The sequence below is a fragment of the Gorilla gorilla genome, chromosome 10, assembly GCF_029281585.2.
Source record: "Gorilla gorilla gorilla isolate KB3781 chromosome 10, NHGRI_mGorGor1-v2.1_pri, whole genome shotgun sequence".
NCBI lineage: Eukaryota > Metazoa > Chordata > Mammalia > Primates > Hominidae > Gorilla > Gorilla gorilla.
In genome coordinates, this window is record NC_073234.2 from 66,857,074 (window position 1) to 66,928,589 (window position 71,516).

Below are 71,516 nucleotides of genomic sequence, written 5' to 3' on the forward strand. Positions count from 1 at the left end.
GGTGCAAACCAGGGATGCCACTATACCCGGGGCATGATGTAGGGGCTGCTGGGAAGGCAGTTTCTTCCATGTGGTGACCCAGGCCCCCCTCCTCTGCCGCGTCATTTTGTTTCATTTCACAAGTGCCTATACGTCCCCTTTCAAGACTTACCTTTCTTTCTGGGCCTTCTTGCCACATTGCAGTGTGCCCCCTGGGTGCGACACTCACCGTGGGTGTGAAACAGCGATGCCAGTGTCCTTGGGGCCTTGCAAAGGCACTTTCGTCCCTTGGGGGCCCAGGCCACCCTCCTCTACCATGCTATTTTTTTTCCTTGCACAGGTGTCTCTACCTCTCCTTTCAAGCCTTATCTTCCCTTCTGGGCTTTCTAGCCGCCTTGGGGTGCCCCCCATTGGCGTGACACACACTGTGTGTGAACCAGGGATGCCAGGATCCATGGGTCCCCACGGAGGGGCTGCTGGGAAGGCAGTTTCACCCGTGGGGGACCCACATCCCCCTCCACTGCCGTGCCAGTATTTTTTCCATCCACAGGTGCCACTACCTCCCCTTTGAAGCCTTATCTTCCCTTCTCGGCCTTCTTGCTGTTTGGGGTGCCCCCTGTGCGCACAACACGCACCATTGGTGCCGACTAGGAATGCCAGGATTCCCGGGGCCCCATGAAGGGACTGCTGGATAGTCAATTTCTTCCGTGGGGAGACCGAGGCCCCCCTCCTCTGCTGCACCGTTTTTGTTCCTTCCACAGGTGCCTCTACCTACCCTTTTAAGTTTAATCTTCGTTTACGGGCCTTCTTGCTGATTTGGGGTGCTCCCCGCACGTGTGACATGCACGGATGGTACGAACTAGGATGCCAGTTTTCCCTGGGCGCTGAGCAGGGGCTTCTGGGAAGGCACTTTCATCTGTGATGCGACCCAGGCCCCCATCCTCTGCTGTGACTTTTTTTCATTCTACAGGTGCCTCTACCTCCCCTTTCAAGACTCATCTTCCTTTCTGGGCTTTCTTGCTGCTTTAGGGTGCCCCCCAAGGGCACAACATGCATCGTGAATGCGAAACAAGGTCGCAAGTATCCCCAGGTCCCCACACTGGGGCTGCTGGGAAGTCACATTCCTCCGTAGGGGGACCCAGGCCCCCTTCTCAGCTGTGCCATTTTTTTCCCTTACATAGGTGCCTCTACCTCCCCTTTCAAGCCTTATCTTCCCTTCTCAACATTCTTGCCACTTTGGGGTGCCCACAGTGGGCGTGACACACACCGTGGGTGCGAGCCAAGGATGCCAGGATCCACGGGGCCACGCGCAGGGGATGCTGGGATGGCACTTTTTTCCCTGGGGGGACCCAGGCCCCCCTCCTCTGCAGTGCTGTTTTTTTTCCTTCCACAGGTGCCTCTACCTCCTCTATCAAGTCTTATCTTCCATCTGGGATTTCTTGCTACTTTCGGGTGCCATCTGTGGGCACGACACGCACCGTGAGTGTGAACCAGGGATACGAGGGTCCCCGGGGCCCCGCGCAGGGGCTACTGGGAAGGCACTTTCATCCGTGGGGGACAGAGGCCACTTCCTCTGAAACGCGGTTTTTTTTTTTTTCCTTCACAGGTGCCTCTACCTCCGCTTCCAGCCCTTATCTTCTATTCTGGACATTCTTGCCGCTTGGGGTGCCCCCCTGCAGGTGCAACACACACCATCGGTGTGAACCAGGGATGCCAGGATCCCCAGGACCCGGCGAAGAGGCTGCTGGGAAGGCGCTTTCATCGGTGGGAAGGCCCAGGCCCCTCTCCTCTGTCACAAGATTTTTTCCTTCCGTAGGTTCCTCTGCCTCCCCTTTCAAGCCTTATATTCCTTTCTTGGCCTTCTTGCCACTTTGGGGTGCCCACCACAAGTGCGACACACACCATGGGTGTGATCCAGGAATGCCAGTATCCCCATGTCCCCGCGCAGGGGCTGCTGGGAAGGCACTTTCATCTGTGTGGGGACCTAGGCCCCCCTCCTCTTCCGTGCCATTTTTTTTTCCATAAGTGCCTCTACCTCCCCTTTCAGGCCTTATCTTCACTTCTGGGCCATCTTTCCATTTTTGTGGTGCCCACCCACATGTGACATTCACCGTGGGTGCAAACCAGGGATGCCAGGATCCCTGGGGCCCACCACAGGGGCTGCTGGGAAGGTACTTTCGTCCGTGGTGGGACCCAGGTACCCCTCCAGTGCTGCACCATTTTTTTCCTTCCACAGGTGCCTCTATCTCCCCTTTCAAGACTTATCTTCCCTTCTGTGCATTCTTGCCGCATTCGGGTGGCCCCCTTTGTGAGACACATGCACCGTTGGTGTGAACCAGGGATGCCAGGATCTCCAAGGCACCATGCAGGGGATGCTATGGAGGTACTGTTGTCCGTGGGGGGGATCCAGAACCCCCTCCTCTACTGCGCCATTTTTTTTTTCCTTCCACGGGTTCCTCTATCTCCCCTTTCAAGCCTTATCTTCCCTTCTGGACCTTCTTGCTGCTTTTGGACGCCCCACACAGGTGCGACACCATACGTGGGTGCAAACCAGGGATGCCAGGATCCCTAGGTCCCCACACAGGGGCTACTGGGAAGGCATTTTCTTCCGTGGGGGAACCAGGATGCCCTCCATTGCCGCCCCGTCTTTTTTCCTTCCACGTGTGCCTCTACCTCCCCTTTTGAAGCTTTATCTTCCCTTCTCGGTCTTCTTGCCACTTTGGAGTGTCCCCAGCAGGCACGACACGCAGCGTGGGTGCGAACCAGGTATGCCAGGACCCCGGGGCCCCATGCAGTGGCTGCTGGGAAGCCACTTTCATCTATGGGGAGACCCAGGCATCCCTTTTCTGCTGTGCCATTTTTTTTCCTTCCACAGGTGTCTGTACCGCCCCTTTCAAGCCTTATCTTCCCTTCTGGGCCTTCTTGCCACTTTGGGGTGCCGCCCGTGGGTGCGACACACACTGTGGGTGCGAACTAGGTATGCCAACATCCACAGGACCCCAAGCCGTGGCTTCTGGGAAGGCACTTTCGTCTGTGATGCGAACCAGGCCCTCATCCTCTGCCGTGCCTTTTTTTTTTTTCATTCCACAGGTAGCTCTACATCCCCTTTCAAGCCTTATCGTCGCTTTTGGGCCTTCTTGCCGCTTTGAGGTGCCCCGCAAGGGCGCGACACGCACCGTGAATGCGAACCAGGGATGCAAGTATCCCCAGGTACTCACGCTGGGTCTGCTAGGAAGTCACATTCCTCCGTGGGCAACCCAGGCTTTCATAGGTGCCTCTACCTCCCCTTTCAAGCCTTATCTTCCCTTCTCGGCCTTCTTGCCACTTTTGGTTGCCCACAGTGGACACGACACGCATCGTGGGTGCAAACCAGGGACACCAGGATCCACGGGGCCCCATGCAGGGACTGCTGGGAAGCCACTGTCGTCTGTGAAGGGACCCAGGTCTCCCTCTTCTGCCACGCCATTTTTTTTCTTTCCACAGGTGTCTCTACCTCCCCACTCAAGCCTTATCTTCCATTTTGGGACTTCTTGCCGCTTTTGGGTGCCAACCATGGGTGCGACAAGCACAGTGCATGTGAAGCAGGGAAGCAAGTGTCCCCGGGGCCCTACGCAGGGTCTGATGGGAAGGCACTGTCATCCGTGGGGGACCTAGGCCCCCTTCTCTGCCACACAGCTTTTTTTTCTTCACAGGTGCCTCTACATCCCCTTCCAAGCCTTATCTTCCATTCTGGACATTCTTGCCACTTTCGGGTGCCCCCCAGGGGCGCAACATGCACGGTCGGTGTGAACCAGGGATGCCAGGATCCCCGGGGCCTGGCGCAGGGGCTGCGGGGTAGGCACCTTCATCTGTGGGAAAGCCCAGGCACCCCTCCTCTGCCACGAGTTTTTTTCCTTCCACAGGTTCCTCTACCTCCCCTTTCAAGCCTTATATTCCCTTCTTGGCCTTCTTGCCGCTTTGGGGCGCCCCCCTGAAGGCACGACATGCACCATGGGTGTGAACCAGGGATGCCAGTATCCCCATGTCCCCACACAGGGCTGATGGTAAAGCACTTTCGTCCTTGTGGGGACCCAGGCCCCCCTCGTCTGCTGCGCCATGTTTTTTTCCACAAGTGCCTCTACCTCCCCTTTCAGGCCTTATGTTCCCTTCTGGGCCTTCTTCCTGTTTTGTGCTACCTGCCCACCCGTGACATTCACTGTGTGTGCAAACCAGCGATACCAGGATCCCCAGGGCCCACCGCAGGGGCTGTTGGGAAGGCATTTACCTCCATGGGAGGACCCAGGCCCCCTTCCACTGCCGTGCTATCTTTTTTCCTTCCACCTTCGTTTCTACCTCCCCTTTTGAAGCCTTAACTTCCCTTCTCAGTCTTCTTGCCACTTTGGGGTGTCCCCAGCGGGCGCGACACACAGCGTGGTTCCGAACCAGGGATGCCAGGATCCCCAGGGACCCGCGCAGTGGCTCCTGGGAAGCCACTTTCATCCGTGGGGGGACCGAAGCATCTCTCTTCTGCCACGCCATTTTTTTTCCTTCCACAGGTGTCTGTACCTCCCCTTTCAAGCCTTATCTTCCCTTCTGGGCCTTCTTGCCACTTTGGGGTGAACCCCATGGGCACAAAAAGCAACATTTGTGTGAACCAGGGACGCCAGTATGTCTGCAAACCCATGCAGGTGCTGCTGGGAGGCAGGTTTGTCCGTGGAGGGTCCCAGACCCCCCTCCTCTGCCGTACCATTTTTTTTTTCCTTCCACAGGCGCGTCTACCTCTCCTTTCAAGCCTTATCTTCCCTTCTGGGACTTCTTGACTCTTTGGGGGTGGCCCTGCGGGCACGACATGCACAGTGGGTGCGATCCAAGGACACCAGGATCTCCGGGGCTCCGTGTAGCGGCTGCTGGGAAGGCACTTTCGTCCATGCGGTGACCCAGGCCCCACTCCTCTGCCACGCCATTTTTTCTTCTCACACAGGTGCCTCTACCTCCCCTTTCAAGACTTATCTTCCATTCTGGGCCTTCTTGTTGCTTTGGGTTGCCAACCGGTGGCGTGACACACACTGAGGGTATGAACCAGGGAAGCCAGGATCCCTGGGGCCCTGCTCGGGGCTGCTGGGAAAGCACTTTCATCAGTGGGGGGACCCAGGCCCCCTCCTCTGCTGCGCCATTTTTCTTCCTTCCACAGGTGCCTCTACCTCCCTTTTCTAGCCTTATCTTCCCTTCTGGGCCTTCTTGCCGCTTTGGGGTGCCCCTGCGGGGGCAACACACACCGTGGTTGCAATCCAGGGATGCCAGGATCCCCGGTGCCCCGTGCAGGGACTGCTGGGAAGGCACTTTTGTCTATGGGAGGACCCAGGAGCCCCTCCTCTGCTGCACTGTTGTTGTTGTTTTTTTCTTTCACAGTTTCCTCTACCTCCGCTTTCAAGCCTTATCTTTCCTTCTGGGGCTTCTCGTAGCTAGTGGTGCCCCAGTGGGTGCGACATGCACCATAGGTGCAAACCAGGGATGCCAGGTTCTCCAGGGCCCCACACAGTGGCTGCTGGGGAGGGACTTTCATCCGTGGGGCGACTCAGGACTCCCTAATCTCCTGCACCTTACTTTTTCCTTCCCCGGTTGCCTCTACCAACACTTTGAAGCCTTATCTTCCATTCTGAGCCTTCTTGTTGCTTTGGGGTGCCCCCTGACGTGCATGACACGCACCGTGGATGCGAACCAGGGATGCCAGGATCCCCGAGGCCCTGCGCAGTGTCTTCTGGGAAGGCACTTTCCTCCGTGGGGGGACCCAGGCCCTCCTCCTTTGCCACATCGTTTTCTTTTCCTTCCACAGTTGCCTCTACCTCCCCTTTCAAGACTTATCTTCCCTTCTGGGCGTTCTTGACGCTTTTGGGTGCTCCCCACAGGCAGGACATGCACCATGGGTGTGAACAAGGGATGCCAGGTTCCCCGGGGCACCGCACAGTGGCTGCTGGGTAGGAACTTTCATCCGTGGGGGGACCCAGGCCCCCCTACTCTGCCACGCCATATTTTTTCAAGCCTAATCTTCCCTTCTAGGAATTCTTGCCGCTTTGGGGTGGCCCCATGGGGGCGACACACACCGTTGGTGCAAACCAGGGATGCCAGGATGCCCGGGGCACCTCACAGGAGCTGCTGGGAAGACACTTTCGTCCGTGGGGTGACTCAGATACCCTCCTATGCCACGCCATATTTTTTCCTTCCACAGGTGGCTCTACCTCCCATTTCAAGCCTTATCTTCCCTTCTAGGCCTTCTTGTCACTTGGGGGTGCGCACCATGTGTGCAACACGCGCCATGCTTGCGAACCAAGGATGCCCGGATCCACAAGACCCTGCACAGGTGTTGCTAGGAAGGCACTTTGGCCGTGGGGGGAACGGAGGCACCCCTCCTCTGCTGTGTCATTTTTTTCCTTCCACAGGTGCCTCTACCTCCCCTTTCAAGCCTTGTCTTTCCTTCTGGGACTGCTTGCCGCTTTGGGGTGCCCCCTGCATGTGCGAGAAGCAACTTGGATGTGAACTAGGAATGCTAGGATCCCAGGTGGCATGAGGAGGGATGGCTGGGAAGGCACTTTCCTTCGTGGGGGACCAGGCCCTCTTCCACTGCCGCGCTGATATTTTTCCTTAGACAGGTGTCTCTACCTCCCATTTCAAGGCTTGTCTTCCATTCTGGATATTATTGCCCCTTTGGGGTCCCCACCACTGGTGCGACACGCACCATGCATGCGACCCACAGATGCCAGGATCCCCGAGGCTCCAGGCAGCGGATGCTGGGAAGGCACATTCGTCCTTGGGGTGACCCAGGCCCCCCTCTGTCGCGCCTTTTTTTTTCCTTCCACAGGTGGTTCTACCTCCCCTTTTAAGCCTTATCTCCGCTTATGGGCCTTCTTGCCACCTTGGGGTGCTCCCCTGTGGGCGAGACATACACCGTGTGTGCAAACCTGGGAAACCAGGATTCCCAGGACCCCGTGCAGGGGCTACTGGGAAGGCAATTTCATCTGTGGGAGGACCCAGGTCCCCTTTTCTGCCACACCACTTTTTTCCTTCCACAGGCGCCTCTACCTCCACTTTCAAGGCTTATCACTCTTTATGGGCCTTCTTGACACTTTGGGGTGCCCCCCCGCGTGTGGGACACGCACTGTCGGTGCAAAATAGGGATGAGAGTATCTCCAGAGCCCCACGTAGGGGCTGCTGGGAAGGCACTTTCGTCCATAGGGGGACCCAGGCCCCTCTCCTCTTCCGCGCCCTGTTTTTTCCATCAGCAGGTGCCTCTACTTCCCCTTTCAAGACTTGTCTTCCATTCTGGGCCTTATTCCTGCTTTTCACTGCCCCCAGCATGTGGGACACACACCGTGGGTGTGAACCAGGGACCCCAGGATAACTGCGGCCCCACGCAGGGGCTGCTGAGAGGCACCTTTGTCCATTGGGGGACCCAGGCCTCCCTTCTCTGCTGTGCATTTTTTTTCCTTCCACAGGTGCCTCTACCTCCCCTTTTTTTTTTGAGATGGAGTCTCACTGTGTCACCCAGGCTGGAGTGCAGTGGCGCGATCTCGCCTCCCTGCAAGCTCCGCCTCTTGGGTTCATGCCATTCTCCTTCCTCAGCCTCCGGAGTAGCTGGGACTACAGGCGCCCGCCACCGCACCCGGATAATTTTTTGTATTTTTAGTAGAGACGGGGTTTCACCGTGGTCTCGAACTCCTGACCTCATGATCTGCCCGCCTCAGCCTCCCAAAGTGCTGGGATTACAGGAGTGAGCCACTGCGCCCAGCCCACTTTGAAGCCTTATCTCTCCTTATGGTCCTTCTTGCCTCTTTGGGATGCCCCCCTTTGGTGTGGCACGCACTGTGGTTGCGAACGAGGGATGCCAGTATCCCCAGGGACCCATACTGGGGCTGCTGGGAAGGCACTTTCATCCCTCGGGAGACCCATGGCCCTTTCTCTGCTGCATTGTTGTTTTTCCTTCCACAGGTGCCTCTACCTCCACTTTCAAGCCTTATCTTCCCTTCCGGGCCTTCTTGACACTTTGGGGTGCCACCAGCGGGCGTGACACGCACTGTGGTTGCGAACAAAGGAAGCCACAATCCCTGGGGCCCCATGCAGGGGCTGCTGGGAAGGCACTTTCATCCTCGGGGGACCCAGTACCCCTCCTCTGCTGCACCGTTTTTATCTCCTTTCACAGGTGCCTCTACCTCCCCTTTCAACCTTTGTCTTCATCCTGGGCCTTCTTGCCCCTTAGGTGTGCCTCCCAATGGCACAACATGCACCATGTGTCCGAACCACGGATGCCAGGATCCCCGGGGACCCACGCAGGGGATGCTGGGAAGGCACATTCGTCCTTGGGGTGACCCAGGCCCCCTTCCTCTGTCGGACTATTTTTTCTTCCACAGGTGCCTCTACCTCCCCTTTCAAGCCTTATCTCCCCTTCTGGGCCTTCCTGCCGCTTTGGGTTACCCCTGGGGGAATGACACACCCTGTGGGTGCTAATCAGGGAGGGCAGGTTCCCCGGGGACCCAGGCAGGGGCTGCTGGGAAATCACTTTCGTCCAGGCCCGCCTCCTCTGCTGTGACATTTTTTTTCCTTCCACAGGTGACTCTACCTCCCCTTTCAAGCCTTATCTTCCTTTTTGGGCCATCTTGCCACTTTGCCGTGCCCCTCTTGGGTGCGACATGTACCATGGGTGTGAACCAGGGACGCCAGGATCTCCAGGGCCCCGCGCAGGGTCTACTAGGAATGTACATCGTGCCTGGGGGGACCCAGGTCTCCCTCCTTTGCCGCACCTTTTTTTTCCTTCCACATGTTCCTCTGCCTCCCCTTTCAAACCTTATCTTTCCTCCTGGGCCATCTTGCTGCTTTGGGGTGGCCCCCATGGGCGCAACACTCACTGTGGATGCGAACCAACGACACCAGTTTCCCTGGGTCCCCATGCAGGGGGTGCTGGGAAGACACTTTTATCTGTGGGGAGACCCAGGATCCCCTCCTCTGCCACGCCATTTTTTTCCTTCAACGAGTGCTCTACCTCCCCTTTCAAGCCTTATCTTCCCTTCTGGGCCTTCTTTCCACTTTGGGGTGCCCCGCCACCATGACATGCACCATGGGTGCAATCCAGGGATGCCAGGAAACCCGGGACCCCCTGTAGGGGCTGCTGGGAAGGCACATTCTTCTGAGGGGGGACGAGGCACTCCTCCTCTGTTGCGCCATTTTTTTTCCTTCCACAGTTACTGCTAACTCACCTTTCAAGCCTTATCTTCCCTTCTGGGCCTTCTTGCCACTTAGGCATGCCTGCCGTGGGCGTGACATGCACAGTGGTTGTGAACCAGTGATACCAGTATCCCCCGGGCCCTGCGCAGGGGCTGCTAGGGAGGGCCTTTCATCCGTGGGGTGACGAAGGCCCCCCTCAACTGCCACACCATTTTTTTTCCTTCCACAGGTGCGTCTATCTCCTCTTTCAAGCCTTATCTTCCCTTCTGGGCCTTCTTGCCACTTTGGGGTGCCCCCGCCACCGAGACAGGCACCACGGGTGCGATCCAGGGATGCCAGGATACCTGGGGCCCCCCGTAGGGGCTGCTGGGAAGGCACTTTCTTACGTTGGAGGAACCTGGCCCCATCCTCTGCCACGCGGGTTTTTTCCTTCCACAGTTGCCTGTTGCCGCTTTGGGGTTCCCCCTGGTGGGCGCAGCACACACCGTGGGTGCGAACCAGGGATGCCAGGATTCCTGGGGACCTGCACAGGGACTGCTGGGAAGGCACTTTCATCCGTGGGGGGACTCAGGCCTCTCTTCCCTGCCGCACCATTTTTTACCTTCTACAGGTGCCTCTATCTTAACCTTCAAACCTTATCTCCTCTTTTGTGCCTTCTTGCCACTTTGGGGTGCACCCCCGTGGGCACGACATGCACTGTGCATGCGAACCAGGGATGCCAGGATTCCCGGGGCCCCACGCAGGGGCTGCTGGGAAAGGACTTTCGTCCGTGGGGGGACCCAGGTCCCCTTCTCTGCCGCACCATTTTTTTCCTTCCATAGGGGCCTCTATTTCCACTTTCAAGCCTTATCACCCTTTATGGGCCTTCTTGTCTATTTGGGGTGTCCCCCGCGTGCAGGACATGCACCATGGGTGCGAACTAGGGATGCACGTTTCCCGGGGGCCCTGCGCAGAGGCTACTGGGAAGGCACTTTCGTCCGTAGGTTGACCCAGGGGCAACTTCTCTTCCTCTCCATGTTTTTCAACAGGTGCCTCTACCTCCCCTTTCAAGACTTGTCTTCCAATTTGGGCCTTCTTCCCGCTTTTTGCTGCCCCTGGCATGTGGGACACACATCGTGGGTGTGAATGAGGGATGCCAGGACACCGGGGCCCTGTGCGGGGGTTGCTGGGAAGGCACTTTCTTCCACTGGGGGGACCCACGTCCAAGTTCTCTGCCACGCATTTTTTTCTTCCACAGGAGCCTCTACCTCCACTTTCAAGCCTTATCTCCCCTTATGGCCCTTCTTGCTGCTTTGGGGAGACCCCATTGGCGCGACATGTACTGCGGTTGCAAACCAAGGATGCCAGTATCCCCAGGGCCCTGCGCAGGTGCTGCTGGGAAGGCACTTTCGTCCGTGGGAGTACCAAGGTCCCGCTTCTTGGCCCCGCAGTTTTTTTTTTTTTTCCTTCCACAGGTGCCTCGACCTCACCTTTCAAGCCTTATCTTCCCTTATGGGTCTTCTTGCCACATTGGGGTGCCCCCGCCTGATACACGAACCCAACGACGCCCTCAGACCCCACGCAGGGGCTGCTGGGAAGGCACTTTGGTCCGAGGAAGGACCCAGACCCCCTTTCTTGGCATCGCAATTTTTTTCCTTCAACAGGTGCCTCAACCTCCCCTTTCAAGCCTTATCTTCCCTTACAGGCCTTCTTGCGGCTTTGGGGTGTCCCCATGTGGGTGAGACACACAACCCACGACCCCGCAGACCACACTGGGGCTGCTGGGATGGCACTTCCATCCGTGTAAGGTCCCACACCCCCTTTTTTGGCCGTGCCATTTTTTTTCCTTCCACAGGTGCCCCGACCTCCGCTTTCAAGCCGTATCTTCCCTTATGGGCCTTCTTGCTGCTTTGGGGTGCCCCCCGTGTGTAAAACACGCATCTCACGATCCCCGCTGACTTCACGCAGGGGTTGCTGCGAAGACACTTCTGTCCGTAGAAGGACCCAGTCCCCCTTTCACGGATGCGCCATTTTTCTTCCTTCCACAGGTGCCTCGACCTCTATTTTCAAGTTTATCTTCCATTACGGGCCTTCTTGTGGCTTTGGGGTTCCCCCCGTGGATGAGACACGCACCCCACGATCCTCGAGGATCCCACGCAGGGACTGTTCTGAAGGCACTTTTGTCCATGGAAGGACCCTGGCCCCCCTTCTCGGCCGCACCGTTTTCTTCCTTCCACAGCTGCTTCCCATTCCCCTTTTGATCTGGAGCTTCACTTCAGGGCCTTTTGTCGCTTTGGGGTGCCTCCAGTGGGCGGGAGGACCAAGGTTCCCCCTTTTCAGCCCCACCAATTTTTTTCCTTCCACAGGTGCCTCGACCTCCCTTTTCAAGCCTTATCTTCCCGTACGGGCCTTCTTGATGCTTTATTGTGCCCTCTGTGGGTGAAACACGCACACCACTATCCCCGCAGACCCCATGCACTGGCTGCTGGGAAGGCACTTTCATCCGTGGGAGGACCGAGGCCCGCTTTCTCAGATGCCCCGTTTTTATTCCTTCCATGATTGCCTTGACCTCCACTTTCAAGCGTTATCTTCCCTTATGGGCCTTCTTGCAGCTTTGGGGTGCCCCCCGTGGTTGACACACGCACCCCATGACCCCCGTGAACCCCATGCGGGGCTGCTGGAAAGGCACTAACTTCCGTGGAAGGACCCAGGCCGCCTTTCTCGGCCGTGCCTCTTTTTTTCCTTCCACAGGTGCCTTGACCTCCCCTTTCAAGGCTTATGTTATCTTATGGGCCTTCTTGCCATTAGGGGTGGCCCCCGTTGGTGGGACACGCACCCCATGACCCCCGCGGTCCCCACGCAGGGGCTGCTGGGAAGGCACTTTCTTCCAAAGGGCGGACCCAGGACCCCGTCTCGGCTGCACTGTTTTTCTTCTTTCCACAGCTGCCTCTCCTCCCTTTTCAATCCTGACCTTCACTCGGGGCCTTTTGTCATTTTAGGGTGCCCCCGTGGGCTTTTTGTGCACCTTGGGTGCAGGCCAGGTATGCAAGATCCCCCGGGCCCCATGTAGGGGCTGCTGGGAAGGCACCTGCATCCGTGTAAGGACCAAGGTCCGCCTTTTTGGGCCGGCCAACTGTTTTCCTTCCACAGGTGCCTGGACCTCCCCTTTCAAGGCTTATCTTCCCGTTCGGGCATTCTTGCCCCTTTGAGGGGTGACTTCTGTGGGTCAGACGCGCACCCTATGACCCCCGTGCATGCCACACAGAGGCTGCTTGGAAGACACTTCCATCCGTGGAAGGACCCAGGCCCACTTCTTGGCCGCGCAGTTTTCCTTCCTTCGACAGCAGCCATAACCTCCCCTTTCAATCCTGACTTTCATTTCAGTGACTTTTGTCACTTTGGGGTGCCCCTCATGGGATTGTCGTACACCACTGGTGTGGGCCAGTGACGCCACTATCCCCAGGGCCCAGTGCAGGGGCTGCAAGGAAGACCCTTTCATCTGTGGGAGGACCCAAACCCACTTTCTCAGCCGCCCCGTATTTTTTTCCTTCCACACATGCTTCGACCTCCCCTTTCAAGCCTTATCTTCCCTTATGGGCATTCTTGCCACTTTGGGGTGCTCCCTGTGGGTGAGACACGCACCCCACGACACCCCCGGACTCCACGTTGGGGCTTCTGGGAAGGCACTTAGATCCCCAGAAGCACCCAGGCCCCCTTTCTCTGCCGCTCTGCTTTTTTTCCTTCCACAGGTGCCTCAACCTCCACTTTCAAGCCTTATCTTCCCTTATGGGCCTTTTTGCCGCTTTGAGGTGCCCCCAGTGGGTGAGACACGGACCCAACGACCCCCGTGGACCCCACACCAGGGCTGCTGGGTAAGCAGTTTCCTCTGTGGGAGGAACCAGGACCCCCTTCAAGGTCACGCCATTTTTCCACGTTCCACAGCTGCCTCCACTGCCGCTTACAATTCTAACTTTCACTTTGGGGTATTTTATGACATTGGGGTGCCACCGTGGGTTTCTCATGCACCGTGGGTGCAGGCTAGGGATGCCCCAATCCCCCAGGCTATGTGCCGGGGCTGCTTGGAAGGCACTTTCGACCGTGGGAGGACCCAGGCTGCCTTTCTCAGCATCGCCCTTTATTTTCCTTCCACAGGTGCCTTGACCTCCCCTTTGAAGACTTATCTTCCCTTTTAGGCCTTCTTGCTGCTTTGGGGTGCCACCCATGGTTGAGACACGCACCCCAAGGCCCCCGAGGATGCCAGGCAGGGGCTGCTGGGAAGGCACTTTCTTCCGTGGAAGGTACAAGGCCCTCTTTCTCTTCTGCGCCATTTTTTTTCCATGCACAGGTGACTCGACCTCCCCTTTCAAGCCTTATCTTCCCTACAGGCCTTCTTGACAATTTGGCATGCCACCTGAGAGTGAGACACGCACTGCATGACCCCTGGGGACCCCAGGCTTAAGCTGCTAGGAAGGCACTTTCATCCGTGGGAGGGCCCAGACACGCTTCCTTGGCCGCGCCATTTTTTTTCCTTGCAGAGGTGCCCTGACCTCCCCTTTCAAGTCTTATCTTCCCTTACGGGCCATCTTGCCACTTTGGGGTGCCCCCTGTGGGTGAGACACACACTGCAAGACCCCTGGGGACCCCAGGCACGGGCTGCTGGGAAGACACTTTCTTCCGTATGAGGACTCAGGCCCACTTTCTCAGCCACGGCTTTTTATTTCCTTCCACAGGTGCCTTGACCTCACCTTTCAAGACTTGTCTTCCCTTACCAGCTCTCTTGACAGTTTGAGGTGCCCCCCCGTGGTTGACACATGCACAGCACGACCCCCGCGGACCCCATGCAGGGGCTGCTGGGAAAGGCCTTTCCTCCGTGTGAGGACCCAGGCCCGCTGTCTCAGCCACACTATTTTCTTTCCTTCCACAGTTCCCTCAATCTCCCCTTTCAAGCCTTAGCTTCCCTTATGGGCCTTCTTGACGCTTTGAGGTGCCCCCATAGGTGAGAAACGCACTGCATGACCCCCGCGGATCCCGTGCAAGGGCTGCTGGGTAGGCAGTTTCGTCCCTGGGAGGACCCAGGCCCCCCTTCTCAGCCGCGCTATTTTTCTTCCTTCCACAGCGGCCTCCACCTCCCCTTTCAATCCTGACCTTCACTTCGGGGTCTTTTGTCACTTTGGGGTGCCACCCGTGGGCTTTTTGCACACTATGGGTGCAGGCCAGGGATGCCACAATCCACCAGCCCTCACGCACAGTCTGCTGGGAAGGCACTATCATCCGTGGGAGGACCCACGCCCGCTTTCTCTGCCATTCCGTCTTTTTTCCTTCCACAGGTGCCTCGCCTTCCCTTTTCAAGCCTTATCTTCCCTTATGGGCCTTCTTGCTGCTTTGCAGTGACCCCCGTGGGTGAGACACGCACCCCACGACCCTGAGGACCCCACACTTGGGCTGCTGGGAAGGCACTTCCATTCTCGGAAAGACCCAGGACCCCTTTCTCGGCTGTGCCAATTTTTTTCCTTCCACAGGTGCCTCGACCTCGCCTTTAAAAGATTTTCTTCCATTATAGGCCTTCTTGCCGCTTTGCGGTGCCTACCGTGGGTGAGACACGCACCAGACGACCCCCGTGGACCCAATGCAGGGCTTGCTGGGAAGTTAGTTTCGTCCCCGGGAGGACCCAGGCTCCTCATCTCGTCTGTGCCGTTTTTCATCCTTCCACAGCTGCGTTCACCTCCCCTTTCAATCCTGACCTTCAATTCGGGGACTTTTGTCGCTTTGGGGTGCCCCCCGTGGGCTTGTGGCAAACTGTGTCTGCGGGCCAGGGATATGACGATCCCCCGGGCCACCCACAGGGGCTGCTAGGAAGGCACTTCCGTCCGTGGGAAGAACCAGGCCCCCTTTCTCGGCTGCGCCATTTTTTTCCTTCCGCAGGTGCTTTGACCTCCCCTTTCAAGACTTAACTTTCCTTATGGGCCTTCTTGCCGCTTTGGGATGACTCCCCTGTGTAAGACACGCACCACACAACCCCCACAGATCCTAGTGGTGTCTCACCCACGGGGTGCATGTCTCATACACAGGGGGCACCTCAAGCCAGTAACAAGAGCCATAAGGGAAGATAAGGCTTGAAAGGGAAGGTTGAGGCACCTGTGGAAGGAAAAAAAAATGGCACGGCCAAGAAAGCGGGACTGGGTCCTCCCAGGGAAGAAAGTGCCTTCCCAGCAGACCCTGCATGGGGTCCGCATGGGTCATGCGGTGCGTGTCTCAACCAAGGGTGACACCCCAAAGTGGCAAGAAGGCCCTTAAGGGAAGATAAGACTTGAAAGTGGAGGTCGTGGCACCTGTGGGAGGAAGAAAAAGTGGCGTGGCCAAGAAATGTGGCCTGGGTCCTAAAATGGACAAAAGTTTCTTCCCAGTAACCCCTGCGTGGGATCCGCGGGGGTCGTGGGATGCGTGTGTCACCCACATTCAACACCCCAAAGCGTCAAGAAGGCCCACAAGGGAACATAAGGGTTGAAAGTGGAGGTTGAGGCACGTGTGGAAGGAAAAATACGTGCGGCCAAGAAGGGGAGCCTGGATCATCCCACGGACGAAAGTGCCTTCCCAGCAGGCCCTGCGTGGTGCCCAGGGGATCGTGGTGTCCCTGGCCTGCAGCCACGGTGTGTGACAAGCCCACGGCGGGCACCCCAAAGGGACAAAAGTCCCCAGAATGAAGGTCTGGATTGAAAAGGGAGGTGGAGGCAGCTGTGGAAGGAAGAAAAATGGCATGTCTGAGAAGGGGGGCGGGGGCCTACCCAGGGACAAAAGTACCTTCCCAGCAGAACCTGCGCAGGGCCCAGGGGATCATGGCATCCCTGGCCTGCACCCACAGTATGCAACAAGCCCAAGGGGTTCTCCGCAATGCGGCAAGAAGGCCCACAAGGGAAGATAAGGCTTGAAAGGGGATGTCGAGGCAACTGTGGAAGGAAAAAAAATGAAGTGGTTGAGAAGGGGGGCCTGTGTCCTCCCACAGACGAAAGTGCCTTCCCAGCAGCCCCAGCACAGTGCCCAGGGGATCATGTGGTCCCTGACCCACACCCACGATGCGCAACAAGCCCACGGTGGGCACCCCAAAGCTAGAAAAGGTCCTGAAGTGAAGGTCAAGATTAAAAGAGGAGGTGGAGACAGCTGTGGAAGGAAGAAAAACGGTGCAGCCCAGAAGGGGGGCCTGGGTACTCCCACGGACGACAGTGCCTTCCCAGCAGCCCCTGCGTGGGGTTTGAGGGGGTGTGGCGTCCTTAGCTCGCCCCCAGGGTGCGTGTCTCACCAAAAGGGGGGACACCAAAGTTGCAAGAAGGCCCATAATGGAAGATAAGGCCTGAAAGGGGACATTGAGTCACCTATGGAAGGAAAAAAACAGGCACGACCGAGAAAGGGGACCTGGGTCCTCCCACAGAGGGAAGTGCCTTCCCAGCTGCCCCTGTGTGGGATCCCTGAGTGTCAACGAGTATGTGTCTCAACCACGGAGGGCACCCCAAAGCAGAAAGAAGGCCCATAATGGAACATAATGCTTGAAAGGGGAGGTTGAGGCACCAGTGGAAGGAAAAAAAAAACGGCACGGCTGAGTTGGGGGTCCTGAGTCCTCCCACGGATGAAAGTGCCTTCCCAACAGCCCCTGCGCGGGGCCTAGGTGATCGTGGCACATCAGGCGCACACCCACGGTGTGCAACAAGCATATGGGGGGCACCCCAAAGAGACAAAAGGCCCTGAAGTGAAGGCCAGGATTGAAAGGGGAGCTGGAGGCAGCTGTGGATGGAAGAAAAATTGTGCGGCAAAAGGTTGCCCGGGTCCTCCCACAGACGAAAGTATCTTTCCAGCAGCCCCTACGTGGTGCCTGCAGGGGTCGTGGTGTCTTGGCTTGCCCCCAGTGTGCGTGTCTCAACCACCGGGGGAACCCCAAAGCGTCAACAAGGCCCAAAAGGGAAGATAAGGCTTGAAAGGGGAGGTTGAGATACCTGTGGAAGGTAAAAATGTCGCGACCAAGAAGTGGGGCCTGGGTCCTCCCACGAACGGAAGTGCCTTCGCAGCAGCCACTGCATATGGGTCGCGGAGGTTGTGGTGTTCCTGGCTCACACTCAGGGTGTGTCTCACCCACAGGGGGCACCCTAATGCAGCAAGAAGGCCCATAAAGGAAGATAAGACTTGAAAGAAGAGGTCGAGTCACTTGTAGAAGGAAAAAAGAATGGCGTGGCCGAGAAACGGACAAAAGTGCCTTCCCAGCAGCCCCTGCGTGGGGCCCACGGGGGTGGTACTGTGCGTGACTCACAGACACGGGGCACCCCAAAACAGTAAGAAGACTGACAAGGGAAGATAAGGCTTGAAAGGGGTGGTCAAGGCACCTGTGGAAGGAAAAAAAATGGCACGGCCGAGAAGGGGTGCCTGAGTCCTCCCACGGATGGAAGTGCCTTCCCAGCAGTCCCTGCGTGGGGTCTGCGGGAGTCGTAGGGCGCGTGTCTCACCCATGCTGGGCACCCCAAAGCGGCAAGAAGGCCCATAAGGGAAGATAAGCCTTGATAGAGGAGGTCGAGGCACCTGTGGAAGGAAAAAAATGGCGTGGCTGAGAAAGCGGGCCTGGGTCCTCCCACAGATGAAAGTGCCTCCCAGCAGCCCCTGTGCAGGGCCCGGACAAACGTGCCATTCCTGGCCCGCATCCACGGTGTGAGAGAAGCCCATGGGGGCACCGCAAAGTGACAAAATGCCCCAAAGTGAAGGTCAGGATTGAAGGGGAGGTGGAGGCAGCTGTGGAAGGAAGAAAAACAGTGAGGCCATGAAAGGAAGCCTGGGTCCTCCCACGGACAAAAATACGTTCCCAGCGACCCCTGCGTGGGGTCTGCAGGAGTCGTGGGGTATGGTTCTCACCCACGGGGCCACCACAAAGCAGAAAGGAGGCCCATAAGGGAAAATAACGCTTGAATGTTGAGGTCAGGATACCTGTGGAAAGAAACAAAATGTCAGCGCAGCCAGGGGCCTGTGTCCTCCCAGGCACGAAAGTGCCTTCCCAGCAGCCCATGTGTAGAGTATGCGGGGGTGTGTGGTGCGTGGCTCATGCACAGGGGGCACCCAAAAGCGGCAAGTAGGCCCGTAAGGGAAGATAAGGATTGAAAGGGGAGGTCCAAGCATGTGTGGAAGGAAAAAAAAAACGGTGCAGCGGAGAAACCGGGCCTGGGTACCCCCACGGACGAAAGTTCCTTCATAGCGGCCTGTGCGTGATGTTCCACGGGGGTCACAGGGTGCATGTCTCATACATGGGGGTGCACCCCAATAGGGCAAGAAGGCCCATAAGGGAAGATAAGCATTGAAAGGGGAGGTTGAGGCACCTTTGGAAGGAAAAAAATTGGCGCGGCTGAGAAACAGGGCCTGTGTCCTCCCACTGAAGAAAGTGCCTTTCCAGCAGCCTCTGCACAGGGGTCGTTGGATCATGGCATTCCTGGCGTGCACCCACGGTGCACGACAATCCCACGGGGGCACTCCAAAGCAACAAAAGACCCCGAAGTGAAGGCCAAAATTGAAAGGGGAGGTGGAGGCAGCTGTGGAAGGAAGAAAAACAGCACGGCCAAGAAGGGGGGCCTGAACCCTCCCATGGATGAAAGTGCCTCCCCAGCATCCCCTGCCTGGGGTCCGCGGTGGTCATGGCATCCTTTTCTTGCCACCATGGTGCATGTCTCACCAAGAGGAGGGGACCCCAAAGTGGCAAGAAAACCCATAAGGTAAAAATGGCGCCACGGAGAAAGGAGGCCTGGGTCCTTCCACGTATGGAAGTGCCTTCCCAGCAGCCCTTGCGTGGGGTCCGCGGGTGTCGTGGCATGGGTGTCTCACCCACAGGGAACACGCCAAAGTGTCAAGAAAGCCCGTCATGGAAGATAAGGCTTGAAAAGGGAGATTGAGGCACCTGTGGAAGGAAATAACATGGCGCGGCCGAGAATGGGGGCCTGGGTCCTCCCTTGGATGGAAATGCCTTCCCAGGAACCCATGGGTGCGGTCCACAGGGGTTGTGGCATCCCTGGCTCGTCCCCGGGGTGCTTGTCTCTCCCACGCGGGGCACCCCAAAGTGGCAAGAAGGCACATAAGGGAAGTCAAGGCTTGAAAGAGGAGGTTGAGGCAGCTGTGGAAGGAAAAAAATCAGCGCGGCCAAGAAAGTGTGCCTGGGTACTCCCACGGAAGAAAGTGCCTTTCCAGCAGCCCCTGCACAGGGTCCCAGGGATCTTGTCATCCCTGGCTCACACCCACAGTTTGTGACAAGCCCACGGGGGGCACCCCAAAGTGACAAAAGGCCCCGAAGTGAAGGTCATGTTTGAAAGGGGAGGTGGAGGCAGCTGTGGAAGGAGGAAAAATGGTGCGGCCGAGAAAGGGAGCCTGGGTTTTCCCACGGAGGAAAGTGCCTTCCCAGCAGCCCCTGCGTGGGTTCCGTGGGGGTCGTGGCATCCTTAGTTTGCCCCCAGGGTCCGTGTCTCACCGAAACAGGAGACCGCAAACCGGCAAGGCCCATTAGGGAAGACAAAGCTTGAAAGGGGAGGTTGAGACACTTGTGGAAGAAAAAAATAGCACAGCCGAGAGGGGTGGCCTTGGTCCTACCACGGACCGAAGTTCCTTCCCAGTAACCCCTGGCTGGGGTCCGTGGGGTTCGTGTGGTGGGTGCCTTCCGTGGGTGAGACACATAGTGTGGGTGTGAACCAGAGACACCAGTATACTCTGGGACCAGGGCAGGGGCTGCTGGGAAGCCACTTTCCTCCATGGAGGACCCAGGCCCCCCTTCTCTTCCAAGCCATTTTTTTTTCCTTCCACAGGTGTCTCTACCTCCCCTTTCAAGCCTTATCTTCCCCTATGGGCCTTCTTGCCACTTTGGGGAGCCCCGCATGGGTGAGACACACACCCTGGTGATATATGCCTTCATTTCAGTGTTCAATGTAACATTTGATTCAACAGTTTGAAGATACTCCTCTTGTAGTATCTGCAAAGAAACATTTTGGTGCCTACTGAGGCCTACAGTGAAAAAACAAATATCCCAAAATGAAAACGAGAAAGAATCTATCTGTGAAACTGCTTTGTGATGTGTGGATTCTGCTTTCAGGGTTAAAGTTTCTTTTGATTAAGCAGTTTGGTAACAGCCTTTTTGTAGAATCAGCCAGGGGACATTTCAGAGTCCACTGAGACCTATAGTGAAAAATTGAATATCCTATTATAAAAACTAGTAGGAATCTACCTGTGAAACTGCATTGTGATGTGTACATTCAGCTCACAGAGTTAAACCTTACTGTTGATTCAGCAGATTGGAAAGTCTCTTTTTGTAGAATGTGCGAATGGAAATTTTGGAAGGCATTGAGGCATATAGTAAAAAACTGAATATCCCACGATAAAAACTAGAAAGAAGCTATCCATGAAACTGCTTTGTGATTTGTGGATTCAGCTCACAGAGTGAAACGTTTCTTTTGATTGAGCAGTTTAGAAATATCTTATGATAAAAACTAGAAAAAGAGCTATCTCTGAAATTGCTTTGTGATGTCTGCATTCAGCTCACAGAGTTAATCCTTTCTTTTGATTCGGTAGTTCAAAAACACTCTTTTTGCAGAATCTCCAAAGGGACAATTTAGAGCCCACTGAGGCCTGTAGTGAAAAACTGAATATCCCAAAATAAAAAAGAGAAAGAAGCTATTTGTGAACCTGTTCGGTGACTTGTGCATGCATTTCACAGAGCTAAACCCTACTTTTGATTCAGTAGTTTGGAAACACTCTTTTTGTAGAATCTGCAAAGGGACATTTCTGAGCCCACTGACGCCTACAGTGAAAAACCAAACATCCTGAAATAAAAACTAGAAAAAAGCTATCTGTGAAACTGTTTTGTGATGTGAGCATTCAGCTTACACAGTTGAATCCTCCTTTTAATTCAGCAGTTTGGAATCATTCTTTTTGTAGATGGTCCATCAGAACATTTCAAAGGGCATTGAGGCCTATAGTGAAAAACTGAATATCCCTTGATAAAAACTAGAAAGAAGCTATATGAGAAACTGCTTTGTGAAGTGTGGATTCAGCTCACAGAGTGAAACCTTTCTTTTGATTAGGCAGGTTGGAAACATTATTTTTGTAGAATCTGCTAAAGAACTTTTCTCAGCCCACTGAGGCCTAGAGTAAAACACTGAGTATCAAGCCATAAAAACAGAAAGTATGCTATTTGTGAATCTGCTTTTTGAGGTGTGAATTCAGCTGAGAAAGTTAAACCTACATTTGATTCAGCAGGTTAGAAACAATTTTTTGTGGAATCAACCAAGGGACATTTCATACCTCACTGAGACCTATAGTAAAATATCAAATATCTCACCAGAAAATTTAGAAAGAAGCTGTCTGTGAAACTGCTTTGTGATTTGTGGATCCACCTCACACAGTTAACCCTTTTATTTGATTCAGTAGTTTCAAAGCACTCTTTTTGTAGAATCTATGAAGAAACATTTCAGAGCCCCCTGAGGCCTTTAGTGAATAACTGAATATCCCATGATAAAAACTAGAAAAAAGCTATCTGAGAAACTGCTTTATGATGTGTACAGTCAGCTCACACAATTAAACTTTTCTTTTGATTAAGCAGTTTGGAAACACTCTTTTTGTACAATCAGAAAAGGGAGATTTAGGAGTGTAGTGAGGCCTATAGTGAAAAAATGAATATCCCGTGATAAAAACTAGAAAAATCTATCTGTGAAATTGCTTTGTGTTGGCTGCATTCAGCTCACAGAGTTGAACCTTTCTTTTGATTCCACAAGTTGGAAACAGTCTTTTTGTAGACTCTGTAAAGGGGCATTACAAAGCCCACTGAGGCCTATAGGGAAAACCCGAATATTCCACAGTAAAAACTGGAAGAAAGGTATCTGTAAAACTGGTTTGTTATGTATCAATTCACCTCGTGGAATGAAACCTTTCTTTTGATTAAGAAGATTGGAAAAATTCTTTTTGTAGAATTGGCAAAGCAACATTTCAAAAGTCATTGAGACTCATAGTGAAATTCTGAATATCCCTGGATAAAAACTAGCAAGAAGCATCTGTGAAACTGCCTTGTGATGTGTGCATTCAGCTCACAGGGTTAAACTTTTCTTTTGATTTGGGAGTTTGAAAACACTCTTTTTGTAGGATCTGCGAAGCTACATTTTGGAGGTCATTTTGACCTATAGTGAAAAACTGAATATTTCTTGATACCAACTGGAAATAAGGTATATCTGAAACTGCTTTGTGATGTGTGGATTCACCTCACAGATTAAACATTTCTTTTGATTAACCAGTTTGGAAACACTCTTTATGTAGAGTCTGTGAAGAGATTTTTCCTAGCACAGTAAGGCCTATACTGAAACACTGAATATTCCTAGATAAAAACTAGAAAGAAGCTATCTGTAAAACTGCTTTGTGATATGTGAAAACAGCTCACAGAGTTAAACTTTACTTTTTAATCAGCAGTTTGGAAACACTCTTTTTGTAGAATCTGTGAAGGGACACTTTGAGCACAGTGAGGCTTACAGTGAAAAACCAAATATCCAGCAATAAAAACTAGAAAGAAGCTCCTATTTGTCAATTCAGCTCAGAGTTAAAACTTACTTTTTATTAAGCATGTTGGAAACACTTGGTTTGTAGAATCTGTGAAGGGAAATTTTGAAGCCCACTGAGGCTTATAGTGGAAAACTGAATATTCCATCACAAAAACTAGAAAGAAGCTATATGTGAAATGGCTTTGTAATTTGTGGATTCATCTCACAGAATTAAACCTTTCTTTTGATTCAGCAGGTTGGAAACACTATTTTTGTAGAATCTGCAAAGGGACATTTTTCATTCCACTGAGACTTACAGTAAAATATCAAATGTCCAGCCATAATAACAGGAAAGGTGCTATCTGTTAATCCGCTTTGTGAGGTGTGGCTTCAGCTGACAAAGTTAAACCTATCTTTTGATTCAGCAGGTTAGAAACACTTTTTTTGTAGAATCCGTGAAGTGACATTTCACACCTCACTGAGGCCTATAGTAAAATGTCGAATATCCCACCATAAAACCTAGAAAGAAGCTACCTGTGATACTGCTTTGTGATGTGTGTATTCTGCTCACAGACTTAAACCTTACTTTTAGTTCAGCGGTTTTGAAACACTCTTTTTGTACAAACTGCAAAGGGACATTTTGGTAGGCCTTGAGACTTATAGTGAAAAACTGAATATCATGCAGTAAAAACTAGAAAAAAGCTATCTGTGAAATGGCTTTGTAATGTGTGGTTTCAGTTCAGAGAGTTAAACCTTTCTTTTGAATCAGCAGTTTGTAAACACTCTTTCTGTAGAATCTGCAAAGAGATATTTCAAGGAGCAGTAAGTCCTACAGTGAAAAACTGAATACCCCACAATACGAACTAGAAAGAAGTTGTGAAACTGCTTTGCAATGTATAAGTTCATCTCCAAGAGTGAAACCTTGCTTTTGATTCAGCAGCTCAGTAACACTCTTTTTGTAGAGTTTATGAGGAGCCATTTTGCAGCCCATTGAGGCCTATATTAAAAAAATGAATATACCATAATGAGAACTAGAAAGTTGTTATCTGTTAAACCACTTTGCAAGGTGTGGATTCAAAAAGTTGAACTTTTCTTTTGATTCAGCATGTTTAAAACACTCTTTTTCTAGAATCTCTGAAGGAACATTTCAGAGCCCACTGATGCCTATAACGAAATACAGAATATCCCATGATAAAAACTAGAAAGAAGCTATCTGAGAAACCACTTTGCAGTGTGTGAATTCATCTTTAAGAGCTAAACCTTTCCTTTGATTCAACATGTTGGAAACCCTCTTTGTGAAGAATCTGTGAAGGGACAGTTCAGATCCCATCGAGGCCTATAGTGAAAAATGGAATATCCTGTGAAAAAAAACTAGAAAGAATCTAACTGTAAAACCGCTTTGGGATGTGCGGATTTGTTTCATCAAGATAAACATTTCTTTCTTTCCAGCAGATTGAAACCACTCTATGTATAGAATTTACAAATGGACATTTCAGAGCTTTATGAGGCCTATAGTGAAATACGGAATATCCCATGATAAAACCCATAAAGAAGCTATTTGTGAAACTGCTTTGCATGTGTGGATTTAGCTCACAGAGTTGAACCTTTCTTTTGGTTCAGCAGGGTGGAAACACTCTTTTTGTAGGATCAATGGAAGAATACATTGGAATCCCCTGAGGCCTATAGTGAAAAACTGAATATCCCACAATAAAAACTAGAAAGAAGCTATCTGTGAAACTGCTATGTGGTGTGTGGATTCAGCTCATAGAGTTAAACCTGTCTTTCAATTCAGCTGGTTGGAAACCCTCATTTTGCAGAATCACTGAAGGGACATTACAAGGCCCAGTGAGGCCTATAGTGAAAAACTGAATATTCCGTGACAAAAACTAGAAAAAAGTTTCCGTTGAATTGTCTTATGATGTGTGTAGTTATTGAACAGAGTTAAAACTTACTTTTGATTCAACAGGTTGGAAACATTCTCTTTTTAGAATCTACAGTGGGGTATTTGGAGCCCATTGAGGCCTAGAGTGAAAAACTGAATATTCCAGGATAAAAACTAGAAACAAGATATCTGTAAAACTGCTTTGCTATGTGTGTATTCACCTTACAGAATTAAAAAAATTCTTTTGATTCTGCAAACACTCTTCTTGTGGAATGTACAAAGGATATTTCTGAGCCCATTGAGAACTATAGAGAAAAACAGAATATCACATGATAAAAACTAGAAACAAGCTCTCTGGGAAACCGCTTGGCAATGAGTGCACTCATCTAACAGAGTTAAACCTTTCTTTGATTCAGCAGGTTGAAAATCCTCTTTTTTTAGAATCTACTAAGGGATGGCTGGGCGCAGTGGTTCACCCCTGTAATTCCAGCACTTTGGGAGCTGAGTTGGGCAGTTCACGAGGTCGGGAGATCGAGACCACCATGGCTAACATGGTGAAACACCGTCTCTATGAAAAATTAAAAAAAAAATAGCCAGACTTGGTGGCAGGCCCCTGTACTTCCAGCTACTCTGGAGGCTGAGGCAGGAGAATGGCATGAACCCAGGTGGTGGAATGTGCAGTGAGCCAAGATCACCCACTGTACTCCAACCTGGGTGACAGAGTGAGACTCCATCTCAAAAAAAAAAAAAAGCACTAAGGGACATTTTGGGACCCATTGAAGTCTATAGTGAAAAATTGAATATCCCGCAATAAGAACTAGTAAGCAGCTATCTGTGAAACAGCTTTGTGATGTGTGGATTCATCTCACAGAGTTAAGCCTTTTTTTGATTCAGCCAGTTCAAAACACTCTTTTTGTAGAATCTGTGAAGGGACATTTCGGAGCCAATTGAGGCCTATAGTGAAAAACCGAATATCCCACTATACAAACTAGAACAAGCTATCTGTGAAACCACTATGTCATATTTGGATTTATTTCACAGAGTTAAAGCTCTTTTTTGATTTGGCAGGTTGAAAACACTCTTTAAGTAGAATCTCTGAAGGGACATATCAAAGCCCACTGAGGTCTATTTTGAAAAACTGAATATCCCACAATAAAAACTAGAAACAAGGGCAGGCACTGTGGCTCACACCTGTAATCCCAACACTTTACAAGGAAAAGGCAGGCCAATCACCTGAGGTCAGGAGTTTGAGACCAGCCTGACCAACATGGAGAAACCCTATCTCTACTAAAAATACAAATTTCTCTGGGCATTGTGGTGCATGTTTCTAATCCCAGCTATTCAGGAGGCTGAGGCAGGAGAATTGCTTAAACCCAGGAGGCAGAGCTTTCAGTGAGCAGAGATCGCACCATTGAATTCCAACCTGGTCAACAGGGCAAAACTCCATCTCAAAAAAAAAAAATCTAGAAGCAAACTGTCTGTGAAGCCTTTATGCGATGTGTGGATTCATCTCACAGAGGTGGACCTTTCTTTTGATTCAGCAGGTTGGAAACCTCTTTTAGTAGAGCCTAAGAAGAGACATTTCAGGGCCTATGAAGTCTATTGGAAAAAAAATGAATATCCCACGATAATAATGAGAAACAATCTACCTGTGAAACCTCATTGCAATGTGTAGATTCACACATTGAATCCACAGAGATAAACCTTTCTTCTGATTTAGCAGGTTAGAAACACTCTTGTTGTAGAATATACAAAGGGACATTTCAGAGCCCATTAAGGCTTATTGTGAAAAACCGAATATCTGGAGATTTAAAAAAAAAAAAAAAAAACAGAAACAAACTATCTGTGAAGCCGCTTTGGGATATGTGGATTCATTTCACAGAGTTGAACGTTTTTTTTGATTCAGCAGTTTAGAAACCCGATTTTTTAAAATCTACGAACGGACGTTTTGGAACCCATTGGGGCCTGTAGTGAAAAACCGAATATTCCATGACAGTAACTAGAAACAAGCTATCTGTGAAATCACTTTGTGGCGTGTTCATTCATCTCACAGAGGTAAACCTTTCTTTTGATTCAGCAGGTTGGAAACACTATTTATGTAGAATCCACGAGGGGACATTATGGAGCCCATTAAGGCTGATAGGGAAAAACCCAGTATCCCACAATAAAAACAAGAAACAAGGTATCTGTGAAACCACCTAATGATGTGTGGATTCATCTCACAGAAGTAAACCTTTCCTTTGATTCAGTAGGTTGGAAAAATTATTTTTGTAGAATCTACAAAGGGACATTTCAGAGCCCATTAAGGCCTATAGAGAAAAACAGAATTTCCCATGATAAAAAATATAAACAAAGGATCTGTGAAACCACTTTGTTTTTGTTATGTGTGGATTCATCTCACAGAGTTAAACCTTTCTTTTGATTCAGCAGCTTGGAAACACTCTTTTTGTAGAATCTATGAAGGGACATTTCGGAACCCATCGAGGCCTGTAGTGAAAAACCAAATACCCACATATTATTCTGATGGGCTTCCCTTTGTGGGTGACCCGACTTTTCTCTCTGGCTGTCTTTAACATTTTTTTCTTAATTTTAACCTTGGTGACTCTGACGATTATGTATATTTCTCAGGATTGCTCTTCTCGAGGAGTATCTCTGTGGTGTTCTCTGTATTTCCTGAATTTGAAGGTTGGCCTGTCTTGCTAGGTTGGGGAAGTTCTCCTGGGGAATATATTGAACAGTGTTTTCCAGCTTGGTTCCATTCTCCCTGTCACTTTTAGGTGACCAATCAAATGTAGATTTGGTGTTTTCACATAGTCCCATATTTCCTGGTGGCTTTGTTCTTTCCTTTTAAGTCTTCTTGCTATAATCTTGTTTTCTTGCTTTATTCATTAAGTTGATTTTCAATCTCTGATTTTTTTCCACTTGATTTATTCAGCTATTGATACTTGTGTATGCTTCACAAAATTCTTGTGCTTTGATTTTCCAGCTCCATCAGGTCATTTATGTTCTTATCTAAACTGGTTATTCTAGTTATCAATTTGTCTAATCTTTTTTCATCGTTCTTAGATTCCTTGCATTGGGTTAGAACATGCTTTTTTAGCTCAAAGGAGTTTGTTATTACCCACCTTCTGAAGCCTACTTCTGTCTATTCATCAAACTCATTCTCCATCCAGTTTTGTTCCCTTCCTGGTGAGTTGTGATTTTTTTTTTTTCTGAAATGGAGTCTCTCTGTGTCACATAGGCTGTAGTGCAGTGGTGTGATCTTGGCTCACTGCAACCTCCGCTGCCCAGGTTCAAGCAATTCTCCTACCTCAGCTTCCTAAGTAGCTGGGATTACAGGTGCATGCCACCATGCCCATGTAATTTATTGTATTTTTAGTAGAAACTGGGTTTCTCCATACTGGCCAGGCTGGTCTCAAACACCTGACCTCATGTTCCACTCACATTAGCCTCCCAAAGTGCTGGGATCACAGGCCTGGACCACCGCCCCTGGCCTATATTTTTTATATATGAGCAAAGAACAATCAGACCCAGTCATCAGTGTGGCAATTTTCTAGGCAACAAGGGAGGGAGGAACTTGGAGGTTGTGGCAGTGGCAGTGGAGAAGACACAGTTGCTCTGGGCTGTGTGCAGGTGGCCTGAGCTGCCTTGCTCCTTGAGGCCTCAATTTTCAGAGTAGCAGTGTCCGCTAGGTGATGCCCAATGTCTGCCAATGAGAGTGTCAACCTGAAGTGAATTGAGATCACCCAGAGTGAGGGAGGAAGAGAAGGATGGAGGCCCCCACAGCACAGTGAGTAGCTGTACTCTCCCAGGTGGTCCCCACAACGAATCGACCAGGCTCCCTGAAAAACATAGCCTAAGTCCCCACCCATCAGATCATCTGGAACTTCCGTTCAGAGATGAGAAACCGACTGGAAATTCTCTCAGTCAATGTCCAAGCTTAAAAGAGTCACTGGCACACCCACTAGAACTAAGATAATTTTTAAAAGAATCCTTTCTGTGTTTTGGGTGAATCTGTGTATTTCTGTGTAACAAAATTACTTATTGTAAATGTTACTTTTTTTTTTACTCATTACGTGTATGGTCCTGTGATAGACAGACCAGGAGACTCGGCAGCTCAGAGTCCATAAGGCCAGAAGCTGACATCCTCAATTTCTATTTAGATTGAATTTAAACAAGCCAGCCAAACACCTGCAGTGAAACTCTCATAAAGACAAGCTATTGCAAAAGGAAAAACAAAAAACAAACAAAATAAAACAATGCTGTCAGGGGCAGTGGCTCATGTCTGTCATCCCCACACTTTGGGGGCCTGAGGGCATGTGGATCCCTTGATCCCAGGCAATCCAGAATAACCTTGGCAACATGGTGAAAACTCCTCTCTACAAAAATACAAAAATTAGCTGGTTTCATGGCCTGGACTCAAAATTAATAAATAAAAATTTAAAATAAATATCTTAAATGCTGTTTTCTGTTATTTTTGCCTCCTACCCTGAGAAGAACATAATATAGCTGTTGCCTGTCTGTCTGTCTGTCTGACCATCGGTTTGTGACAGGGTCTCACCCTGTCTGTCACCCAGGCTGTGGTGCATTGACACCATTATGGCTGACTGCAGCATCAACCTCCCCATGGTTAGGTAATTCTCCCACTTCGGCCCCCTGAGTAGCTGGGACCACAGGTATATACCTCGGGTTTTGGCTGTGTTGTCCAAGACTTGACTCGAGCTCCTGGGCTCAAGCATTCCTACAGCCTCAGCCTCCCTAAGTGTTGCAGTTGCAGGTGTGAGCCACTGCACCCAGCCTGACTTAATACATCTGGTCTCATTACATCTTGACCACGTGCCCATGAAGAACTCAAGTCAAGGGAGAGACTTTCAGCATTCTCTCCTGAAAGTGGGGAGATGGATGGTGGCCAAGTGTCCTGTACTCCTGTGGTTTTAGGTGGCCACGTGTAGAGGATAGATTTCAAATGTTTCTGTAGAGGTGCAAGCCACAGTCATTTGGGGCATCCTAGCAAAGGATGGGGATTCTGACAATGTCTTAAGGGCCAGGAAGGGCCAGGATCTGCCAAGGCCCATGTTCCCGGGTGGAGTTGATGGAATCCAGCATAGAGGGAGCCATCAGTCCTCAGTGAGTTCTAGCCCTAGGCCCCACTCTTCAGACCAAATTAGAAGGAACAGTCCCTCGTCCTTCACGCCACATTCCTCCACTTAACTTGACAGTGGATCCGTTTTCCAAACATGAGGTGACTATTGGTTTGAAATGGATAACAAGGGGCTGGTCTTTCCTGAGTGGGCAGGATGAAGAAGTCATTCTGTGGCATAGAATGAGGTGTGCCTTGAATCTAGAATCTCCAGTTAAAACTAATGTAGGTGGCCGGGCGTGGTGGCTCATGACTGTCATCCCAGTACTTTGTGAGGATGAGGCAGGCAGATCACGAGGTCAGGATTGTGAGACCATCCTGGCCAACATGGTGAAACCCCATCTCTACCAAAAATACAAAAATTAGCCAGGTGTGGTGGTACATGCCTGTAATCCTACCTACTCAGGAGGCTGAAGCAGGAGATTCGCTTGAACCTGAAGTGCGGAGCCACTGTAACTCCAACCTGGGGGACAGAGTGAGACTCCGTCTCAGAAACAAACAAACAAAGCCAACGAAGGTGTTTAACTCAAAGTGTCATGCTCGGGTCTCTTGATAGGATACATCCAGCACCCGGGGAAATGTTGGGGGGGTGGGGTGGAAACTATTTTGTGGTCTTAAGGGAAGGTTTAAGAAGTAGTCCCACAAACGTGACGGCCTAAGGAATCCCCTCCACTCAAGAAGCGATATTCACTTCTAGCCATGTCACCCATGTGGGAGAATCAGGCTCTCTACAGAACCTGTCGTGAAACGGGCTCACTGCTCCATTCAATGAAAATGGGATAATCTGTTTCCTGGCATGCAGCCGCAGATGAACAATGATGCCAAGATCAAAGAAACCTCCAGTCTATGTGCTCCATACACTCGCAGAAAGAGAGCGTCAGGCTCTACTCACACAGTGTGGTTTTGTAACCTCCAGCATGTGTGCTGGTGGGGGGCACTGTGGACAGAGGAGGGGAGAGAGTGGTGGTGTCCGGCGGGTTCTGGTGACAGGGGACATGGTTGGGTTGCTCAGAGTCTAGGGAAATCATCACCTTTCAGGACATCCTCCGCTCCTGCTCTCCTATGTGCCCTACTCTCCACATCTTCACAGTGCAGTGGAGACCATGGGGGTGGAGGTTGCCATAGCGCTGGACTTAAGCAGAGGAAGGCCACCCTCCCAAGGGTGTCCCTGGAGTGGGTGCCTTGGGAAGGCTCACAAGGATGCTGGTGGTGACAGTGACAATGATGTACGGTGGAGGCCACAGGCCAATGTAGAGGTATGCATTTGACCTTGTTGGGAGTGGTCAGCTTTGTGGAGTCCCGTGCGTTCTTCAGAGGAAGCTAGCAAGTACTGTCTCCAGGATCACAGTGTTATGCCCAGACCGTTTGTTCCCCAAAGAAGACCACCAGAGTCCAGAGTCAAAGCCAAGCGGCAAGGATCTTTACTACAAGTTCGAAACTGGTCCCTCCATTCCACAGCATACAAGAGGGCCCTGAACAATGCGAGTGTTTGCTTTTTATAGGCTGAAAGTTACAGGGGAACAAAGGAATTCTTTTGGTTCCCGCTCTTTCAGTAAAACTTTGAATGGCTGTCTCCTTATCGGAGACTTTCCTGGTGGTGTTTGTACTGGGCTCAGGAAGTTTGAGAGATATATGGCGATATGTGGTGGGATGGGAGGATGGGATGTGTTTGTACTGGGCTTGTTTGTTTTGAGCCCGGGGCTGAGGAATGTGCCCAGCTCCTTTCATTCCCCCCTTTCCTTTTCAGGTATTTTTAGAGCTAATCTTGGGTCTTATAAGTCTGATTCTGTTTCAGCGTTTACAGGTTGGTATTGGGCTCTGAGGACCATGAGTTGTACAGTGTTAAACCTTTCTCTAACGAACCGCAAAATTCTGTTAACAACACAAGGTCCTACGGTAAGCAGAAATAGTAGACTCAGCAGGGGTCCAAGGAAGGGGGCTAACAGAGAAAACATAGATGAGTTCCACCATTGGTCTGCAGCTGAAGCAAACTGCCGTGTTCTTACTTCTGTGCTTAACTTGCGTAACTGTTGGACCTGGTCTTCCACAAGCCCTGATTCATTTATGTAGAAACAACAGTCTTCCTTTAGAAACATACACGTACCCTCTTTTTCAGCAGTGAGTAGGTCTAAGTCCCTCCAGTGCTGCAAGGTTACCTGTGCTAGGGACGTGAGCTGCCGCTGGAGGGAGGCAAGGGACTCAGCTGACTCCTCCATAGCAATGGTAAATTGTTGGTACAGCTTGTTACTTTCTATAAGGGTGTGACCTAGGGCTCCCCCAGCCAGTCCGGCCGCCATGAAGGATGCGGTGAGGGAGATTCCTGCAATGAGGGGGAGAAATATGGCTTGTGCAGGTCTCGGTCTAGGGTCTGGGTGAATAACAGCACTAGTCCACTTACCGGTATACCCTAGGAACTCGCCGGCCGTAAGTAGAGTTAACCGGGGAACTAATGTGACAGGAAGACACAGTAGGTTGGTAACAGAGGGGCTTGATAGGTTTTTAGATAATGTTCCATTACACCAGAAGAATATGCCTGACGGAGCCCTTAAGGTGATATTAGAGGGCATTGCAGTGATGCTGCAGAGGCTAGAATTAGTTCCTGAGAAACAGTAGGGAAACTTTTCTTGACTGGGGTTTAGGTATAGTGGCACGTTAGGGATAGGGGCATATGAGAGGTTTCAGTGGTTGTTAGCTTGGGCAGAGGTGGAGGATCCCCATGGCAGGGGGACAGTGGTTAGCGGTGGACGCCTTAGAGTGGCACACAGAAAGCAGCCAGACAGGCTGTGAAGTCCTGTAAGGTTAGCAAGTTCTAATCCTTCTTGCAATAATTTTAACCAGGAAAAAGAACGTAAATCTTGTGTCAGGTGGTTTTCTTGTCGCTGGATATTTCCATGGACCAGGGGCCGTACCTGCACTAGACCCCGCCACAGATAGAGGTGACTGCTAGGCCATGTGGAGGCGGAGGAGTAGTATACAGCCCCGTGTTGAGGCGTGGTCCAGCGGGAGTTCCAGGGGTCTCTAACTATCCATGTATATGAAAGGTCTCTATCTCGTCTGCGATGGAAGGGCCATCTGGGGTCTATTTGTTCTTTTTTCACCCCACCATTGGTATTTATGGATGTTACAATAGTTATAAGGGCAGCCAGCACTTTGGTGCCACCAAGAGTGCTTACAATTGTATTTAGTCTGATCATACTCGAAGCACATTATTGGTGCCACTGGTTTGGCTATTGGGAAATCAGTAAAATTTAGTAAAATTGGGCTATTGCACCCTGAGGAGGGGCAATCTGCACTGGCCACTAATTTCCCGGGCTTATGAGGTTGCCCAGGGTGGGTTTGGTTTTCATAAAGCCAAAATCTCCAGACAAAGGGATTAGGAGCTGGCTTTATGTTTTCCCCAGCTGCCACTAGGGCGACTAATGTTAGAGTTAGACTACTTAACTGCATGTTTGCAGTGAGCTATGCTGCCGGCGCAGGGTGAGTTTTAAGGGGTTGTTCTTAGCTCTGTCCACAGTCCACGTGTCCGGTGCTTTAGCCGCCGCCATGATTGGCCCCAGAAGGTCGGAGGTTGGGTCCACTGGCTTGACGTGGGTGTAGTGGATCCAAGACGCAATGCCTTCTACTTTCAGGGCGGTGGGTGTGGTCAGGAGTACTTGGAGTGGTCCTTTCCACCTGGGCTCTAGGGTCTCTTGTCGGTGTCACTTAACCAGGACCCAGTCTCCCGGCTGGTACGGATGGGGTGTCAGTGGGGGACTGGTCTCATATAGCTCTTTCAGCTTGGGCCAGATTTCTTGGTGAATTTTCTGTAAGGCTTGTAAGGAAAATAAGAATTCAGAGACATTTTCTGTTTCAGACTTAAGCAGGTCATCTTTTAAGCTAGGAACCAGGGGTGGAGGTCTGCCATACATGATTTCGTAAGGGGTAAGGCCCAGTTTGTAAGGGGTATTACGGGCCCGGAACAGAGCATAGGGGAGAAGGACTACCCAATTAGCGCCAGTCTCTATAGTCAATTTAGTTAAGGTCTCTTTTAAGGTCCGATTCATCCTTTCTACCTGTCCTGAACTCTGGGGCCTGTAAGCGCAATGTAGTTTCCAATTTGCCCCAAGGATGGAAGCCAAATCCTGACTTACCTTAGTGACGAAAGTGGGCCCATTATCTGACCCTATCGGGACGGGGAAGCCATACCTGGGAAGGATATCTTCCAGAATTTTCTTTGCTACGACCTGAGCAGTTTCTTTTTTGGTTGGGAATGCTTCAGTCCACCCTGAAAAAGTATCTACAAAGACAAGTAAGTACCGGTACCTGTACTTTCCTGGCCTTATTTCAGTAAAATCTACTTTTCAGTAGATACCGGGCCTGGTTCCCCTGAGCCTTGTTCCTGTTGCAGCTTGAGATTGGGGGTATGCGTTGTTAAGCTGGCAGACTTTGCAACTTGTCACGATACTGCTGGCCGTCTCAGCTATATGTCTGATTTTGAGCTTGGAGCGTCTGATCAGGTCTTTCATCCGCCGGGCCCCCAGGTGGGGGGTTCGGTGGATGTGTTCTAACACCTGTTGTCCTAATTTTTCTGGTAGGATGATTTGGTCATTAGTATCAGTCCACCACCCATTCTGGATTTGTTTCAGGGGAAGTTTGTCAATCCACTGGAGATCTTGTTCTGAATATTCAGGGAAATATGGCAAGTCCTGGGGGCCCAGGTCAGGGAGCTGGAGTGCAAGGAGTTGGCTGGGAGCCTTTGCCACATTCCTTGCAGTTTGGTCTGCCAGAAAGTTGCCTTGAGCAGTTGGAGTAGTTAGTTTCTGATGCCCTGGGCAATGAACAATGGCTAATTTTTCTGGCCTCCATAGGGCTGTTAGCAGGGCTAGGATCTCTTGTTTTTTTTTATCTCTTTTCCTTCAGCCGTCAGTAACCTTCGCTCCCTGTAAATGGCCCCATGTATATGCACCATTGCAAAAGCATATCGGCTGTCTGTATATACTGTCAGCTTTTTCCCCGCCCCTAAGGTAAGAGCTTGGGTGAGCGCTATCAGTTCGGCCTTCTGGGCCGATGTCCCCAGGGGCAGGGGTTCCGTCCAGATTACCTCAGTCTCTGAAGTTACTGCCGCTCCAGCGTACCTCTGGCCTTGATGCATGAAGCTGCTCCCATCAGTGAACCAGACGAGGTCGGCATCAGGAAGTGAGCAGTCCTGCAGGTCTTTGCTCAGATTATCATGCTGGGGGGGCCGCCTAGGTTGGGTGTACTCTGGCTGTAGATGCTCTTTCTGTACCACTGCTGCCAGGACCTTGGTCATTTTTTCAGTGGCCTTAAATTGCTTTTCCTCTGGAGTATCTCTGTTATTGTAAACCCACTGGGCTATCTGAAGGAGGTCCTGAATCCGCTTTCCCTCCAAGTCTTCTAATTTCTGGAGTTTTCCCTTAATATCTGGGGCTGCCTGATTTATGAAAGACATTATAACAGCTGCCTGACTTCCTGGAGCCTCTGGATCTATGGGGGTGTACTGTCTAAAAGCTTCCATTAATCTTTCTAAGTAGGTAGCTGGGCTCTCTGTCTTCCCCTGCAGAATAGAATATACTTTAGCCAAATTAGTGGGCTTGCGAGCAGCTACCCGGAGACCTGCCATTAGAGTCTGGCGATAAAGGTGTAGCCGTCCCCAACCTTCTGCCGTATTGTAGTCCCACGCTGGCCTGGTCAGAGGAAAGGTTGCGTTTATGAGGTCGGGGTTGGCAGTCAGTTGACCATTGTCCCCCAGGACCAGCTTTCTAGCTTCTATCTGTATTCTCTCTCACTCCTCTGTGGTGAACAAGATTCAGAGGAGCTGCTGACAATCATCCCAAGTGGGCTGGTGGGTGAACATGACACTATCCAGTAAAGCCAGTAAATCTTTGGGGTTTTCTGAAAACCGAGCACTCTGAGTCTTCCAGTTATACAGATCACTGGCGGAGAATGGCCAGTACTGGAGCCTGGGGATTCCTCTGTCATCTGGGGGTCCTATTTTCCGAAGGGGTAAAGCCACCGTGGAGTCAGGCGGCTGAGGGGGGCTAGTCCGCGAAGTGCACCCTCGCGTCCGCCCCGCCAGCCCTTCAAAGTTACTTTTCCTTTCAGCGGGCCCGTGTGTGCCGGCCACCTCCCGTCCGCCTGCTCCCTCCCGCAGCTCAGCCAGGGGGGCTGGGTCCTGGGGCCCGGAGGGGTACGGAGGGGGTTCTGTGAACAGTGGGTCCGCACTGTCAGGTAGAACAGGATGGGGGGGGCAGTTGGCTGTTTGGATTTTAGTGGTCGAGCAACCAGTGCCTTACAGGGTTCAGAGGCTAATTGGAAAGGGGGCAGCCAAGGAGGCGGGTCGTCAACAAGGTCCTGCCATATGAGGATATATGGGATTTGATCTAAGTGGCCCACACGCCCAGGTAGGAAAATCTTGGACTTTACTCTAGTGATGACAGCAAGTCAGAAGGTCCCTTCGGGTGGCCAACCCACATCAAAGGCAGGCCATTCGGAGCGACACAGAGTAATTAGCTTTCCTTTCCTGATTTCTATACTAAGATCATGGCCCCTTGCTCTAACTTCTTTGAAATTACTTGTAAGGAGAGATAGGGGAGTGCTCTGGGTATTACCTATCCTGTAATAATTTGTAGCCTCTTCCTATAAAGGAATGTGGGTTTGAATCCCTGTAAAGGAAATCTGATTTGACTTATTAATGATATCTAACCGCAGGCACACTTTGGCAGCCTTGGTCAGAGTTAGCTGCCTGGGTCGTGGTCGCACTGGGACAGCCCAGATCAGAGACAGCTGCTGCCCGCCAAACCGGGGCAGTTCAGATCACAAGCGTGCACCAGAAGCCCGGGTCAGAGTTGGCTGCCTGGGTCGTGGTCGCACTGAGGCAGCCCAGATCAGAGACAGCTGCTGCCCGCCAAACCGGGGCAGTTCAGATCGCAAGCGCGCACCGGAAGCCCGGGTCAGAGTTAGCTGCCTGGGTCGCGGTCGCGCTGAGGCAGCCCAGATCAGAGACAGCTGCTGCCTGCCAAACCAGGGCAGTTCAGATCGCAAGCGCGCACCGGAAGCCCGGGTCAGAGTTAGCTGCCTGGGTCGCGGTCACACTGAGGCAGCCCAGATCAGAGACAGCTGCTGCCCGCCAAACCGGGGCAGTTCAGATCGCAAGCACACACCGGAAGCCCGGGTCAGAGTTAGCTGCCTGGATCACGATCGCGCTGGGGCAGCCCAGATCAGAAACAGCTGCTGCCCGCCAAACTGGGGCAGCTCAGATCAGAGACAGCTGCTGCCCGCCAAACTGGGGCAGCTCAGATTGCAATATATATCAGATGAGAGCCAGGGGATGTCTCCCACCGGTCTCCGCAGGCTGTCCTATAGCGTGTCCGCCAGGACTGTGCCAGCTCCAGTTTCAGACCTCACGAGTCACAAATTCGGATTCAGAACAGACACAGACAGACAAACGGAGACGAGCCAGCTCACCTATCAGTAGATCGATCCTAGCAGATCCGTTGACCAGGGGTCTGGTGGGCTTGGGGAATCCCGGACGGGCCCCCAGATGTTATGCCCAGACCGTTTGTTGCCCAAAGAAGACCACCAGAGTCCAGAGTCAAAGCCAAGCGGCAAGGATCTTTACTACAAGTTTGAACCTGGTCCCTCCATTCCACAGCATACAAGAGGGCCCTGAACAATGCGAGTGTTTGCTTTTTATAGCCTGAAAGTTACAGGGAAGCAAAGGAATTCTTTTGGTTCCCGCTCTTTCAGTAAAACTTTGAATGGCTGTCTCCTTATCGGAGACTTTCCTGGTGGTGTTTGTACTGGGCTCAGGAAGTTTGAGAGATATATGGCGATATGTGGTGGGATGGGAGGATGGGATGTGTTTGTACTGGGCTTGTTTGTTTTGAGCCCGGGGCTGAGGAATGTGCCCGGCTCCTTTCAACAGTTCCCAGCAGAGGCACTTTTGTTCTCACAGAATCCTGGGATGGAAAGTTCTCAGCAGGCCTCAGCCTCCTGGCTGAACAGCTGAAACCACTACTAGGAGGTTTTTCAAAGAGCCAGTGGTTCCACAAGGGGCTGTGGGTAGTTTTGGAAATGGAGAGAAGTGTTTGGAAATCCATATTTAAGACAGAATGGACATGGCTCAGTCACGAGTCATTTAGGACACGGGGAGTTACAGATAGAGAGAACCCTCCTAGCATCATAGGTGAACAGACGTACAATTTATCGAGACAGTATGTGTAGGTCACAGCTGAGGCAAGGGAGAAGCAAATCCAGATTTTAGGGTTGGATCTTTATTAATATACAATATCTATGAGGTATCCGAGCCCAGAAATAACACACCAGTTCTGTACAGGATTCTGCATGGAAATCAAATCTGGGGTTTCTAAAGTTAAGAATTCAGCCTTGGTAATAGACTAGGTTAAATTAGATCTACCTGAGTCTATTTTAGAAAAAGGACAGGGAGGGAGAGAATAAGACAGAGAGAGAAAGATACAGAGAGAGACAGGCAGAGAGAGACAAAGACACAAAAAAGAAAGAGAAAAAGAGAGAGACACAGAAAAAGAAAGAGACAGAGAGACAGATGGACAAAGAGACTGACAGAGAGAGACAGAGACAGAAAGAGAGACAGAGAGAGAGAGACACACGGATAGAGAAAGAGAGAGAGAATGACAGAAGACAGTGAGACACAGACTGAGAGAAACAGAGACAGGAAGAGAGAGAGAGAGAGAGAAACAGACAGAGGGAGAGAGACAGACAAAGAGAGAGATAGACAGATGGACAAAGAGATAGACAAAGAAAGTTTCATGCACGTCCGTGTGAAGAGACCACCAAACAGGCTTTGTGTGAGCAACATGGCTGTTTATTTCACCTGGGTGCAGGCCGGCTGAGTCCAAAAAGAGAGTCAGCAAAGGGAGATACGGGTGGGGCCATTTTATAAGATTTGAGTAGGTAGAGGAAAATTACAGTCAAAGCGGAGTTGTTCTCTGGTGGGCAGAGTGGGGGTCACAAGGTGTTCAGTGGGGGAGTTTTTGAGCCAGGATGAGCCAGGAAAAGGACTTTCACAAGGTGATGTCATCACTTAAGGCAACGACGGGCCATTTTCACTTCTTTTGTGGTGGAATATCATCAGTTAAGGCAAGGACCGACCATTTACACTTCTTTTGTGGTGGAATGTCATCAGTTAAGGCGGGGCAGGGCATATTCACTTCTTTTGTGATTCTTCAGTTACTTCAGGCCATCTGGGCGTATACATGCAAGTCACAGGGGATGCAATGGCTTGATTTGGGCTCAAAGGCCTGACATTCCTGCCTTCTTATATTAATAAGAAAAATAAAACAAAATAGTGTTGAAGTGTTGGGGCAGTGAAAATTTTGGGGGGGTGGTATGGAGAGAGAGAATGGGTGATGTTTCTCAGGGCTGCTTCAAGCGGTATTAGGGGTGGCATGGGAACCTAGAGTGGGAGAGATTAAGCTGAAGGGAGATCTTGTGGTAAGGGGTGATATTGTGGGGTTGTTAGAAGAAACATTTGTCGTATAGAATGATTGGTGATGGCCTGGATACAGTTTTGGATGAATTGAGAAACTAAACAGAAGATACAAGGTCCGAATAAAAGAAGGAGAAAAATGGGTATTAAAGGACTAAGAATTGGGAGGACCCAGGACATCCAATTAGAGAGTGCCCAAGGGGATTCAGCATAATTACTTGCTTGGTTGGCAAGTTTTTGGTCTCTTTCCTTGAGTTTTTTTATGTTGTCATACACCAGGCCAGGTTGTTTTAGGTAAAAACAACAGTCTTCATTTAAGAATATACAGAGTCCTCCTTTTTCAGCAGTGAGTAAGTCAAGGCCTCAGCGGTTTTGGAGGACAACTGCAGCTAAAGAGTCAACTTTAGCCTGGAGGACTGATAAAGTTTGTGGCACATCTGTGATGCTAGCAGAGAAGTCATTAGACAGGCTACGGAAGGTCATGACAGAAGTTGAAATGACTGCTATTCCAGTACCGAGAGCAACAGTGGAAGCAGAAAGTCCTGAATCAACCATCAAGGGAATTAGTGGAATAACCCTTTTTTGTCATGTCGATGTCATGAGGGGAACAGGGAGCTCTTCGGTCCCACTGGCAAATTGAATTTTGGGGGTAAGGAAAACTAGTGTGCATGTGCCTGTCCAATTAGCAGGTAGACACTTGCAGGTAGAGGATCCACAGAGGAAGAAGAGACCTTGTGTGAGGCAAAACTGGAGATGTAAAGTAAAAAAGTGAGAAGGAGTGCTGAAAGGGGTGTCTTGTACCCAGACTCCTAGGGATCCAGCTAGGGCGGCAGCTGTCAGAGGTTGTAATGGGGACTGATGGGGTAACTGCATAGAGGAGGATGTTCAATTTTCATGATGTATGAGAAAACGTTGATTATCTATGAGCAACCTTTCACTGTTATTTTGGGGGCTGGGTATAAGTAAACAAGAAGAGGGCCTGGGAGGAGAGTCTGACGAGCAAGGGGAAGGTAGCCAAGGATGGAGTGAAATACAGGGTAAGTGTCTTCCTAAGCAACAATTACTGCTAATGTTTTTGAGTTTGTCAGTATTGACAGAGGGCTTGTCTGTAATATGGAGCTGGAAGGCTCCAATTGTTTCAGTGATGTGTGTAGATGGGCTTCAGAGATAAAGAGTAAAGGAACATCAAGAAGGTGAAATATTACCTAGGGGAATTCCAGTGGGTCTTTGCCAAGAGATACATAAAGGAGCAGCAACAGGAATAATAGTTTGTGTTGTGAGAGGTCCAAATATGGGGGGAGTAGGGTTAATATAAGGAGAAAGGTTTTTTAAATAAGTGCGGAGGAGGGCAGCAGCTTGCTGATGTGAAATGTCTGGGAAAGTCTTGCTGGACCTGTCTAGAAAGTAAATGAGTTCCTTAGGAGGGTAAAGGTGAGGGCTGTTAAAGGAAGTTCAGAGGTGTAAGGAGACAGGAGAAGTTGCCCAGTCTGTCTGTAAGGCAGGGACAGCTATGTAGGCACTGGAAGAAAGGGAAATGCAAAGCCAGCAGTTGTTCACTAAGGAGGGATTAGAAGCGGCTAGGAAAGAATGGGTAAGGTTGATAGTGTGGTGGAGATAGCTGGGGAGAGGCAAAAGGTGGCATAAGAATGGGAATGAGAATAAGAGACAGTATAAAAGTAAAGAATAGAACTTCATCAGGGTGGAAGTATTGGAGGGTGCCCTGCCAGCAAAGATCATCTACCCACTCTAAGAGGGAATTAAGAGTGGCGGTTTGGGGATAGCACCAAGAGATATCAGCTGTGATGGCTTGAAGAAACAGTGTAAACCAGCAGTGTAAACAAGAGTTGGGCATTTATAAGTAGTTGAGAGCAGAGAATAGGAGTATGACTGGACAGAAAATAGTAGGGATGACAAGTTTTTCTGGGCTCAGCCTAAGTGGTGGGGGTGAGTTCGTAAAGCCCTGTTGCAAAAAGTAGGGTAAGGACAAACAGACCTAATAGAATGAAGGGATGTATTAGGCTCATAAGGGTTATTACTGTTCTTCAGAAATACAAGTGAGTTTAAGGGAAGTAGGGGAGAGTACTTGCGACTTCCAGGAGGAAGAGGAGGGATTAGGCTGGCTGTCCAATGGACACAGCTTTATTCTGGAATGGTGAACCCAGTGGGGAGGATCCTGCAGGCAGACGGCAGTCAGGGTACTATAGATGACTAAGTAGGGTCCAGTCCATCGAGGTTGTAGAGTTTGAGGGGTCAGATTCTTAACAAGAACTGATCGTCCAGCTAGAGTATCTTCATATGGCTGGGGATCTGGAGTAGGCAAGAGAAGATTAGCAGCCTGGTGACTGTCCTGTCTAGCCTGTTGGAGGACTGGAAGATAGTCGCCTAGAGGGCTGGTGTCTGGGATGAGGTTGGGGCCAAGCAAGAAAGTGCGTCCATATAAAAGTTCAAATGGACTGTACCCTGTAGCATCTCGAGGACAGGCTCTAATTCTGAGAAGGGCGAGAGGTAAAAGTACTGTCCAATCCTTTTTAAGTTGGAGGCTGAGCTTGGTGAGGTGTGTCTTTAAAAGACCATTAGTCGGTTTTACCTTTCCTGAAGATTGAGGATGTTAAGGGATATGAAGGTTCCACTGAATACCAAGAGCCTGAGAAACTGCTTGGGTGATTTGACTAGTAAAGGCTGGTCCGTTATCAGACTGTATAGAGATGGGAAGGCCAAACCAAGGAATTATGTCTGACAGAAGGGAAGAAATGACCACGGTGGCCTTCTCAGACTCTATGGGAAAGGCCTCTACCCACCCAGTGAAAGTGTCTACTCAGACTAAGAGATATTTTAGTTTTCTGGCCCGAGGCATGTGAGTAAAGTCAATTTGCCAGTCCTGGGCAGGGGCAAATCCCCGAGCTTTATGTGTAGGAAAGGGAGGAGGCCTGAACAATCCCTGAGGAGTAGCAGAATAGCAGATGGAACACTGAGAAGTGATCTCCTTGAGGATAGATTTCCATGATGGAAAGGAAATGAGAGGTCCTAAGAGACAGGCTAGTGGCTTGTAACCTACATGGAAAAGGTTATGAAATGACGACAGAATAGAACTGGCCTGTGAGGCTGGAAGGAGATATTTTCCTTGGTCTAAGAACCATTTACCTTGTTGGGGAAGAGCTTGAAAGGTGGAAGTTTCAGCTGCGGAGTAGGTGGGAGTGACAGATGTGAAGGAGAAAAACTGGCCGTGAGGGACAAAAGTTGGAGAGCTAGCTGCTTGTCTAGCCACCTTATCAGCATAAGCATTGCCTAGAGCAATGGGATCTGAAGTCTTTTGATACCCCTTGCAGTGAATGACCCCAGCTTCCTTTGGAAGTAAAGCAGCCTTGAGCAGAGTTTTCTTAAAGAGGCATTAATGATGGAGGACACTTGTGTAGTGAGGAAACCTCTTTCAGCCCATATGATCGCCTGGTGGTGCAGAATCTGAAAGGCATATTTATAATCAGTATAGATATTGACGCGTAGTCCTTTTGCAAGAGTGAGGGCTTGAGTTAAGGCAACTAGTTCGTAGCATAGCCTGCCTTTGCTGGTGAGTGGCAATTAGGCCTGGTGGAACTGCCATCAATAAACCAAGTGTGATCGGGGTGAGAAACAGGGCAGAAGGAAATGTGGGGAAATGGGGTGAACATCAGGTGGATCAGAGAGATGCAGTCATGAGGGTCAGGTATGGTATCCAGAATAATATGCGAGGCCAGATTGAAGTCCAGGCCAGGAATAATGGTAATTGTGGGAGAATCAACAGAGTGAGTATATCTGAAGGAGCCGGGGAGCAGAAAGTATATGTGTCAGGTGTGAGGAAGAAAATAGATTTTGGAAATTATGAGAGCTGTAGAGAGTGAGTTGAGCATAGTTTGTGATTTTGAGGGCCTCTAAAATATTAGGGCGGCCCCAGACGCTGCACGGAGACATGATGGCCAGCCTAAAACAGTAAGGTCACGTTGTTTGGCCAAAAAGGCTACAGGATGCGATCCCGGTCCTTGTGTAAGAATTCTGACTGCACAGCCCTGCACTTCAGCTGCGTGTAATGAAAAGTGTTGGGATGAGTCAGGGAGAGCTAGAGTGGAGACAGTCTCTAAAGCTGTCTTCAAGGAATGGAAAGAGGAGTGGGGAAACGATTTAGGATCTATGGGGTCAACTAGGTTTCCTTTTGTGAGTTTATATAATGGTTTTGTTAGGATGGCAAAACCAGGTATCCTAAGACGAAAGTATCCAACCATGCCTAGGAAGGAAAAGAGTTGTTGTTTTGTAGAAGGGGTTGGAGTTTGAGAGATCAGTCAGACACGATCAGCAGGGAGGGCACGTGTGTTTTTATGAAGAATTATGCCAAGGTAGGTAACGGATGGAGAAGAAAGTTGAGCTTTGGAGGGGGATATCCTTTGGAGAATAAATGCTGAAGGAGCAGAAGTGTGTCTTGTTGAGAAGATTCAAAGGAGGGGCTACAAAGAAGAACATCACCAATATATTGAATAAGGTGAGAAGTGGAGGGGTGGAAAGAAAGTAAATCATGAGAAAGAGCTTGGCTGAAATAATAAGGGCTGCCCCTGAAATCTTGCAGCATTACAGCCCAGGTAAGCTGCTGGGACTGATGGGTGTCAGGGTCAGTCCAGGTGAAAGCGAAGAGAGGCTGGGTTGAAGGGCGTAAAGGGATAGTAAAGAAAGCATGTTTGAGATCTAGAACAGAATAATGGGTTGTAGAGGGAGGTATTGAGGATAGGAGAGTATATGGGTTCAGCACCACAGGGTGGATAGGGAAAACAATTTCATTGATAAGACACAGATCCTGAACCTGTAAGGCTTGTCTGGTTCTAGGACAGGTAAAATGGGGGAGTTGTAAGGAGAGTTTATAGGCTTTAAAAGGCCATGCTCTAGCAGGTGAGTGATAACAGGTTTTAATCCTTTTAAAGCATGCTGTGGGATGGGATCTTGGCATTGAGCCGGGTAAGAGTGATTAGGTTTTAATGAGATGGTAAGGGGTGCATGATCAGTCACCAAGGAGGGAATTGAGGTATCTTATACTTGTGGGTTAAGGTGGGGGGATACAAGAAGATGCAAAGGAGGCTTTGGATTGGGAAGAAGGGCAGCAATGAGATGTAGCTGTAGTCCAGGAATAGTCAGGGAAGCAGATAATTTAGTTGAAGTGTCTCGGCCTCATAAGGGAACTGGGCAGGTGGGGATAACTAAAAAGGAGTGCTTAAAAGAGTATTGTCTAAGTTGGTACTAGAGTTGGGGAGTTTTAAGAGGTTTAGAAGCCTGGCCGTCAATACCCACAACAGTTATGGAGGCAAAGGAAACAGGCCCTTGAAAAGAAGGTAATGTGCAGTGGGTAGCCTCCACATTGATTAAGAAGGGGACAGACTTACCCTCCACTGTGAGAGTTACCTGGAGCATCTGTGATGGTCCTGTAGGCTTCCGAGGCAATCTGGCAGTGTCAGTCTTCAGCTGCTAAGCCAAGAAGATCTGAGAAGGGGTCAGTCAGAGAGCCTTGGGCTAGAGTTCCAGGGGCTCTGGAAGTGGCTGCCAGGTGAGTTGAACAGTCTGATTTTTAGTGGGGTCCCACACAGATGGGATATGGCTTAGGAGGAATCCTGGGCTGTGGGCATTCCTTGGCCCAGTGGCCAGATTTCTGGCACTTGTAGCAAGCTCCTGGAGGAGAAGGTTCTGGAGGAACCCCTGGCACCTGAGGTTGAGGCATTTCGAAGTTCTTGTGTGCTGGAGATGTGGCTGGGGTTTGTCTCACAGTGGAGGCAAGGAATTGCAACTTTTTTCTATTATTGTACACCTTGAAGGCGAGGTTAATTAAATCCTGTTGTGGGGTTTGAGGGCCAGAATTTAATTTTTGGAGTTTTATTTAATGTCGGGAGCAGATTGGGTAATAAAATGTATATTGAGGATAAGACGGCCTTTTGACCTTTTAGGGTCTAAGGCTGTAAAGCATCTCAGGGTTGCTGCCGAATGAGCCATGAACTGGGCTGGGTTTTTTATATTTGATGAAAAAGAGTCTAAACGCTAACTGATTTGGGAGAGGTCAGATAAAGAAAAAGGAGCATTAACCTTGACTATGTCTTTAGCTCTAGCCAACATTTTAAGAGGAAATTGCTGGGCAGGTGGGGGAGGGCTAGTCGTGGAATGAAACTGTAAGCCAGACTGAGTGTGAGGAGGGGAGGTGATAAAAGGATTATAGGGTGGAGGAGTGGAGGCTGAGGAAGAATTGGGACCTAGCTCAGCCTGGTGAGGAGGGGAGAGGTCAGATGGGTCTGTAGAAAAGGAAGATTAGAAAGACTCAGCAATGCTTGGGGTTGGGACTCAGAGGGCAGGTGGGAGGGAAAGAAGGAAGATTTGGGATGAGTTGCATTGGGCACAGAAACTAGGAAGGGAGTGATGTGTAAACGAATGCCTGGATGTCAGGCACCTCAGACCGTTTGCCTATTTTACGACAAGAATTATTTAGATCTTGCAGGATGGAAAAATTGAAAGTCCCATTTTCTGGCTCTTTGGAACTACTGTCGAGTTTGTAGTGGGGTTAAGCAGCATTGCAGAAGAAAATAAGGCATTTAGGTTTTAGGTCAGGTGTGAGTTGAAGAGGTTTTACGTTTTTGAGAACACAGGCTAAGGGAGAAGGAGGAATGGAGGGTGGAAGGTTGTCCATAGTGAAGTAGGCAAGCCCAGAGAAAAGAGAGAGTAGAGACACGGAGGGAGGGGTTTCGGGGGTTCTTACCCTCCAGAAAAGCGGGAAAGAGGTCGGGGCACAGAAATAAGGGGTTGGGGTGCAGAGATAAGAGGTCGGGGCACAGAAATAAGGGATTGGAGTGCAGAGATAAGAGGTTGGGGCATGGAAATAAGGGATTAGGGTGCAGAGATAAGAGGTCAGGGCATGGAAATAAGGGATTAGGGTGCAGAGATAAGAGGTCAGGGCATGGAAATAAGGGATTGGAGGTTCTTGCCCCCCTAGAAAAGCGGGACTTGATGCTAAGGGTGAAGGAGAAGGGGTTGAAGGGTTCTTGCCCCTGCCCCAGAAAAGCAGAGAAGGGGTAGAGACATGGAGAGAAGGGGTTGGGGTACTTGCCCCTCCCCCAGAAAAGCGGGACTTGCCGCTAAGGGTGAAGGACCAAGGCAGATGTCCCTGCGTGGTCTGACACCTCTGAAACCTGGGTGAATAATCAGAGAGGCATCCCTGCAATGATTAAACACCAAGGGAAGGCTGCTTCCCTAGTCAGTGACTGGCACTGGAGTTTTGGGTCCATGGATAAGATGTGTCTCCTTTGTCTCTACCAGAAAATGAAAGGAATTGAAATTAAGAGAAGGGAGAGATTGAAGTGTCGTGCCAAGATTGAAAGGAGAAAGAGGTTAAAGGATAGTGAGGGAGGTTGGAGAAGAGAGTAAAAAGAGGCCGCTTACCAGATTTGAAATTGGTGAGATGTTCCTTGGGCTGGTGGGTCTGAGGACTAGAGGTCGTAGGTGGATCTTTTTCATGGAGCAAAGAGCAGGAGGACAGGGGATTGATCTCCCAAGGGAGGTCCCCCAATCCGAGTCAAGGCACCAAATTTCATGTGCATCCATGTGACGAGACCACCAAACAGGCTTTGTGTGAGCAACATGGCTGTTTATTTCACCTGGGTGCAGGTGGGCTGAGTCCGAAAAGAGAGTCAGTGAAGGGAGATAGGGGTGGGACCATTTTATAAGATTTGGGTAGGTGAAGGAAAATTACAGTCAAAGGGGAGTTGTTCTCTGGTGGGCAGAGTGGGGGTCACAAGGTGCTCAGTGGGGGAGTTTTTGAGCCAGGATGAGCCAGGAAAAGGACTTTCACAAGGTAATGTCATCACTTAAAGCAAGGACCGGCCATTTTCACTTCTTTTGTGGTGGAATATCATCAGTTAAGGCAAGGACTAGCCATTTGCATTTCTTTTGTGGTGGAATGTCATCAGTTAAGGCAGGGCAGGGCATATTCACTTCTTTTGTGATTCTTCAGTTACTTCAGGCCATCTGGGTGTATACATGCAAGTCACAGGGGATGTGATGGCTTGGCTTGGGCTCAGAGGCCTGACAGAAAGAAACAGAGTGAGAGAGACAGAGAGAGATAGAGACACAGAGAGAGAGACAGAGACAGAGAGAGGAAGAGGAAGAGGAAGGGGATGCTCAAAAAATAATTACAACAGAGACAGAGAGAGGAAGAGGAAGAGGAAGGGGATACTCAAAAAATAATTACACATATTTTATAATGCTTTGATGCCATAAACAGTGGCCAGAGTATGCTTTGAAAACAACAACATCAAAAAAAACAGTGGCAGCAGCAGCACTCATGGATTTCTAGAAAATAAGATGTTATTAGCTATGGTGTACATCAACCAGTTCTCACTAAACTTTCAGGGATTCACAAAAGCGCTAGTTAACAACAGAAGAAAACAGCAGCTAACATGTCCTGGGGAAAATATATGTCTTCCTAAAAATTGGTGATTTTTACTTCTCCTGAAAATACATAAATAAGAAAAAAGAAAGACACAAACAAAACAAAATAAAACAAGCAAATAAACAAGGGCCAAAGCATCGTCTCTGAAAATCTTAAATGAGCAAAACACTTTTTAGAAAGCATGTCTATTTTGGGCAAATACTAATAAGGCCCAGGGTAGAGCTGTGATGTCCTTTCCATTTTGAAAATATCCTGGCCTGTGGGAGAAGAAAATAAAACCACTTGATAAAAGGTGATTGAGACCCAGCCAGGATGATGCTTTCCTAGGGAGGGAGGCCTGAGGAGCAAAAGGGGAAAAGACCCAAACTGCAGTCCGGCCAGCCTGCCCGCTTGCCTAGGCGGGTCAAGGTCTAGGCCATCGGCCCAAGCTGCCTCTGGGGAAGTGGGACCATGCCGCCTCCAACTTCAAAAACGGTGGCCAATGAGTGAGGCCTGACGACCACCAATGCAAATGTCAGCCTGGAGAGACTGAGATCGCTGGTGAGGGGTGGGTGAAGGGGAGAGAAGAAGGAGGCACACCCAGGTGGCCCCTGAACCTTTCCAAGCAGGGTGCCGGGAGGCAGGGTGGTTGGGGGAAACCCATCTAACACTAAATTAAGGTAAAGGAGCATGGGGGGCCGAGGGATGACTTAAAAATTAAAGTGACCCCTCATAAAGCCAAAGTGGAAGAGCCTATGTGCATTAAAGAAACTAACACAGGAAGAAAAATAAAGTGCTGATAACAAAAAAAAAAACCATGCCCCCCCCCCCCACCCGGCCAGGGCAGAGGTTCCCTAGGCAACGAGGGAAAGAGGGAGGGACCTCCAGAAGGGAAGGAGAGAAACCAGTTGCCCCAGGCTAGGTGAAGTCGGCCAGACCTCCCTCCGTGCCACCTTGACTTTCAATAACAGTGGCCGCTAGATGATGCCCGAAGACAACGGATGCTTGCAAGTGTCAGTCAGCAAGGAAAAGAAGCAAACGACCTGCGTCACTCTGGGTTGGGGTGGAGGTTGGGGAGGGGGGGCGGCGGAGGCCCACCGCGTTGGGGCCTCTTCCGGATCCCTCTCAGACCAGGCCATTTCTGGGCCCAGGAAGTCCTCTCAGGCGATGCCCCCGACTAGTTGACAAGAGCCCCCAGGGGACACAGCCTACGTTTCTGCCCATGGGATCGTCTGGAACTTCCATTCCCCCAGAGAGAAAAGAGGACCACTGGGGGCCCGGGTGTGCGAACGGAGGCTAGGGCTGGAGGTGGGACCTATCTAAGGCAGAAGTACAGTCCATAGCATTTCAGAGTATACTCCAGACCCACGACCTCAGAGTGGCAATACGTGTCACAATGGGACGAAGTCCATGAAATCCACATTCCTGGACACAGCATGGATTTCCCAGAGAGGACAGTTCGCACCACACTCCCTCCTGTCCTGGGGCCAGTTTTTACTCCCGAAGTACCCATTTCTCAATCGTGTTCCCCAAAGTCCACCTTGTCGTGAATCAGTCAGGACTCTAGTTTGGTGAATCCCGGAGCATCCACATCCGACCTCTAAGATCGGATTCTGCACACTACACATCGCTCCACACAGTGTCTCTCCACGAGAACATCACCGTGGTCCTAGCCTCGTAGCGATACAGTGCCATTTATTAGAAATCACTGGACAGAGTTTCACTCTTCTTGCCCAGGCTGGAGTGCAGTGGCATGATCTCGGCTCACTGCAACCTCTGCCCCCCAGGTTCAAGCAATTTTCCTGCCTCAGCCTCCCGAGTACCTGGGATTACAGGCATATGCCACCAAGCGTGGTTAATTTTGTATTTTTAGTGGAGACGGGGTTTCTCCATGTGAGTCTGACTGGTCTCGAACTCCAGACCTCAGGTGATCCACCCACCTCGGCCTCCCAAAGTACTGGGATTACGGGCATCAGCTAACACGCCCAACCATGTGTATAGAATTTTATGCCACGATAATGAGCTTTCTTCCTTGGCGCCTTCGCAATTGGTTTAACTAGGTAAGATTTTCTTTTGTTATGCCTAGACCATTAGTTCCTTAAAGAAGACTACTACAGTCTAGAGTCAAAGCCAAGCGGCAAGGATCTTTATTACAAGTTCGAACCTGGTCCTTCCATTTCACAGCATACAAGAGGGCCCTGAACAATGCGAGTGTTTGCTTTTTATAGCCTGAGAGTTACAGGGGAACAAAGGAATTCTTTTGGTTCCCGCTTTTTCAGTAAAACTTTGAACGGCTGTCCTTTAATCAGAGACTTTCCTGGTGGTGTTTGTACTGGGCTCAGGAAGTTTGAGAGATATATGGTGATATGTGGTGAGATGGGAAGATGGGATGTGTTTGTACTGGGCTTGTTTGTTTTGAGCCTGGGGCTGAGGAATGTGCCTGGATCCTTTCATTCCCCCCTTTTCTTTTCAGGTATTTTTAGAGCTAATCTTGGGTCTTATAAGTCTGATTCTGCTTCAGCATTTACAGGTTGGTATTGGGCTCTGAGGACTATGAGTTGTACAGTGTCAAACTTTTCTCTAATGAACTGCAAAATTCTGTTAACAACACAAGGTCCTACGGTAAGCAGAAATAGTAGACTCAGTAGGGGTCCAAGGAAGGGGGCTAACAGAGAAAACATAGATGAGTTCCACTATTGGTCTGCAGCTGAAGCAAACTGCCGTGTTCTTACTTCTGTGCTTAACTTGCGTAACTGTTGGACCCGGTCTTCCACGAGCCTTGATTCATTTATGTAGAAATAACAGTCTTTCTTTAGAAACATACACGTTCCCCCTTTTTCAGCAGTGAGTAGGTCTAAGGCCTTCCGGTTCTGCAAGGTTACCTGTGCTAGGGATGTGAGCTGCCGCTGGAGGGAGGCAAGGGACTTAGCTGATTCCTCCATAGCAACAGCAAATTGTTGGTACAGCTTGTTACTTTCTATAAGGGTGTGACTTAGGGCTCCTCTAGCCAGTCCGGCCGCCATGAAGGATGCGGTGAGGGAGATTCCTGCAATGAGGGGGAGAAATATGGCTTGTGCAGGTCTCGGTCTAGGGTCTGGGTGAATAACAGCACTAGTCCAGTTACCGGTATACCTTAGGAACTAGCCGGCAGTAAGCAGAGTTAACCGGGGAACTAATGTGACAGGAAGACACAGTAGGTTGGTAACAGAGGGGCTTGATAGGTTTTTAGATAATGTTCCATTACACCAGAAGAATATGCCTGACGGAGCCCTTAAGGTGATATTAGGGGGCGTTGCAGTGATGTTGCAGAGGCTGGAATTAGTTCCTGAGAAACAGTAGGGAAACTTTTCTTGACTGGGGTTTAGGTATAGTGGCACGTTAGGGATAGGGGCATATGAGAGGTTTCGGTGGTTGTTAGCTTGGGCTGAGGTGGAGGATCTTCATGGCAGGGGGACAGTGGTTAGCGGTGGATGCCTTAGAGTGGCACACAGAAAGCAGCCAGACAGGCTGTGAAGTCCTGTAAGGTTGGCAAGTTCTAATCTTTGTTGCAATAATTTTAACTAGGAAAAAGGACGTAAGTCTTGTGTCAGGCAGTTTTCTTGTCGCTGGATATTTCTATGGACCAGGGGCGTACCTGCACTAGACCCCGCCACAGATAGAGGTGACTGCTAGGCCATGTGGAGGCGGAGGAGTAGTATACAGCCTTGTGTTGAGGCGTGGTCTAGAGGGAGTTCTAGGGGTCTTTAACTATCTATGTATATGAAAGGTCTTCCCTGCGATGGAAGGGCCATCTGGGATCTATCTGTTCTTTTCTACCTCACCATTGATATTTACGGATGTTACAAAAGTTATAAGGGCAGCCGGCACTTTGGTGCCACTAATAGTGTTTACAATTGTATTCAGTCTGATCATACTTGAAGCATATTATTGGTGCCACTGGTTTGGCTACTGGGAAATCAGTAAAATTTAGTAAAATTGGGCTATTGCACCCTGAGGAGGGGCAATCTGCACTGGCCACTAATTTCCTGGGCTTATGAGGTTGTCTAGGGTGGGTTTGGTTTTCATAAAGCCAGACTCTCTAGACAAAGGGATTAGGAGCTGGCTTTATGTTTTTCCTAGCGGCCACTAGGGCGACTAATGTTAGAGTTAGACTACTTAACTGCATGTTTGCAGTGAGCTATGCTGCCGGCGCAGGGTGAGTTTTAAGGGGTTGTTCTTAGCTCTGTCCACAGTCCACGTGTCCAGTGCTTTAGCCGCCGCCGTGATTGGCCCCAGAAGGTCAGAGGTTCGGTCCACTGGCTTGACGTGGGTGTAGTGGATCCACGACGCAATGCCTTCTACCTTCAGGGCGGTGGGTGTGGTCAGGAGTACTTGGAGTGGTCCTTTCTACCTGGGCTCTAGGGTCTCTTGTTGGTGTCGCTTAACCAGGACTTAGTCTCCTGGCTGGTACGGATGGGGTGTTGGTGGGGGACTGGTCTTATATAGCTCTTTTATCTTGGGCCAGATTTCTTGGTGAATTTTCTGTAAGGCTTGTAAGGAAAATAAGAATTCAGAGACATTTTCTGTTTCAGACTTAAGCAGGTCATCTTTTAAGCTAGGAACCAGGGTGGAGGTCTGCCATACATGATTTCGTAAGGGGTAAGGCCTAGTTTGTAAGGGGTATTACGGGCCTGGAACAGAGCATAGGGGAGAAGGACTACTTAATTAGCACCACTCTCTATAGTCAATTTAGTTAAGGTCTCTTTTAAGGTCTGATTTATCTTTTCTACCTGTCCTGAACTCTGGGGCCTGTAAGCGCAATGTAGTTTCTAATTTGCCTTAAGGATGGAAGCCAAGTCCTGACTTACCTTAGCGACGAAAGCGGGCCTATTATCTGACCTTATCTGGATGGGGAAGCCATACCTGGGAAGGATATCTTCCAGAATTTTTTTTGCTACGACTTGGGCAGTTTCTTTTTTGGTTGGGAATGCTTTAGTCTACCATGAAAAAGTATCTACAAAGACAAGTAAGTACCAGTACCTGTACTTTCCTGGCTTTATTTCGGTAAAATCTACTTCTTAGTAGATACCGGGCCTGGTTCTTTTGAGCCTTGTTCCTGCTGCAGCTTGAGATTGGGGGTATGTGTTGTTAAGCTGGCAGACTTTGCAACTTGTCACGATACTGCTGGCCGTCTTAGCTATGTGTCTGATTTTGAGCTTGGAGCGTCTGATCAGGTCTATCATCTGCCGGGCCCCCAGGTGGGTGGTTCGGTGGATGTGTTCTAATACCTGTTGTCTTAGTTTTTCCGGTAGGATCGTTTGGTCATTAGTATCAGTCCACCACCTATTCTGGATTTGTTTCAGGGGAAGTTTGTCAATCTACTGGAGATCTTGTTCTGAATATTCAGGGAAATATGGCAAGTCCTGGGGGCCCGGGTCAGGGAGCTGGAGTGCAAGGAGTTGGCTGGGAGCCTTCGCCACATTCTTTGCAGTTTTGTCTGCCAGAAAGTTGCCTTGAGCAGTTGGAGTAGTTAGTTTCTGATGCCTTGGGCAATGTACAATGGCTAACTTTTCTGGCCTCCATAGGGCTGTTAGCAGGGCTAGGATCTCTTGCTTGTTTTTTATCTTTTTTCCTTCAGCCGTCAGTAACCTTCCCTCCTTGTAAATGGCCTTATGTATATGCGCCGTTGCAAAAGCATATCGGCTGTCTGTATATACTGTCAGCTTTTTCCCTGCCTCTAAGGCAAGAGCTTGGGTGAGCGCTATCAGTTCGGCCTTCTGGGCCGATGTCCTCGGGGGCAGGGGTTCCGCCTAGATTACCTCAGTCTTTGAAGTTACTGCTGCTCCAGCGTACCTCTGGCCTTGATGCATGAAGCTGCTCTTATCAGTGAACTAGACGAGGTCGGCGTCAGGAAGTGGGCAGTCCTGCAGGTCTTCTCGAACTCCGTGCACCTGAGCTAGTATCTTGGTGCAGTCATGCAGTGGGGCATCCAGGTCCAGGTTGGGCAGCAGCGAGGCAGGGTTTAAGGTCGTTGGGGGCAGGAAAATTATCTTGAGAGGATTTAGTAGTAGCCCTTGGTAGTGGGTGAGCCAGGCGTTACTCATCTTCTAGGTTTATAGTCAGGACGGACATGGGTCGACTGTGGGAGTTGGTCACTATGGGCCTCTCAGGGAGGAAATGGATCTGTGCTTCTATTTTAGTTAGCAGGTCTCTCCTTAATATGGGACAGGGGCTTTTAGGGATGACCAGGAAAGAATGGGTTACATTCTTGGCTCCGAGGTTTACTGTTCTTTGTGTTGTTTATGGGTATTTCTTAACTCCTGTGGCCTCTTGTACTCACGAGGATTTGGAGGATAATTTCTTATTAGTTTTAACTAAGACCGAGTGCTGTGCTCTTGTGTCGACTAAGAACTGGACTGGGGACCTCTCTACTTCCAAAGTTACTTTAGGTTCGGGGAGGGGGTCCGAACCCCATCTTCCTTAGTCTTCATCTTAAGTGACTAGTACAGGTGTAGACTTAGGGGGTCTGGGTCCTTGTCCTCGTGGTTTCTTTTTGGGGCAGTCTCTTACCTAGTGGCCAGCCTCCTTACAATAGGCACATTGGTCTTTGCTCAGATTATCATGCTGGGGGGGCCGCCTAGGTTGGGTGTACTCTGGCTGTAGATGCTCTTTCTGTACCACTGCTGCCAGGATCTTGGTCATTTTTTTAGTGGCCTTAAATTGCTTTTCCTCTGGAGTATCTCTGTTATTGTAAACCTGCTGGGCTATCTGAAGGAGGTCCTGAATCCACTTCCTCTCCAAGTCTTCTAATTTCTGGAGTTTTCTCTTAATATCTGGGGCTTCCTGATTTACGAAAGACATTACAACAGCTGCCTGACTTCCTGGAGCCTCTGGATCTATGGGGGTGTACTGTCTAAAAGCTTCCATTAATCTTTCTAAGTAGGTAGCTGGGCTCTCTGTCTTCCCTTGCAGAATAGAATATACTTTAGCCAAATTAGTGGGCTTGCGAGCAGCTGCCCGGAGACTTGCCATTAGAGTCTGGCAATAAAGGTGTAGCCATCCTCTACTTTCTGCCGTATTGTATTCCTATGCCGGCCTGGTCAGAGGAAAGGTTGCATTTATGAGGTCGGGGTTGGCAGTCGGTTGACCGTCGTCCTCCGGGACCAGCTTTCTAGCTTCTATCTGTATTCTTTCTTGCTCCTCCGTGGTGAACAAGATTCGGAGGAGCTGCTGACAATCATCCTAAGTGGGCTGGTGGGTGAACATGACACTATCCAGTAAAGCCAGTAAATCTTTGGGGTTGTCTGAAAATCAAGCACTCTGAGTCTTCTAGTTATACAGATCACTGGTGGAGAATGGCCAGTACTGGAGCCTGGGGATTCCTGTGTCATCTGGGGGTCCTATTTCCTGAAGGGGTAAAGCCACCATGGAGTCAGGCGGCTGAGTGGGGCTAGTCCGCAAAGTGCGCCTTCGCGTCCGCCCTGCCGGCCTTTCAAAGTTACTTTCTTTTTCAGCGGCCCTGTGTGTGCTGGCCGCCTCCTGTCCGCCTGCTCTTTCCTGCAGCTCAGCCAGGGGGGCTGGGGCCTGGGGCCCGGAGGGGTACGGAGGGGGTTCTGTGAACAGTGGGTCCTTGCTGTCAGGTAGAACAGGATGGGGGGGGCAGTTGGCTGCTTGGATGTTAGTGGTCAAGCAACCAGTGCCTTACAGGGTTCAGAGGCTAATTGGAAAGGGGACAGCCAAGGAGGCGGGTTCTCAACAAGGTCCTGCCATATGAGGATATATGGGATTTGATCTAAGTGGCCTGCACACCTAGGTAGGAAAATCTTGGACTTTACTCTAGTGATGACAGCAAGTCGGAAGGTCCCTTTGGGTGGCCACCTCACATCAAAGGCAGGCCACTCAGAGTGACACAGAGTAATTAGCTTTCTTTTCCTGATTTCTATACTAAGATCATGGCCCCTTGCTCTAACTTCTTTGAAATTACTCGTAAGGAGAGATAGGGGAGTGCTCTGGGTATTACCTATCCTGTAATAATTTGTAGTCTCTTCCTATAAAGGAATGTGGGTTTGAATCCTTGTAAAGGAAATCTGATTTGACTTCTTATTGATATCTAATCGCAGGCGCACTTTGGCAGCCTTGGTCAGAGTTAGCTGCCTAGATCGTAGTCGTGCTGAGGCAGCCTAGATCAGAGGCAGCTGCTGCCCGCCAAACCGGGGCAGTTCAGATCGCAAGCGCGCACCGGAAGCCCGGGTCAGAGTTAGCTGCCTGGGTCGCGGTCACGCTGAGGCAGCCTAGATCAGAGGCAGCTGCTGCCCGCCAAACTGGGGCAGTTCAGATCGCAAGCGCGCACCGGAAGCCCGGGTCAGAGTTAGCTGCCTGGGTCACGGTCGCGCTGAGGCAGCCTAGATCAGAGGCAGCTGCTGCCTGCCAAAACCGGGGCAGCTCAGATCAGAGACAGCTGCTGCCCACCAAGCTGGGGCAGCCTAGATCAGAGGCAGCTGCTGCCTGCCAAAAGCAGGGCAGCTCAGATCAGAGACAGCTGCTGCCCGCCAAACTGGGGCAGCTCAGATCAGAGACAGCTGCTGCCCACCAAACCGGGGAAGCTCAGATCAGAGACAGCTGCTGCCCACCAAACCGGGGCAGCTCAGATCAAAGACAGCTGCTGCCCGCCAAACCGGGGCAGCTCAGATCAAAGACAGCTGCTGCCTGCCAAATCGGGGCAGCTCAGATCAGAGACAGCTGCTGCCCGCCAAGCCAGGGCAGCTCAGATCAGAGACAGCTGCTGCCCACCAAGCCGGGGCAGCTCAGATCAGAGACAGCTGCTGCCCGCCAAACTGGGGCAGCTCAGACCACAATATATATCAGATGAGAGCCAGGGGACGTCTCCTACTGGTCTCCGCTGGCCGTCCTATAGCGCGTCCGCCAGGACTGTGCCAGCTCCAGTTTCAGACCTCGCGAGTCACAGATTCGGGTTTAGAACAGACACAGACAGACAAACGGAGATGAGCCAGCTCACCTATCAGTAGATCGATCCTAGCAGATCCGTTGACCAGGGGTCTGGTTGGCTTGGGGAATCCCGGACGAGCCCCCAGATGTTATGCCTATACCATTAGTTCCTTAAAGAAGACTACCAGAGTCTAGAGTCAAAGCTAAGCGGCAAGGATCTTTATTACAAGTTCGAACCTGGTCCTTCCATTTCACAGCATACAAGAGGGCCCTGAACAATGCGAGTGTTTGCTTTTTATAGCCTGAGAGTTACAGGGGAACAAAAGAATTCTTTTGGTTCCCGCTTTTTCAGTAAAACTTTGAACGGCTGTCCTTTTATCAGAGACTTTCCTGGTGGTGTTTGTACTGGGCTCAGGAAGTTTGAGAGATATATGGCGATATGTGGTGAGATGGGAAGATGGGATGTGTTTGTACTGGGCTTGTTTGTTTTGAGCCTGGGGCTGAGGAATGTGCCTGGCTCCTTTCACTTTAACTGTATTTTTAAGTTGAGGTGTTTGTCAGGGAAATATGAAAAGTACAGACACCACAAGTATGGGGGGGAAAGTCTGAAAATGCCCCTTCCATCCAAGTGGGGACCCGGCCTCGACCTCCAGAAATCATACACCGAGTAGGGAAGCCTAGCAAGGCCCCTCTGTCTAGATTCCTCTCATCCTTTCTAAGCAGGTCCCTCCCCAGAATGGGGGTGTCAGGACCTACAGTCAAGCAAGACACACCCTGTGGAACCCATGCATATACACGGACAATTTCCCCGTCATCTCAGGGCCTTTGTTCTGCAGACTCCCATGATGACAGGTCGCAGAAACATGTCTGCCTATTCTTTTATTCATTTGCCTCTGACGAGTTGAGGTTTCAGGTGAACCTTCAGAGGGCCAAAGGCAAAGCGCTCCCTCTGCCCCTATGTGACCTTTTTGTGAGCAGCGAAAAATGATGGTCTTCCTAGGCCAAGGTCACCAGATACCCTGATCCGTTTCTCCCCTCCCAGTGGGATTTTGTACATCCGTCTTGGGGTAACACACAGTCTGCTAGCCACTGACAATAGCCATGGCAACCACACCGTCTAAAAGCCAAGAAGATAGAAAACAAAACTAACTTACTCAACTGAGTAACTAACAGGGAGAGGGGACTCAGGGAATCAACCTATAGCAGAAATGATACATCATTCAGAGCATAAGCCACAGTGAAAGGTGGCAGAACATGTGCTTTTAAAGGCTGAAATCTCGATGGTTCATGCCTGTCATGCCAGCTGTTTGGGAGGCCCAGGAGATTGGATCACTTGAAGCCAGGAGTTTGAGACCAGTGTGGCCAATATGGCAAAACTGCGTCTCTACTAAAAATACAAACATTAGCTGGGCGTGGCTGTGTGTGCCTGTAATCTCAGCTACTGAAGGCTGAAGCAGGAGAATCGCTGGAACCCGGGAGGCAGAGGTTGCAGTGAGCCGAGATAGCACCATTGAACCCCAGCCTGGGCAGCAGAGCAAGGGACTCAGTCTCAAAAAAAAAAAAGAAAGAAAGACTGAAATACTCCCCCACCTTCCTTCCCTTTTCCCCTTCAGAACCCATGGTGGTTTGCAGTTTCTGATCCCTGAAGAGGCAGAATATATTCCATGGGGCTTACTGTGGCTTTCTTCCATTGCACTGAACATCCCCCACAAGGCCGGATACCCCCTGACTCAGGTTGAGGAGGTAGTGTTTGGTTTTATTTCTCTTTCTCTTTCTCAACTTTTATTTCTTGTTCAAGCATACATGTTCAAGATTGTTATATAGGTAACTTCTGACTGGGGGGTTCGGTGTGCAGATTATTTCATCACCCGGGTACTCAGTGCAATACCCGACAGTTTTCGTGTTTTTATCTGAACCTGTCTCTCCTCCCACTCCTGCTCCCTCAAGTAAGGCCCCGTGTCTGTCGTCCCCTTCTTTCTGCCCAAGTGTTCTCATTATTTAGTTCCCATTTATAGATGAGAACATGCGGTATTTCGTTTATTGTTGGTTTCATCTTCGGTGATGGTGATAAAAGAGGCATGACACTAAACTGACCTTTAGGATGCTCCCCTCTGTCTTCACCCCACTTCTCCCTCTCCACACACACCCTCACCCCTGCACCCTGTACTGAAGCCCAAGAAAGGAAGAAAGACAGAAAGTAAAGTAAGAGGTCAGCCTCCAAGGCAGTGGAGGTGGGGGATCTCAAACGGTGAGCAAGCGGTGGGGGGCAGGGTATGTCCTGGCCAAGCTAGCAAAGGTGAGGGATTGACTTTCTAGCCCCACCCCACCCCCCAATCCCCAGCCGCAGCCAGGCTTTGGGTGGGGTGGCCCCTGCAAAAGCTTCTGAATGGAGAGAAGCCTGAGGCTGTGGAAGTCAACAGCTCCGACTCCAGGAAGGGAACAAAGCTTTGTGCATTTCAATGGGGCTTTGGAACGCGGTGCTGTGGCTTCCAAAGTCATGTGCCTCACCTCTCACAGAGCAAGAGTCCATCGGAAAAAAAAAAGAAAAAAAGGAAAAAAAATTAGTACACTGGTCGTTGTTGTGAATCATTCCCTGGAGGCCAGGCTAAGTGGCTCAAGCCCGTCATTCCAGGACTTTGAGACATTGGGTCAAGAGGATTGCAACGAAGTGATGAGACTCTGTCTGTAGAAACAATTTAAAAATGATCTTGGCACAGTGGCGCGTGCCTGTGGTCCCAGGTACTCTACTCTGGAGGCTGAAGAGGAATGATCGCTTGAGCTAAGGTGTATCCAGGCTGCAGTGAGTGATCTTTGATGGCATCGCTGCACTCCAGCCAGGATGACAGAGTGAGATGCTCTCTCTAAATCAATCAATCAATCAAATCACTGAAAAGAACTCTCTTTTTCTTACTTTCAACGGATGTCTCTTTAGGCCAGGTGGGCATGGTGGCTCACCCCAGTAATCCTAGCACGTTGGAAGGCCAAGGCCGGAGGATTAAAAAAGAAAGAAAAAGATGGGGGGAGGCGTATCTCCTTCACTGGTGACTAAAAGTACACAAACCCAACCAGGAAGGAACGTGTGTAAGATTCAGTAAACGCATCCTGTTTTCTTAAATTACCGTACAGAATTGTCATGTTAAAGATGACTGGGGCCGGGGCGGGAGGAGGTGGCTCACGCCTGTAATCCCAGAACTTTGGGAGGCTGAAGCCCGTGGATCCTGAGGCCAAGAGTTCAAGACCAGCCTGGCCAAGATGGTGAAACCAAGTCTCTACTAAAAATACAAAAATTAGCCGGGCACAGAGGCGGGAGCCTGTAATCCCTGCTACTGGAGAGGCTGAGGCAGGAGATTCACTTGAACCCGGCAGGTGGAGGTTGCAGTGTGCCAAGATCATGACACTGCCCTCTAGCCTGGACGAAAGAACAAGACTCCATCTCCAAAAAAATGAATTTGTTTTTCAAAAAAAAAAAAAAAAAAAAAAAGGAGGAGTGGACCGGCCTGGCCAACATGGCAAAACCCCCTTCGTCTCTACTAAAAATGCAAACAAATATCAGCCACGCGTGGTGGCACGCACCTGTGAAGGACACTTATGGAAGCTGAGGCATGAGAATCACTTGAGTCTGGGAGGCAGAGGTAGCAGCGAGCCTAATTGGAGCCACGGCACTCCAGCCTGGGTGACAGAGTGAGACCCCGTCTCAAAAAAAGAAAGATGAGGCTGGGCACGGTGGCTCACGCCTGTAATCCTAGCACTTTCAGAGGCTGAGGCAGGTGGATCTCAAGGTCAGGAGTTCGAGACTGCCCTGACCAATATGGTGAAATCTTGTCTCTTCCAAAAATACAAAAAGTAGCTAGGCTTGTTGGTGCACTCCTGTAGTCCTAGCTGCTCGGATGTCTGAGGCAGGAGATTTGCTTGAATCCGGGAGGCAGAGGTTGCATTTAGCTGAGTTCAGGCCACTGCACTCCAGCCTGGGTGACAGAGGGAGACTGCGTCTCAAAAAAGAAAAAAGAATGATGGAAAATATATATCTCAGAGTTGGTAAATGGGTACATCCAGTGTGAGATGCACATGGGTGGTGGCCAAGCTTGAATTGCAGTTTTCTTTTCTTTTCTTTTCCTTTTTAGCTCTGTCGCCAGGCTGGAGTGCTGTGGCGGGATCCCAGCTCACTGCAATCTTTGGCTGCCTGGTTCAAGCGATTCTCCTGCCTCACCCCCTCCGAGTAGATGAAATTACAGGCACTCGCCACCACGCCCAGCTAATTTTTGTATTTTTATTTATTTATTTATTTATTTATTTATTTATTTATTTATTTAAAGAGTCTCACCCTGTCACCCAGGGTGGAGTGCAAATGGCACAGTCTCAGCTCACCGCAACCTCCACCTCCCAGGTTCAAGCGATTCTCCATCTTCAGCCTCTCTATTAGCTTGGACTACAGGCGCATGCCACCACACCCGGGTAATTTTTGTATTTTTAGTAGAGACGGGGTTTCACTATGTTGGCCAGGCTGGTCTCGAACTCCTGACCTCGTGATCCGCCCACCTCACCCTCCCAAAGTGCTGGGATTACAGGCATGAGCCACCACTCCTGTCTAATTTTTGTATTTTTAGTAAAGACAGAGTTTCACCATGTTGGCCAGGATGGTCTTGATCTCCTGACCTTGTGATCTGCTCGCCTTTCGTTCTCTTCTTTTCTTTTCTCTTCTTTTCCTTTCTTTTCTTTTTTCTCTCTCTTTCTTTCTTCCTTTTCTTTCTTTCTTTTCTTTCTTTCTCACAGGATTGCCTAGGTTACATTGGGTCACTGCTGACTGCAGCTTCAGCCATTCAGGCCTCAAGTGATCTCCTTATCTCAGCCTCCCGAGTAGCTGGGACTACTGGCATGCACCACCATGCCTAGCTAATCTTTTAATTATTTTTATTATTATTATTTTGAGACAGGGTCTCATTCTGTCACCTAGGCTGGAGTGCCATGACACAATCTCAGCTCACTGCAACCCCCACCTCCCAAGTTCAAGCAACTCACCACCCCCAGCCACCTGAGTTTTTGCCGTGTTGGCCATGGCTGGTCTTGAACTCCTGACCTTAAGTTAATCCACCCACCTTGGCCTCCTAATGTGCTGGGATTACAGGCATGAGCCACTGCACCTAACTGAATTTTATTCACTCTATCTCATATATACTCAAAGAATTTTTTTGGAAGTCAATGCTAGCATAATCCCCATTGTGCATATTTCAGGGCTGGGGAGACCTGAAACACACAATGACTTTTATATCATCACAGAAATGAGAAGAAAAAGAATGTTCTAACCCAGCTCTGTTCCCTCAAACCTGGGGCCCTGGCTGCATTTAGATGTTTTCAGGGGGCAAGGGGCTTGTGTTTGTATAACTGTTTACAGGTGAAGAGTTGACATGGGAGAGGAGGATGAGTAATCAGCAGCTGTGCCGGGCCTTTGCATACATGTATGGAAGAAAAGGGATCAGAGGATGATGGAACCTTGAAGAATTAACACACTTCTCTTGTGACAGAACCTGACAAAATTTAGAACTTTGAAAACCAGACACCCACATTCTAGAGACAGCCTTGTACCTGGCTCATTTCATGGGAGATGCTTAAGAGAACACTATGTTTTTATGGTGACATTCCTAAGCTTTTGCCTTAGAAAGGTCCAAAGTGGCCTAATAATATAGACATTGGCTCAGCCCGCTTCACTGATGCCTCCGTCCATTTGGCAAGAGGCACCCACAGGTAACACAGTGTAGCCCAGGGCAGGACTGACCATGCCAGGTCTCTCTTGTCATCTAATCTGGGAAACCCCACCTGGCCCACCATAACCATTTGTTGCAGGGGGAGCAGGAAAGAAGGGGACTATCCCTGACAACGGCAGATTGTCAGGTGCTGGAACTCTGGTGGGCCTGTCATGTTCACACCCAGGTCATGGCTGGTTGAATAAAAAGTTGAGTGTTGGGGACAAAGTGTGTCTACTCAGATGTAAATCCCAAGGCTGTCCTCTGCTTTCCTCATGGGCTGGGGGTCTATGCAGATGCTCCTACATGTCTGATCTGGGGAGCAGAATTTCTAATGGGGATGTCACCTTGTGACGAAAACAAGGGAGGCGATTAACTATTTTTTTTGCGGGGGGCTTGGCTTGGGTGCTGAGCATTCTCTTTACAGAGCTGCATTAAAATCAATGAGCAGCTGTTTGATGGGTTCAACTCCCCATCTCCTTGGACAAGGGGTAGGATAACTATACCACCAAGCATGGCCCACAGTGAGCTATGGTGACAGCAGGCACATGTGAGTCTCTGCACACAGGGGCCTGACAAGGCCAGGATGGGCCCAAAACCCAGACCCAAATATGGACTGTCCCTGGGCTCTCTCTTAGAGCCTTTGTCTCTGAGTGACCCAAAGTTCTGCCGCCAAAAATCTGGCCTTCATTAATCCCAATGGCAACTTGGTTAGGTGTAAAGTCCCTGTTTACGTACTTGTAGAAATACCAGAGAAGGCCTTTGTGTTGTTTTTACTTTACAGTAGGCTGTATTTATTCATGTTGCTACAGTTTGTATTGTTTTAACTATTTACCCAAGGTATCTTCTGTAGTAGGCAGCTTCACTGTACTGCCAGACCTTCTCTGAGACTTAAAAGCCACCACTATTACTAGGGAGGTTTTTACACAAAAATAGGAAAGAGGTTACATAAAAAAGGTTACATTGTTCCCTGCATTTGTCTGCAATGTGTCATCTCAGAGAACTCATCCCTGTAGCCCATCAGGGCAGAAGCTGTGCCTTCAAACGTCTTTGTAATGTTCTACAAAAGGAGATCATTTCCCAGAGTGGTTTAGCCTTTCAATGCTGGTGGAGCCTTTCAATGCTGCCATGATAACATTCTATTTTCATTTTAGCTGTAATGCAGAAAACACTATCTGTGTGTCATGATTGGCTGTAACAGTTTGCTTGAGCTTCCGTAACCCAGTTCTGTGGACTGAAGATCTCAATGGAAACTGAGTTTCTCATAATTCTGGAGGCTAGAAGTTGAACATCAAGCTATTGGCTGAAGCTGTTTCTCTAATGCCTCTTACTACTTGAGATTAGTTGACCACCTTCTATTTCTGTTTTCACAGGGTCTTCCCTTGAGCTTCTGTGTCTTTACTCTTTTTAAAAGGACTCCAGTCATATTAGATTAGGGTCCACTTTACTGAACTTACTTAATTACAGTCACCTCTTTAAAAACCATATGTCCAAACACTCACTCACACTTTGAGGCTGATTACATTATATATGCCTTAGAATGTCAACATATAAATATTAGAATATCAACATATAAATTTGGGAGAAGTGACACAATTTAGAACATAATATGCATTAATGTAGATTGCCAGGAAAGTGATTACTGGGTGAAAGGATATACATATGTAAAATTTTTATAGCTACAGCCAGGTGACTTTCCACAAGGTCTGTTGCAACAACAGTCCCTGAATATAGCTGCTTCTCTAGACCCAGCCTCTCCTGGGTGTTAACATTCTTTTAATTTTTTGACAATCTCATGTCTCTGGGGCCAATAAAAACACACTGGTCCTTTTATTTCCCGTGTTCCAACTGATATGTTTGAGTCACTTTTTAGTTGTTATTTTAAATATGGATTTGGGTCTTCTGTTCCTCAAGTTACCTCCTCAGATCTTTGGCTCTGTCATTAATCCTGGAGTCTCCCAGCATTTGTCTTCTCACCAGGTCTGAAAATGTTGTGTCAGTTTCTTAAGACTTTCCTTAATATTAAAGAAAGAAAAACAGTATATTGCTTTAATTGAAAAGGGTTCTTCTAAGCTGTCTTGCCCTGTTCACTGTCTCCAAAATGGAGAGGAAATAAGGCTTCTCCAAGTTTTTGCACTCAATGTCAGAAGCCGCTGTGTTTCAGGTAATTTAGAGGGAATTTCATGCAGCCCTCTCTGTGAAAGTTTCTTAGTTCTGACCCACATGCTGTTCAGCAGCCATTTGAAATTGTGAAGCCTGTGTTTACTCATCTCTACACTGAGGACTTTTTTGGAGAACTCAGTGGGAAAATATACTTTATACAGGCTACTAATATGGGCGGGTGCTGTTGCTTCACAGATGACAAAATTCCATGAGGATTTATTGTAGGTATTAGTGGTTAGATTACCCTCAACCCCATATCGAATTTTTTTTTAAGTCTAAAACTTTTTTTTTCCGGGACATGCATGTCCTCCACATTCACAGGAAGGAATGTTTGTGGCCGGGCGCAGTAGCTCATGCTTCTCATCCCAGCATTTTGGGAGGCCAAGGCGGGCAGATCACTTGAGGTCAGGAGTTTGAGCCCAGCCTGAACAACACGGAGAAACCCCGTTTCTACTAAAAATGCAAAATTAGTTGGGTGTGGTGGCGCATGCCTGCAATCCCAGCTACTCAGGAGGCCAAGGCAGGAGAATCGCTTGAACCTTGGAAGCAGAGGTTGCAGTGAGCCGAGATCACGCCATTGCACTCCAGCCTGGGCAACAAGAATGAAACTGCATCTCAAAAAAAAAAAAAAAAAAGGAATGTTTGTTACATTTACACACCACAGTTCTTTCTCCTTCCCAATACAGCATGGTGCATCTGGGAGAGGACTCCCAACTCCTGGCTTCAGAATGCTCAAAGACATGGTGGTGTACTTTGAATGACAGATTGGTTTGGCTGATACCAAAGGTAATAAAAGAAAATGAATCCTGAGAAAAGGTTTGAGAAACATTCAGAATTTGTAGGCCAACCAGTTTGCATCAGACTCTCTCTGGACAAAGCCACTATGTGAAAACTGTGACCAGTGATTTTTTTAAATGCCCAAGTTTAATAGACATATATAATGTAATATAATATAATCAGCCAAAAAATACAATATATACAAAGTATAAGGGTAATATAGCCCAATAAGAAAAACAAGATAAATATCCAGAAATCTACCCTAAAGAAATAGAGATGTATAAATTACCTAAAAATTTTAAAAATCATTATCTAAATGGTGCTCCGTGAGCAAAATGTGAGCACAGACAACTAAATAAAATCAGGAAAATGAGAACATACACAATAAGATAAAAAATATTGAAAAGCAAATTATGGAGTTGAAGAATATAAAAAGAAATAATGCCTGAGAAATTATCAAGCTTAAGAAAAAACCATAAAAATTAAAATGTTCAACAAATTTTAACCAGGATAAACAGAAAAAGATTCATAATAAGAAAAATTATAAGCAAAGTTCTGAAAGTCACCGACTAGTAGATAATCTTGAAAGCCAAAAAAGAAAAGCTATGTATCATTTATAAGGGTGCTTCTATGAGATAACCAGTGCATCTAGCTGCAGGAATCTTGCTGGCCAGAAGGGACATGGGTAATATAGTCAATGTGCTGAAAGAACAGAAACTTTTAAGCAAGAATACTATATCCAGATAAACTATTTATCAAGAGGAAGAAAAACTAAAGTTCTTTCATGATGACCACATACTACAATAGCTTATCACCGCTAGGCCTGCACTACAAGAAATGCTAAAGAGAGTTTTTTTCATGAAAAATAAAGTGATGCTAAACAGCATTGCAAAATTACATGAAAGTATGTAACTCTCTGGAAAAGACATATACAGGCACAAAAATAAAATTCTGATAAATTCAAATGATGGTTCATAAAACATGTAATTATGTTATATAATTAAAAAACAAAAACTGAAAAATATTCAAAAACATTTGTTAATGATATATAATATAAAAAGATATTAGTTACATCAATAATATAAAGTTGAGGCAGATGGAAAGAGAAAGAATGTTTGTATGCAACTAAAGTGAAGTTTTACTGGCTGGGCATGGTAGCTCACACCTGTAATCACAGCACTTTGAGAGGTGGAGGCAGGTGGATCACCTGAGGTGAGGAGTTTGAGACCAACCTGGCCAACATATTGAAACCCCTTCTCTATTAAAAATACAAAAAATTAGCTGGGAGTGGTGGCAGGTGACTGTAATCCCAGCTACTCAGGAAACTGAGAGAGGGGAATTACTTGAACCCGGGAGGTGGAGGTTGCAGTGAGCCGAGATCACGCCATTGCACTCAGCCTGGGAACAGAGACTCCGAATAAAAAAAAAAAAAAGTTAAGTTGTTACCAATTTAAAATATATTGTAACTTTAAGAGGTTTTATGGGCCAGGTGCGGTGGCTCACGCCTATAATTCCAGCACTTTGGGAATCCGAGGTGGGCGAATCATGACATCAGGAGTTTGAGACCAGCCTGGCCAACATGGTGAACACCTTGCCCATCTCTACTAAAAATACCAAAAATCAGACGGGCGTGGTGGGCACTTGTAATCCCAGCTCCTGGGGAGGCTGAGGCAGAGGAATCATTTGAACTCAGGAGGCATAAGTTGCAGTGAGCTGAGATCACACCACTGCACTCCAGCCTGAGCGACAATGTCAGACTCTGTCTCAAAAAAAAAAAAGGTTTTATGTAATCCCTATGGTAACCACAAGGAAAATATTTAGAGACACACACACACACAAATACATTAAAGTATGTCACTACAAAAATCAAGGCCGGGCGCCGTGGCTCACACCTGTAATCCCAACACTTTGGGAGGCCGAGGTGGGTGGATCACAAGGTCAGGAGATCAAGACCATCCTGGCTAACACGGTGAAACTTCAACTCTACTAAAAATACAAAAAAATTATCCGGGCATGGTGGCGAGTGCCTGTAGTCCCAGCTACTCGGGAGGGTGAGACAGGAGAATGGCATGAACCTGGGAGATGGAGCTTGCAGTGAGCCAAGGTCACGCCACTGTACTCCAGCCTGGATGACAGAGCAAGACTCTGTCTCAAAAAAAAAAAAAAAAAAAAAAAAAAAATCAAGACAAAAGGGAAGAGTAAAAGGAGTGGGTAAAGGGGAAAACACAGCTATAAAAATCAGAGAAAACAATGACAAAAGTAAGCTCTTCACTTTCAAAAACATATTTTAATGTGTATGAACTAAACTTTTCAATCAAAACATGTAAATTGAATACAGGGATTAATAAAACAAAACCCAACTTTATCCTCTCCATAAGTGACTCACTTTAGATCTAATGTCAAAACTAGACTGAAAGTAGCAAGACGAAAATAGACTTTTGATGTAAATGGAAATCGAATGGAGCAGTGCTGGTCACAACTTTGTTAGGGAAAATACATTTTAGTCATAGTTCATAAAATAAACTTTAAGTCGGCCGGGCACGGTGGCTTACGCCTGTAATCCCAGCACTTGGGAGGCCGAGTCAGGCGGATCACGAGGTCAGGAGATGGAGAACATCCTGGCTAACATGGTGAAACCCCGTCTCTACTAAAAATACAAAAAGGTAGTCGGGCGTGGTGGCAGGCGCCTATAGTCCCAGCTACTCAGGAGGCTGAGGCAGGAGAATGGCATGAACCTGGGAGGTGGAGCTTGCTGTGAGCCGAGATCGCGCCACTGCACTCCAGCCTGGGAGACAGAGTGAGACTCCTTCTCAAAAAAAAAATAAAATAAATAAATAAATAAATAAATAAATAAATAAATAAATAAATAAATAAAAAATAAACTTTAGGTCTAAACTGTCACAGGAGACAAAGAAGGACATTACATAATAATAAAAGGGCTCATTCACTGAGAACTTATATAATTTTATTTTATATATGTGTGTGTGTATATATATATAATTCTCACACCAGTGTTTCCAAATGTATAAAGCAAACATTGAAATAATTATTACAATAGACAGACAAATAATAATAGTAGAATACTTTAATTCAAACTTTTAATAATAATTAATAAAGCTAGCCTAAATGTTAATAAGAAAACAGAAGTTTTGAAAACACTAGAGAAAAATTAGACCTAATGGGAATATACAGAATACACAGCAACAGCTCTCCCTCTCCCTCTCCCTCTCCCTCTCCCTCTCCCTCTCCCTCTCCCTCTCCCTCTCCCCACGGTCTCCCTCTCCCTCTCTTTCCACGGTCTCCCTCTGATGCCGAGCCGAAGCTGGACGGTACTGCTGCCATCTCAGCTCACTGCAACCTCCCTGCCTGATTCTCCTGCCTCAGCCTGCCTAGTGCCTGCGATTGCAAGCGAGCGCCGCCACGCCTGACTGGTTTTCGTATTTTTTTGGTGGAGACGGGGTTTCGCTGTGTCGGCCGGGCTGGTCTCCAGCTCCTAACCGCGAGTGATCTGCCAGCCTCGGCCTCCCGAGGTGCCGGGATTGCAGACGGAGTCTCGTTAACTCAGTGCTCAATGGCGCCCAGGCTGGAGTGCAGTGGCGTGATCTCGGCTCACTACAACCACCTCCCAGCCGCCTGCCTTGGCCTCCCAAAGTGCCGAGATTGCAGCCTCTGCCTGGCCGCCACCCCGTCTGGGAAGTGAGGAGCGTCTCTGCCTGGCCACCCATCGTCTGGGATGTGAGGAGCCCCTCTGCCTGGCTGCCCAGTCTGGAAAGTGAGGAGTGCCTCTGCCCGGCCGCCATCCCACCTGGGAAGTGAGGAGCGCCTCTTCCTGGCCGCCATCACATCCTGGAAGTGAGGAGTGTCTCTGCCCGGCCGCCCATCGTCTGAGATGTGGGGAGCACCTCTGCCCTGCCGCCCCGTCCGGGATGTGAGGAGCGTCTCTGCCCGGCCGCCCCGTCTGAGAAGTGAGGAGACCCTCTGCCTGGCAACCGCCCCATCTGTGAAGTGAGGAGCCCCTCCGCCCAGCAGCCGCCCCATCTGGGAAGTGAGGAGCGTCTCCGCCCGGCAGCCACCTCGTCCGGGAGGGAGGTGGGGGGGTCAGCCCCCCGCCTGGCCAGCCGCCCCGTCCAGGAGGGAGGTGGGGGGTCAGCCCCCCGCCAGGCCAGCCACCCTATCCGGGAGGTGAGGGGTGCCTCTGCCCGGCCGCCCCTACAGGGAAGTGAGGAGCCCCTCTGCCCGGCCAGCCGCTCTGTCCGGGAGGGAGGTGGGGGGATCAGCCCCCCACCCGGCCAGCCACCCCGTCCAGGAGGGAGGTGGGGGGGTTAGCCCCCCGCCTGGCCAGCCGCCCCGTCCGGGAGGTGAGGGGCGCCTCTGCCTGGCCGCCCCTACTGGGAAGTGAGGAGCCCCTCTGCCCGGTCAGCCGCTCCGTCCGGGAGGGAGGTGGGGGAGTCAGCCCCCCACCTGGCCAGCCGCCCCATCTGGGAGGGAGGTGGGGGGGTCAGCCCCCCGCCTGGCCAGCTGCCCCGTCCGGGAGGTGAGGGGCGCCTCTGCCCGGCCGCCCCTACTGGGAAGTGAGGAGACCCTCTGCCCGGCCAGCCGCTCCGTCTGGGAGGGAAGTGGGGGGGTCAGCCCCCCGCCTGGCCAGCCGCCCCATCCGGGAGGGAGATGGGGGGGTCAGCCCCCCGCCTGGCCAGCCGCCCCGTCCGGGAGGTGAGGGGCGCCTCTGCCCGGCCGCCCCTACTGGGAAGTGAGGAGCCCCTCTGCCCGGCCAGCCGCCCCGTCCGGGAGGGAGGTGGGGGGATCAGCCCCCCGCCCGGCCAGCCGCCCCGTCCGGGAGGGAGGTGGGGGGATCAGCCCCCGTCCGGCCAGCCGCCCTGTCCGGGAGGTGAGGGGCGCCTCTGCCCGGCCGCCCCTACTGGGAAGTGAGGAGCCCCCCCGCCCGGCCAGCCGCCCCGTCCGGGAGGGAGGTGGGGGGGTCAGCCCCCCGCCTGGCCAGCCGCCCTGTCCGGGAGGTGAGGGGCACCTCTGCCCGGCCGCCCCTACTGGGAAGTGAGGAGCCCCTCTGCCCAGCCAGCCGCCCCGTCCAGGAGGGAGGTGGGGGGGGTCAGCCCCCTGCCCGGCCAGCCGCCCCGTCCGGGAGGTGAGGGGAACCTCTGCCCGGCCGCCCCTACTGGGAAGTGAGGAGCCCCTCTGCCCGGCCACCACCCGTCTGGGAGGTGTACCCAACAGCTCATTGAGAACGGGCCATGATGACAATGGCGGTTTTGTGGAATGGAAAGGGGGGAAAGGTGGGGAAAAGATTGAGAAATCGGATGGTTGCCGTGTCTGTGTAGAAAGAGGTAGACATGGGAGACTTTTCATTTTGTTCTGTACTAAGAAAAATTCTTCTGCCTTGGGATCCTGTTGATCTGTGACCTTACCCCCAACCCTGTGCTCTCTGAAACATGTGCTGTATCCACTCAGTGTTGAATGGATTAAGGGCGGTGCAAGATGTGCTTTGTTAACCAGATGCTTGAAGGCAGCATGCTCGCTAAGAGTCATCACCACTCCCTAATCTCAAGTACCCAGGGACACAAACACTGTGGAAGGCTGCAGGGCCCTCTGCCTAGGAAAACCAGAGACCTTTGTTCACTTGTTTATCTGCTGACCTTCCCTCCACTATTGTCCTATGACCCTGCCAAATCCCCCTCTGTGAGAAACACCCAAGAATGATCAATAAAAAAATAAATAAATAAATAAATAAATAAATAAAATAAATAAATAAATAAAATAAACTGGATAACCTAGAAAAAAAAAAAAAAAAAAGAATACACAGCAACAGCAAAACACACAATTTTCTCAACAGCTCATAAAACATTCTCCTAGATACACCACCTATTAGGCCACAAAACAAGACTTAACAATTTTTTAAAAATAGAAATTTTAAAGACTATTATTTCTGATCAAAATGAAATAAAACTAGAAATCAATAACAGAAGAAAACAAAAATGTCAACATATATGGAAATTAAACAACACACTTTTGAGCATGCTCATGTTCAAGGGTTGTAAGACTTAATATTGTGAAGATGTTCATACTTCCTAGTGAGCTACGGATTCAATGCAATCGCTTTTCAATTAACAATTTTTTTTTTTTTTTTTTTTTTTTTTTAGAAATAGAAAAAACAACCAACAAATTATATGGAATCTCAAGGGGCAATAAAGAGCCAAAAAATGTTTAACAGAAGAAATAATGTTAGTGACCTCACCTTTTCTGATTTCAAAGCCACAGTAATAAAAACATTTGGTTCTGGCATAAAGACAGACAAGTTTTCCAATAAAACACAATGTA